Below are 53,866 nucleotides of genomic sequence, written 5' to 3'. Positions count from 1 at the left end.
TCTCTGGGTACTTGTGAACTACTTTTTAACTTCCTAACAGATGTAGCTTTCTCCATGTCACCCATGCTAGTTTGCTGAGAACCTGAAGTTACATGAACACTCACACAGCAAATACATGTAAACCAACTCTAACCTAGAATCCAGCTTGAGGATTGATTGAGAATCCCAAAATCTGGTCCTAATTTTGCGACCGAGCCTGGAAATGACTTGGCCAGTTATGATTAATTAACCATATTAATCAATACTGCCAGTACATCGTAGCACATCATGAAGTGTTAACAGTACGGTGAATAAAATTTAACATCATCATATTTGATCATTTTCACAGCTATACTTTTCTTTATGAAGTGCCAATGTACTCTTTTGTACATTTTAAGAATTTTCAATCCTAGCCACAGTGATAACATACTTAGGTAGAAATTATCACTTGAAATTTTTCTTAGAAGCAGATTAATAATTAGCAAACTAAAAGAAGCTAAGCATACTTATTAAGCAAAAATAATTTATTAATAAATTCCTAAAATTCAGAATTACTTTTCACAAATAGCTGATTGCATTGATTTTGTAAATCAAAAGATCAAAAACTCTAAATAAAATAACTTATGGAACAAGTGGATATAAGGAAAGCACTTTCCTCATCACACAAAAAGAAAGAAATAGAGAAAGTAAGTATGCTGAAGAAAATGGAATACTCTAAATATCAAACTTTCTTTTACATAAACTTAATGGTAACCATCCAAAAAAATCTAGAACTGAAATATATACTGAAATAAGAGAGGGAAAAAATCACAGAATACCACCACACAGAAATAATAGAAAACAACAAAAAATAAAAAAAAAAAAAATGGAGACACAGACTTACCAGAAAACTAAAGATAGAATGATAGGAAATCCTCACATATCAAATCACCCTAAATGTAAATGGACTTAATTCACCAATCCAAAGGCAGATTGGATAAAAAAACTAAACCCAACCATATGCTATCTCCAAGAGACACATCTCAGCTACAAAGACAAGCATAGACTCAAAGTGAAAGGGTGGAAATTGACATTCCAAGCAAATGGTACCCAGAGAAAATAAGGTGTAGCCATATTGATATCAGATGAAACAGACTTGAGGGTAAAAAAGATAACAAGAGACAAAGATGAACATTTAATCATAGTAAAGGGGACTATACAACAAGAAGACATGACAGTCATCAATATTTATGCCCCCAATCAGGGAGCACCAAAATATACCAAGCAACTACTGACAGAACTAAAGGGAGAAATAGACCAAAACACAATTATACTAGGGGACCTAAATACATCATTGACAGCTATGGATAGATCATCCAAACAGAAAATAAATAAATAGCCCTAAATGACACATTGGATGAAATGGACATAACTGACATTTATAGAGCACTTCATACTAAAACATCAGACTATACATCCTACTCTACTGTACATAGAACATTCTCAAGGACAGACCATATATTGGGACATAAAACTAGCCTCAGCAAATTTAAGAAGACTGAAATCTTATCAAACATATTCTCTGATCTCAAGGCTTTGAAAATGGATATCAACTGCAAAACGGAAGCAGGAAAAAACACAAATACATGGAGACTAAACAACATATTTTAAAGAACGACCAGGTCAAAAAACAAATAAGAGATCAAAAGATACATAGAAACAAATGACAATGAAAATACATCCTACCAAAATGTTGGGGATGCGGCGAAACCAGTTTTAAGAGGAAAATTTATATCATTACAGGTTTATCTCAAGAAACAAGAAAAATCCCAAATAAATAACCTCACGTTACACCTTAAAGAACTAGAAAAAGAAGAACAAATAAAACCCAAGGTCAGTAGAAGAAAGGAAATAATAAAAATCAGAGCAGAACTAAATAGAGAACAAAAAGACTAAAAAAAATTAATGTGACAAAGAGCTGGTTCTTTGAAAAGATTAACCAAATTTTAAAACACTTGGCTAGAAACACTAAGATAAAAAGAGAAAAGACACTAAAAAAATCAGAAATGAAAGAGGGGAAATTATCACGGATGCCACAGAAATACAAAGGATCATCCAAGAATACCATGAAGGACTATATGCCACCAAATTCAATAACCTAGAAGAAATGGACAAGTTCTTAGAAACAAGGCTGAACCATGAAGAACTGGAAAATCTAAACAGACCGATCACCAGTAACGAAATTGAATCAGTCATCCAAAACCTTCCCAAAAGCAAAAGTTCGGGACCAGATGGCTTCACTAGTGAATTCTACCAAACCTTCAAACAGGATCTAATACCAACCCTGCTCAAACTCTTCCAGAAAATTGAAGAGACAGTACTCCCTAACTCATTTTATGAGGCCAACATTATCCTTGATATCAAAACCTGGGAAGGACAACACAAAAAAAGAAAACTACAGACCAGTATCTCTGATGAATACAGATGCAAAAATCCTAAACAAAATTCTAGCAAATAGAATGCAACAATACATTAAAAAGATTATTCATCACGACCAAGTGAGGTTTATTTATCCCAGGGTCACAAGGATGGTTCAACATATGCAAATCCATCAATGTGATACATCACATAAACAAAATAAAAAATAAAAATCATATGATTATATCAATTGATGCAGAAAAAGCATTTGACAAGATACAACATCCATTTATGATTAAAATACTTAATAAAATAGGTACAGAAGGAAAATACCTTAACATAATAAAGGCCATATATGATAAGCCCTCAGCTAATCGCATAATTAATGGTGAAAAACTGCAGCCCTTTGCTCTACGTTCAGGAACATGACAGGGCTGTCCCCTATCACCTCTGTTTTTCAACATAGTGTTGGAAGTCCTTGCCAGAGCAATCAGGCAAGAGAAAGAAATAAAAGGCATCCAAATTGGGAATGAAGAAGCTAAACTGTCACTCTTTGCAGATGACATGAGGCTATATATAGAAAACCCTAAAGACTCCACCAAAAAGTTATAGAAACAATCAACGACTACAGTAAAGTTGCTGGCTACAAAATCAACGTACAAAAGTCCACTGCATTCCTATATACTAACAACAAAATCTCAGAAAAATTAAAAAATCAATTCCTTTTGCAATTGCAGCAAAAAGAATAAAATACCTAGGAATAAACTTAACCAAGGATGTGAAAGACCTATATGCTAAAAACTATAACACATTTTTAAAAGAAACTGAAGAAGACACAAAGAAACAGAAAGAGATTCCGTGCTCATGGATTGGAAGAATCAACATAGTTAAAATGGCCATATTACCCAAAGCAGATTTAATGCATTAATATACAGATTTAATGCAATCCCCATCAAAATCCCAATGGCATTTTTTAAAGAAATAGAACAAAAAATCATCAGATTTGCTTGGAACCACAAAAGACCCCGAATAGCCAAAGCAATCTTAATAGAACAATATTGGAGGCATCACACTCCCTGACTTTAGCTTGTACTTCAAGGCTACAATAATCAAAACAGAATGGTATAGGCAGAAAAACAGACACATAGACCAATGGAATAGAATTGAGGACACAGAAATAAAACCACATAAATATGGACAGATAACTTTTGACAAAGAAGCTAAAAACATACAATGGAGGAAATTCAGCCTCTTCAATAAATGGTGCTGGCAGAATTGGATAGCAACGTGCAAAAGAATGAAACTGGACTGCTGTCACCATGTACCAAAATTGATTCAAAATGGATCAAGACTTAAGCATAAGACCTGACACAATAAACTGCATAGAAGAAAACATAGGTACTAAACTTATGGACCTTGGGTTCAAAGAACATTTTATGAATTTGACTCCAAAGGCAATGGAAGTAAAAGCTAAAATAAACAAATGGGACTATATGAAACTTAAAAGCTTCTGTACAGCAAAAGAAACCATCAACAAAATAAAGAGGCAACCAACTGAATGGGAGAAAATTTTTGCAAACAGTGCCTCCAATAAGGGGCTAATATCCAAAATATACAAGGAACTCATGAAACTCAACAACAAAAAACAAACAACCCAATTGAAAAATGGGCAGAGGATCTGAAGAGACATTTCTCCAAAGAGGATATACAAATGGCAAACAGACATACGAAAAAATGCTCAACATCACTAATCGTCAGAGAAATGCAAATGAAAAGCACAATGAGATATCACCTCACCCCAGTCAGAATGGCTATCATCAACAAGACAAATAGTAACAAGTGTTGGAAAAGCTGTGGAGAAAAAGGAACCCTGATACACTGTTGGTGGGAACGCAGACTGGTGCAGCAGTTATGGAAGGAAGTGTGGAGGTTCCTCAAAAAATTACGAATAGAATCACCATATGACCCAGCAATCCCTCTCCTGGGTATGTACCCAAAAAATCTGAAAACATTTATCCACAAAGACACGTGTGCTCCAATGTTCATTGCAGCTTTGTTTACGGTGGCCAAGACATGGAAACCACCAAAATGTCCTTCGATAGATGAATGGATAAAGAAGTCGTGGTATATGTACACAATGGATACTATTCGGAGGTAAGAAAAGATGATATAGGAACATTGTGACAACATGGATGGATCTTGAGAGTGTAATGCTAAGCAAAATAAGTCAGAAAGAAAAAGCAGAAAACCATATGATTTCACTGATATGTGGTATATAAACCAAAAACAACAAAAGAAGACAAACAAATGAGAAACAAAAACTCAGACACACAATAGTTTAGTGGTTACCACAGTGTAAGGGGGGTGGGGTGCAGTGGGAGATGAAGGTAAGGAGGATCAAATATATTGTGATGGAAGGAGATCTGACTCTGGGTGGTGAACACACAATGGGATTTATAGATGATGTAATACAGAATTGTTCACCTGAAATCTATGTAATTCCACTAACAATTGTCACCCCAATAAATTAAAAAAAAAACAATAGATTTCCTGTTAGAAAAAAATCATAAAACTATTGTAGAATTTACTATAATCACAACAGAAACCCTAAAATAAATAAAACTCCTAACAAGAAATGTATAGTACATATAGGAAGAAAAATATAAAGGTTTACTTAAGAACATAAACAAAAACAAAAAGAAAATGGAAAGACCTACTACATATTGCGGTGGGTTCCACATTTTAATTTATTCTCTCCAAATAATTCTATGAGCTTAATGGACTTATTTAAAAATCCTAAAAATATTTTTAAAGTCACAAATGTTATATACACTGTTAGTATGAAAAATTAAATGCACAAAAATAAGAGACTGAAAGTGAAGAATATATACTAAAGGACCAGTTATTAAAACACTGTGGCCCGGCATGTGACTCAATTCAAGATAGTGGGATTCAAGGAGATGTTTGTAGAGGGCTGCTGGAATATTCATCCTCCTTTTTCTGAGACGTTCTGGAAGTTCCATTCCTCAGGTGCTGCTGTGGATGAATGTAAGGGCCTGGACTGCTGCAGCCTTGCTGAGGGCCTGAGGATGAAGTCACCCCCAGAGTAAGGCAGAGGCCAGGAAGGCGAAAGAAAAGGAGCTGCAGCCCCCGAAGCCCCGAAGCTGGTACCATTAGCCATGTAAGCTGAGGAATTCCCTTATTTAGTAAGCCAGGTTGCATTGCTTTTTTCCTATTTTCTTGCAGCCCCAAATAGCCCAAACTGATACAGGCAGCAAGGTCCTTAATAATGATTATGAGTACAAAAAATAAATAAAACATTGTGGCCCTAGATATGTAGATCAATTAACAGAGTAGAGGCTGAAACAGACCCAGGCGTATAGAAGGGACTCTGAAAATTATTCAGATATGATTACTCAATTATAAATGGTGTTGGGACAATTATACGATGAAATTTCCATGTCATATTCTCACACAAATCAAATTTAAGATTGGATTACAGATTTAAATGTAAAAACAATAAAAATTAAAAATATAACGAAAAACACTTTTCAGAAACTTGAATGATAATGGCATAAAATCAAGAGAACCCATAAATTATTTACATATATAACTGTATAAGATTCAAACTTGAACATAAAGGAAGATCCCATAAACAAAAGAGACAACCTTTTAGTAGAGAACATTGACAACACATATCACAAACCATTAATTAATATTAATATGTATATTATTCATATGTATAAATAAAGTAAAATAAAAAAGTGAACTCATAGATATATGAGCAGAGAACAGGAAAAGGCAATTGCCAGGAAAAGAAATCTAAATAAATGAATTTATGAAAAGATACTCAACTTTATAAATAATTAAGAAAATGCAAACTAATACAATAATGAACTATTTTTCTAATAGTCCCTGTTAGACTGATAGGAACTTAAGGGCTCTGTAGTTTTCAATGCTAATAATAGTATATAGTAAATGAAGAAGTCTAATAGACTGTTTAAATAAATTGTACAACTATTTGGAGAATGATTTGACGAGACCTATCAGAATGTAAAATGACCAACTGTATCATTTCAAGATTCCTATTTTACAAAAGATAGTGTAAGTCTTAAAATATGTGTATGAGAATATTCATTATGGTACAGTTTTAAGAGCAACATTTAGGAGTTCTCTAATTGTCCAAGAATAAGTGAATGAATGAAGACATTTTGGTAAATCCATACATTAGAAAAGATGAAGCCAAAAAATAAAAAAAGGCAGTTAATATGTACTAAATCAGAAGTATGTTCATGACACATTAAATGAAAGCTATTTGTATAAATATGTATATATTATTTTCTGAAATAATTTGAAAACAATGTATACAAATAATTATGTAAACATAGAAAAGCCTAGAATAACATGAAACTGGTAATATGTTACTTACAGAAATTAAACTAGATTGGAAAATGTGACTACCGCATTTATGTACTTTTTCTTTAGCATTTGTTCAAGGAGCCACATATCACTGTTATAATTTCGGTAACAGTACATTTGTGATTTTTCCCAAGTTTCACTTTACATAAAGAAACCAAACCCCAGAAAATAATTCTAGGCCAATCTGGCTCTAACAAAGCTTCTGACTTCACTTTCAACTATAATCCTCTCCCATGTTCCATCATCCCCCTTTTATCTATAACATCTCTAAATTTCATCTAGTTCCCCAGTCCTGCTTCATCATCTGAATTCATACTCACATTCTACTCGAAAATGTTTTTTATCTGCATATAAAATTTAATCCCTTTGAAGGCAGTGATTGTCTTTTATATCTGTATAACTTCCAAAGGGTATTATTGGAAATGTTTAATACATTTTTATTGAATTTTATTAATGCAAATTTTAATACAGTATTGAACATTCTTTCAAAATCTATACTAGTTCATGTTTTCTCTCTACTTTTAATGGAAGCTCTAAGAAGACTGGATATAAATGTTTTTAAAGGAGATGGTTCAAGATGACAACGCAGGAAGATCCTGAACTCACCTCCTCCCACAGACACACCGAATCTATAGCTACATGTGGAATAATTTCCTCTGAGAATGACCTGAAAACTAACTGAGCAACTCTTCCCAATGGGCAAATGATAATGAGGCCACATCAAAGCAAGCAGAATAAGCTGAGACTCAATCTTGCTACAATCAGGAGGAAATTCACAAACCTGGAGCTTCATCCCGAGGAGCACATGGTCCAGTCCCCAAATCAGACATCCCAACTTATAAGACCTCCACATAAGAGATGAGCCCCCCAAAACATCTGGCTTTGAAAAGAAAAACTATGACAAGCCAAAAAAAAAAAAAAAAAAAAAAGCCAATGGGGGTTACTTCCACAAGACACAAAGGGATGTAGCAAACTGAGAAAAGGCTCTTAAAGGGTTCACAATGGAGTCAGTTACCACAGAGCCCAACACAGCAGCAGCAATTTGAAAAGCACCCAAACCTTATGTGAAAGAGATTCATGTGCTTATCTTAAAGCTTCAGCCAGAGGCAGGGACCTGCAGGGATCCTCTCCAGAACAAAGGCTGGCTGTCACCATTTTCACCATCTTTTTTAAGTTTCTCCTCTCTCTTCTCAGTGGGTGCCATCTTCATGCTCTCCATCTGCTGTGCTCCAGGGCTCCTACAGGGGAGCTTTTACAGGACTCTGATGTCCCAGTATTTACATTTGGTATCTCAACTTGGGGGATACTACTCAGGGGATGCCCCTCGATTTCTTGGCTCAGGAGGTCAGAGGGGTTCACTGCACCCCGGCCCTGCACAGAGAGCACACAGAAACACACCTCCAATCTTTCTGAGAAGAGGCCTATTTGCTAGTCTAGGATCTTCGACCTGAGGGGTGGGTAGGCTTCTGGTCTGGCAAGCTTCTAGAGGTCTATGGAGGTGCTCTCAGGGAATTGTTAGGACTAATACATTTAGTAAAGTAGTAGGATACAAAATCAATATATAAAAATGCATGTCTATACACTAATAACAAAATATAAAAAAAATTAACAATCCCATTTACAATTGCATAAAAAATAAAAAACCTAGTAATAAATTTAACCAAGGAGGTGCAAGACCCATACACTAAACACTATAATACACTGATAAAAGAAAATAAAGACAAATAAATGGAAAGATATTCCATGCTCATGGATTGGAAGAACATTGTTAAAATATCCATACTACCCAAAGCAATCTTCAGATTCAGTACCATCCCTATCAAAATTCCAATGGCATTTTTCACAGAAATTGAACAAGCAACCCTAAAATTTGCAGGGAACCACAAAAGAATAGCCAAAGCAATCTTTAGAAAGAACAAAGCTGAAGGCATCACACATGCCGATTTCAAACTATATTATATAGCTATAGTAATCAAAACAGTATGTTATTGGCATAAGAACAGACATATAGATCAATGGAACAAAATATACAGTCCAGCAATAAATCCATGTTTATAGTCAATTAATTTACGACAATGTAACCAAGAACAAACACTGGGAAAAGAACAGTGACTTTAATAAAGATGTTAGGAAAACGGGACACCTACATGCAAAAAAATGACTCTGGACCACTATTTTACACCAGTTAAATGGATTAAAACCTTGAACTTAAGAGCAGAAAACTATAAAACTCCTAGAAGAAAACAAAGACAGTAAGCTCCCTGACATCGGTCTTGGCAATGGTTTTTTGGATCTGACTCTAAAAGCAGAGGCAACAAAAGCAAAAACAAACAAGTGGAAATACATCAAATTTTGCAGAGCAAAGGAAATCATCAACAAAATGAAACCTGCTAAATGGTAGGAAATGTTTGCAAATCATGTATCTGATAAGGGGTTAATACCCAAAACATATAAACAACTCATGCAACTCAACAGCAAAAACAATCCAATTAAAAAAATGGGACAGATCTGAACAGATATTTTTCCAAAGAAGCCAACAGGTACATGAAAAAGTGCTCGTGTTTAATCATCAGAAAAATGCAAATCAAGACCACACTGTGATATAACCTCACAACACCTTTCAGAATGGCAATTATCAAAAAGACAAGAAGTGCTATCAAGGATTTAGAAAAAAGGGAACCCTTACACACTGTTGGTGGGAATATATATTGGTGTAGCCACTATGGAAAACAGTATGGAGGTTCCTCAAAAAATTAAACTCCTTACAGTCCAGCAATTCTACTTCTGGGTATTTATCTGAAGAAAATGAAAACACTAATCTGAAAAATATGTATGTATGCACCCGCATATTCAGTGAAGCTTTCATATTCATTGAAGCCTTATTTACAATAGCCAAGATATAGAAACACCCTCATCAATGTCTGAATGTATAAATAAAATGTGATATATACATGATATATGATATTATTCAGCCATAAAACAATGAAATGTTGCCATTTCCAACATGAATGGAACTTTAGGGCAATATGCTAAATGAGTCAGAGAAAGAAAAACACCACATGATCTCACTTATATGTGGAATCTTAAAAAACTCATACAGAAAACAGATTGGTGGTTACTGGGGTGGAGGGTGAGGGGGCAGTGAATTGGGCGAAGGGAGTCAAAGGTACAAAACTTCTAGTTACTAAAATAAGACGTGGGGATGTAATGTACAGCATAGTGACTATAGTTAATAATACTGCACTGCATATATGAAAGTTGCTAACAGTAAATCTTAAAAGTCATCATCACAAAAAAAATCTGTAACTATGTATGCTAACTAGACTTACTGTAGTGATCTTTTCACAATATATAAGAATATTGAATCATTATGCTGTACACCAGAAATAGTTATGTCTATTATGCCTCAATAAAAAAAAATTTTTAAATTAATGTTTTAAGAAATATTTTGGTATTTTTTCCTTTGTTCCTAATCAACATCACATCTGAACTCCTATTTTGCAAGACTGCACCAGGAAACACATTCCCAAACATAGAGGAAAGATAAGCTCTTCCTTCAGCCTTTCAGATTGTGGGTTCCAGTTAAAACAATTTGCCTCAAAGCCTGACTTTACTGCATGCTTGCAGTAAATAAGTCTGAAGCACTTACCACAGAGATGAGATGCAAATTATATGTGACATCATAAAAGTTCTCCCCCTTTCTCTTTTCTTCCCTAACTGGATTTTTACTATGCAGCTCCAATATACTCTAGGAATCAACACTTCGGTCTGATGATTTCAGCTGCAAATACATCCATGGCTGTGTGACTTCCTGGTGAGCTGAATCGTACTTTATTAAGATCTATCTGTCTCTATTGATCCTACACCCTCATCCTGTTTTATTCAGATCTATGACCGCTTCCCAATGATTTTCCCCTTTCTGTAACCTTGACTGTACTTAGAGCGTTGTGTAAAGGCCCAGTGAAAGAAAAGTTCCTCAATGATTACAAAGTTCTATCCTATTCTACTACACAAGATGCTTCTGGCTTTCTCTTCTTGCTTGCTGGATTTCTCTTTAAACCAGTTTCCTGAAGCTGGCAAAATAGTTTAACAGCTCTGAATTTCAAATCCACGTAGTTTAGTTCCCTGCGGTGAAAAAATATCTCTTCCAGTGACTGTCTCCTAAGAATAAACAAACCTCTTTTTCAGAAATCCTCAGAAAAACCCCCATGGCATCTCACTGGCCTAAGTGTGGTTAACTGCCCAATTCAAAGCTAAATCCTGGCAAAAGGAATACCATGCTTAGAGTGACTTAACAACTCCTAAGGCAATGGGATAACACGGGTGGATCATGTCCACTCCCTAAGGATGGTGCCAGCTATTCCTAAATCACATGGGTTCAGTGAGGGTGGGATACTTGAGTGATAACTGAAGAACGTTAGGATGGATAAAAGAATAAATGGAGACTACACAGGAAATATATAACATTCAATATAACCATTAACTAGAATTTATTAAAACAATAAGGAATCAGCAGTCTGTTCTCAAATTATCTCCAATTGTGTCGCCTCATGGCAGTGATGAGAAAGACAGCTGCTACAGTACAGATAATGTATGTTTCTAAAGATGTCTGCTTACACAGTATGAGAAGAGCCCCAGTTCTTGCATAAATAAGTTTTTCTACAAAACAGAACATGGGTTTGTGATTTTGAAATAAGAAATGACACTAATGGGGGATTTATCTTTATCCAAAACCCCAAAAAGGAAGTTTGCTTTAGTTTTGTATTGTATGTGCTTTAGTTTTGAAAACACACACACAAACCTGAGTGTTCTGAACTTAAAATTAACCCCAATAATATTCTATCTCCCTACGTTTCAGCTAAAAATTCTCATCAGTTAAACAGAAAAAAAGAAGAAAAAACACAATTACTTCCATAGTAAAAGAAATACCTCTTTAATCTAGAATATTCCCATAAAAACCACTTGAGTCTGAATTTTGTTCCAAAATTCTCATCCATTACTGAAAGCCACTATAAACAAAGTGAAAAGTAGGCATTTTTGCATTTTAAAAGCCAGTTGTTTGTCAACTGACTTAATATTTACAGCCATAGCCTAAGCTCACATTGCAGAATCATGAATCTCTTGGAAACAGAGGCTGTGAACCCTTCTTCTGGCCACATTAATTTAAAGAAAAGTTCCTTTCAGTGACTTCAGTAGAAGCCAAGACCTGGAACAGGAGTTTACTGACCTGTTATACCCTGAATATTATTAGTAAGATTAAATAATATTTCAGATGCCACAGACAAGTTTAGGACACAGAGAAGCTGAAAGGGAAACACATAAAGTATAAGATTTAGAAAACAGGAAAGGCAAAAAATTAGATGACTCGTAATATAGGAGAAAATACCACAAAATTATTTAAACTCTAAGATTCCTATTCCTACTACAAGGAACTTAATGTCTATAAGTTTGGGCCAATAGTGTTAGATATTCCTCCATTTTTAATGTGTATCAAATTGCATTAGAAATGCTTTCTACCCAAATCAAACAAAATTTTAAAAATCAGGATAAAATGATCCATGTGTATCAGTCACCCTTACCTTGAGGTCAGGGAACGAATTCTAGTCAGTGAAATGCTGGCAAAAATTCACATTTCCTTCTTCTTAATCATTCCATATACCCGACATGCTTTGGTATCATAATTTCTAATGGTATAACACACCAGGATCTATGTGCTTCAGAAGAGTGACCAAGGCACTTTACAGCAGAATGAGAAAAGATATCCAGGAACAGAAGGAAGCTATGCCTATGATGACAAAATATTCCAAGTGAAAAGTCAGACATTCAGATATTTGTTCTTTATGAGATCATGCATTTAATGGTTATCAGAAATCTGTTACTTTGTCCATCTCAATTGGGAACTGTCCCTCCTCATGTAATTCTGGTGGAACTGACCGTAAGATTCCTTGCCTCTTTCCTCTAGTACTAGCTTGTCATAGACATTGCTACACCACTTACTTACTATGCCTGAGAATAAAGCCATCAGCAATGCCCAACAACTAGTGACACATCTGTAATCTATTTCACTCCCTTGAACTTTTTACTCTAATAAAATCCCGGATAGAGTTTCTAAATTCTGAATAACTGAATTTTATTTTTGACTTGTACATGTTTTTAGAATCAATATTGTAGAATACATGGAAGAAACTACGCCTCTCTCACTAAGGAAGGCTGTCATAAATGTCTCTCAAATAACTAATCAAAAATTCCAATTTTAGGGGGCAGCTGGATGGCTCAGTTGGTTAGAGCATGAGCTCTCTACAAGGTTGCCGGTTCAATTCACACATGGGATGGTGGGCTGCGCCCGCTGCAACTAAAGACTGAAAATGGCAACTGGACTTGCAGCTGAGCTGCGCCCTCCACAACTAGATTGAAGGACAACAACTTGGAGCTGATGGGCCCTGGAGAAACACACTATACCCCAATATTCCCCAATAAAAATTTTTTTTTAAAAATTCCAATTTTATGTATCTATTATTTTGATTCCACTGCACAAAAGAAAATTATCATGTGATCTTTTACACCATGTTTGTCAATTTTTTCATCTAAAAAAAATCCCGAAGGGAGAAACCAGTTATTGTGATCAAATGACCTGATTTAAGTATACAGACTTGATATGTCTGTGTACTTAAATGGATTCTAAGCTTATTAACATTCAAACACATAGTTTAACATCTAAGTGATTGGACTTAGGAAAACCCTCCTTAGTAAGAAAGCTTGAAGGAAATATGCTTAACATTATTAGTAGAAAGCACCATCATTTTAAACATTTAATTTACATCCTATTTTTTCATAGCTTCTTCGGAAGTATTATATAAAAATAGGGGTAAGAATCTTGGCTCCACCAATCACTACCTTGTAATCTTAGGTAAGTTATTAGTGTCTCCAGGCCTGTCTCTCACCTATAAAAATGAGGAATGGGATGTTATGTGAGGATGAAATATGTCAGTACTTGGAAGCACAAAGTGCTTTTACATACTACTTACTATTATTTCAGGAAAATAACTTTAATATTACTTACCAGTTTTGTATAACTGGTTATCTCAAGTAACATTTTTGGTGATTCCTTTACACCTTATAAATTCTTCAGAGTTTAAGAACTTAAAAAAAAAAAACCTTAGGGATTAACCTGTGTAACTTACTATAAATACAAACAAAATGTTAATGAAATGACTTAACTTATACCAACTGGTTTAAAGGCGATGCTGAAAATAGAACCAAGGTTTCCTAACACCCAGTTAAATGTTCTTTCCATTCTACTAACTGTAAGATTTAAAATAAATCCTTAGGCTTTATTTTTGAAATAGGTAAAATAAAGCTACAATAAAACGTAAATGTATGGGAAAATATTCTAAATGCCAGTGGGAATATAAAAACAGTAAAGTGATAGTTTTAAATAAACTTAAAAGAGTGCAGTTCCTGCATTGCCCTGTTCAAACCAATAAATACAGATTAAATGTAAAATTTTGATTGTGATTTGGTAGAGTACACTTATAAATATGACATTATGAAAACACACACAAAAGTGGTCAAATATTCAAATATCCCAACATTTAAATATTCAACCTAAGGCCAAAATTTCAGGTATAACTTAAGAAACTGAAATTCTTTCATAAACTGTTTTCTTGTGTGGCTATTTTATATAGCTTGTTACTATTGAAGGGACTGGTGATTAACTTAAAGTATGTAACTACAAGAGGGTTAAATTTTGAAAGTAAAATAGAAAACATCCATAAATTAGTTCACTTATCAAAGATGAAAATGACAGAAAACCTAAAAGAAAACAATCCTGTGACCTGAGTAGATCCAAAAAATATAGTCAGACAAAAAACAAAATATCAACATAATGCCATTGTGTACCATTAGTTCTTACATTAGAAAGACATAAGCTTTTAATTTAATGGGCTGAGGTCAATCATTTCTGCTAAAATATGTGAAAACAGACAAATGGAGTTTCTATAATTCCTAAACAAAGCATTCTTTTATGTCTGCTAATGCTTAAGAAAACAAACTTGTATCGGACAAGAAAGAAATGCAACAGATAAGTGTCAATCTTTACCAATTTATTTTATACAAAACAGTAGCAATGTAGATATGGGAATTATCTTCTGCTGCCACACACGCAAGTTGTGAATATTCCAAGCCAATGTATACAGTTTGGAGGGAAAGGCTAAACAATAGCATCAACCATGCTACTGAACATAGGAATTTTTTATTGAAAAAGATTAAAAATTAGATAGCAATGCCTTCTTAATATTGCTCTCATCATTGAAGACTGGAGAAAAAAAAGTCACTTTTTAAGGTTTAAAAAAAAGAGGGAAAGGGAGAAACCAAGAGGCTGCTACAACACTGCCATACAAACCATCATACTTCAATATTTGCATACTTGATAGCAGCATTATTTTTACTGAACCGTGTGCAACTACATTTAGAAACACATCAAAGCAAAATATCATGGCAGTCATCAATCAAGATCTAAAAGAAAGAAAGCAAACAAAAAAATAACTCTAAGATAAACACACTATAAGTAGATGAACATTTACGGAGAATGAATCAATATCTACATTCTTGGACTGTTCCATTCTGCCCAATGAAAGTGTCAACTAAAGTTGTCAACTGTGCATTTTTGGAGGATTTGAGTTTTTCCAGTTCTTATTATACTGCATGCTTGGAACAAAGAGGGTCATAATAAATCCTTCTACACAATGAACTTTAAGTAGACAGCTGAAAATAAATTTACTACTTGTAAACACACACAAAAAAAAATACAAGATTTTTTTCTTTTAACAATCAGTGCTTCCGAAAGCGCCATTATCTTCTATATCGACCTCTCTCCCCTCGGTCTCTGTCCCGATCACATAATCGCTCTCTTTCTCTTTCTCTATCACGTCCTCTATCTCGTTCTCTGTCTCTTCTGTTATCTCTAGGGCGGTCTCGCTCTCGTTCCCGATCTCTTTCACGGGGTCTACTTCTCCGACCACTGACAACAGCTTGTGTGCGACGAAGGAAATCATCCACCCTCATATCATAATCATGCTAGGAAAGGTAAGAAATTGGTTAGGTATGTCAAAAATTGGATGAAATTTGAGTTCCTATATTGTAATTATTGCCCGGTAGAAAAGTATCTACAGACATTCACTAATGCATTCAATTCACAGAATGTAATTCTGACATCATTTAGAAACAAAATTTTATGTTTTAGCTAATTAGATACCTACAACAGAGTATTTTTCATGTCATTAAAAAATTACTTCAGTTGCCTATGTAACTTTAATGACTTTCCATCCAATCCCTTTAATATTTAGGCCAAAGTAATCACCTAGTAATGACCATCAACCACATCACATGCATAATGCTGCCAATTATGCTAAATGTCACCAATGTTTTTCTGCAACAAGTAATCCCTACTACTGTTTCCCTCCTTTGAATCTACAAACTAACCAAAACCAACTCTGCCCTCTTAAGGTGAAATTAGGAATTCTTACATTCCAGATTTTCTTTTAAATTAAGCCACTGTTAATGACAATTTATGGAATTTGGTAGTTTTAAGAAAATATGCACTTCAGGTAAAACTGTGAAGTCTACTCCACAGAGCTAATAATACACAAAAGGTTGAAGAAGACAATGAAAGGTAAGATGAACAACTGTCAAAGTGGGGTGCAAGTTATCATTGTCACTAATTCTAAGCTTGACCTCTGCTCTCGCTTTCTATTCTTAGTTCTCAACTCACCTCTGCTTACTGAACTTGGTCTTTTTTCAAAGCTCAGTGTAAACATACAGAATACAAGATTCAAGAACAATTTCATACTATCTCTTACAATCAATGAATATGTGAATACTATATAAGCATTAATCAGTTAAGATTCTCAAACTGTTTTATTAAATACTAAAGGTCCTAACATGACTTGATTTTGAAGGATTAATATCTTTATGAGGATAAGAAAATAAATGATAACAGATAAAAGTATCTCAAAGATAGGCTAGGAAACCATCGAGCAGACTGGCCTTCTCAAATATGCACGATCTTCATTTAAGTGGGAAAATAAAGGGATGCTTGTTTGTCCCTGCACAAACTCATCATCTCAAGTGTGTGTGTGTGTTGGGGGAAGCGGGGGAGGGGCGTGTATGAAATTCTAAATTGTATATCGTACTTTAATAACCAAACTACCTTTTAAGACTATCAAACTTACATACAAAGGAATTAAGCTAAAAAGTGCCAGGAGACAATTTCACTTTTAAAAATAATAGTACTATATGGGAAAAAAATGAATACAATTCAATAAACAATCTCAGCCTGACTAATATTATAATGAAAACCCAGAAACGTCAAACTAGAGATTGTTTTCCATTCATCCTGTTTTGAGGGATCAAAAAAGCTTTCCTATCAACCATATCAAATTACGAGACTCAATAACCACTGCAAATACTCTTCTGCTACATTTCTTAACATTTGTCTGTCATTTCCTAGCATCATCATAAGAATCAGGGATAGGAGGTGAAACAACTCACTTGGTTACTAGTTTTAACAAAATTTGGTAGAAACAAATGACTAAATGAAATTGGAGATTATCCTTCAATCAACTAAATACACACCGTCTATCCTATGAAAATTAAATGAGTAGAATATACAAAAAGCTTAGGAATACCTATTTGCAATATTAACTACACAGTTATAAAGACCCCAGGACAGAAAGAAAATCTCTTAGTTTACTATACCCCTAGGACATTACTTAAGAGTAATATGTAGGAGTTGCCTCGACGTAAGCAGTTTGTGTTTCATCAGTAAAAGAAATAGTCTATTTAAATCATCCAAAGGGATTAGCCATTTTTAATAAACACAAATTGTGAATTACTCCAAAACAGTCTGCAGTGAGAATATGAACGGTCCACCATTCGACATAATCTGGTAGCCCCACACTGAAATTATCTACAGAATTCCAAGCAGTGCCCTCACTCTGCTGCAGCCTCCCACACTTACTACTCGTTTGTCTCTGTATCTCGCTTCATGTGGTACTGGATGATGTCCTGAGTAAGGGGGGTGAGCCTGAGGGGGTGGAGCATGGTGCTGATAGTACGGATGGTGTGGCGGTTGTTCCATTCCAGGATAAGGAGCCTAAAAGAAGGAAACCACTTCCATAAGCATCTACCAAATATCTTCATAAATAAACCATTCTCAGAACTCCCCTACCCAAACCACCCATCCCAATCACATAATTTAACCCATACTAACTAGTCATCTACTTTTTGATGGCGTAGAAGTTCTTCAAATCACCCTATCTGCTTTTTGAAAGTATGTCCATAATAAATTAACTATACATCTTTTAAGATTTAACATGTTTATATCTTTATACCATACCATTTAAATACTAATTTATTTTAAATACTAATAGAAATAGCAAACCTTTATGTACTATGAGCCAGCACCTTACATGTCTCATTTAATTTAATTGTCAGCAACTCTATGAAATAGCTACTATTGTTCCCACTTTATGAAAGGGGAAACTGAAGCGTCAACTAGTTAAATAACTTGCTTAAAATCACATTGCTAGGAAAGGGGTAGAGCTGGGATACAACATCAGGCATTCCAGCTCTAGAATCAGTTATCTTAATAATTATGTAAAAATCTAGTCTTCAAAAAAAAAAAAAAAAACAACTCTCCAGGACCTAATGAACTTTTAAATAACACTGTAAAATGATTAAGAGCAAATCAAAGGTTACTTCCCTTATTAGTGCCAAGATACTATTAAATACTTTTATTTTTAAAAATTTCATAGACTCTAAAGGAAAAAAAAAAATTGCCATTCACCTATTTGTATATGGCACCTTAAATGAAAACAAAAGCCAGATGAGGAAGCCACATTACAGGCAGCATTTAATTTTTTTTAAGGTAGAAATAATAAAACTACTTAAACGTCCGAGTTTTTTACTTCTTGGGAATTAATGCGTCAGCTATCCTCAACACCTTAAAATATACTCTAAGAAGAATATCCAGCTTTCTCAAAGAAAAAAATTTAAAATTAAAAAAATTAAAAACTACAAGCTTTTAATTGACATTATATAGAGAGAGAATTTACTGAGTATTAGGATCAGGCACTATATGCTAAACTTTACATGTATTTTGTCAATTTAACTCCCTATAATCCTATGAGATTCACACTATTCCATTAAATTTTAAGCCATACAAGGACAGGCATGATGTCCATTTCATTCACTAATGTATACCCAGAGCAAGGAAGTACCCTGCAGAGCAGGTACTAAATATGAGCCAAAGAACAAATGAATACCCACTGCATTTTACAGACAAGGAAAACTAAGAAAGAAATCTGTTATGGAACTTGCTCAAGGTCAGAACTGAGAAGGTAAGGTATATGAATCCAGGCAGAGTTTGTACCACTAGCCAGTATAATAATAAACCATAACACTGATCAATTAAGCCTATATTTACACAAATCAAATTATTCGTAAGTCTCGTTTTAAAAACAGCATGAAATTATTTATTGCCAAAGATACATATTTTAAGTCTCTTAAGGGGTAACTATTCTAAGTAAACACTCAAAACATATGGAACTACAAATGAAGTTAAATAACTTGCAAAATAGAATACAAACCATTCCTTGCCACGGTGGTGGTGGTCCCATGTTATGAAATTCCCTCACATAATCATTGTAGGACTAAAATAAAAGATGATAATGTCAATAATAAATAGAAATCAAACCCAGAACAACAAAATAAATCAGATCTTAATTTTATGTACGTTAAATATATAAAGTGCTTACCCCATTTAAAAAAACATCTCGGCGAACTCCTGAAAATCGTCTGTTGGGAATAAGATTTGTGAAACTAAATTCAGGTAATTCATAAACTAGTTCCAAGAATGTAATTCAAAACCAAGCAAGAGTGAACCCAACTTACCTGTCTACTTCCTGGTATCGTGGGTCCTTTAAATACCCTGTTCAAACATCAAGCATTTTAGTAAATCAAAAATTTCCTTTTTTTATTATGGCATTATAATTAAACCTTCCTTACCACTCATTTCAATTCTTCCCATGAAATATAGTGACGCTATTAAGTGATGCTATTTTTGTATTATTCCATTTTCAGATATTCTTCTCAGATTACATGATAATCTAGGAAGTAATTAAATAATTTACTGATATCACAGAATTATAATCTGCTAAAGAGGTTTTCACATGGATCTTCTAAATCCATACCCCAACTTTCGCTAGATAGAAAATTTCTTCATTCTGCACCATAGGGAAGGTAAGGGCAGAGGCATTATCTTGAGGACACTGTAATAGGACTTCCTTAAAACAAATGTTTACCTTCCACCTTGGGTATACACAGCCTTGCCAAGTCAACCACAAACAGTTTTTTAAAAATGCATACTTATGGGGAAGAAAAACAAAATTGCAAAAAGAAAGATGTATACACTTGGAATGAAAGAACAATAGCGATAAAAATATTTTTTCCTACCTTCTTTTAGTAAGGACTCAGCAAATTAAAAAGTAAAAACATCTGAGTGGCGACATTACTGGAAAAAAACTAATTTCATTCTCTGCAATATTCCATTTTGGAGAAGAATGATTGGCTTACCAAGCCACTTCTTACGTAATACTGCAGTGATGCTCACTAACACCAATTTCCAAATTGCCTAATTTTTATAAGTGTGTCACTGATTGCTTTAAGTATCTTAAGTACAGTTTGCCTTTTTTAATTCTGTTAAGGGAAAGACTAAAAAGCTGCTTTAGATTACAAACAAAATATTCTCATTTCTCTCTAAAAACATGAAGTCAAAAATTTTTATTTAGAAACATATAGCGTAATTTCAGTTTCCAATTAAAGCTATACACCACATGAAATACTAAGTATCAAAGAGAATAAAAAGCAAAGATATAAGATTGCTGCTTTCCCTAACTATATCTAACCTTAAGACACATGTGCACTATTTGTAGAGTAATTATAAATCAGCAATTTCAAGTAATCAACAGATTTATGATAACAGGTCACATTAGAATAAACAACCTTAATAAAGGAGAGGAAGTATTACTAGAATGAGAAATATCAGTAATTTCCTAAAGTTTAAGTGGTCATGTCCTAAAGTTTTCTCACTTTTAAAACTGTACAACTTGAAGTTTTTGTGGTGGTGGTGTTGTTGTTTAATAATTTTAAGTCAAATATCTGCAGGATTATAAAATATTAACCTGGTCTCTGGTGAAACTCAGGGGCATAGTCAATCCTTGGTTTCTTTCTGCTGTTATGAATATCATAATCTTCTGGTCGACGCCTACACAAATTAGACACATTAGAAATTAAACCAAAAACTGCTGGGAGAACAAACAGCAAAGTAAGAGTTTCTTACAGAAATGAGTACAGAGAATAACCCATTATTTACTTTAAAATAACACCCAAAATTGTGGTGAGCAAATAATCTTAAAATTTCTAAATTTTAATTCCTCAAATTATTATAAATCAATCTTTAAATGTATTGCTGGAAGTAAATATTCTCTGCAATACTTATGCTACGATGAGATAGTTGGAAAGCGTAATCTGCTCAAAATACGTAAATCACATTTTAGTACTCCAAAGAAAAATGAATGAGCTACTCACAAACTAATGTAAATATCCAGTTTAACAATTAATAAATACACTTTCCAAATAAAGCTCCATTCAGGTGCAAAAGAAAAAAAACCCAAAAACCTATCATTATACAATAGGCAATTCTAAAATCTATATATTTAAACTTATTAATGTCATTCTAGTATAAGTCTAAACAAAATTAAGAATTTCTTAAATATTTTTCTTCTGCTTTGCACAAAATTATATTTTTTCATATCATCATACAGAAAATGACACTTACTAAAAGTGACTTTACAAGATAGTTTTGAAAATCTTAATACTATGAAAAATCAATTTCTAGTTAATAACATTTAAGAATTAAGGAAATTTCTTCCAGAGACAATGCCTTAAAACAAAACTGGCAAGTAATAGGGCAGAGTTTTAACAGAGTTCATAAAACGAGTTCAAAGTGTATTTTTTAGAAGGTGAAATTTTACTCTGCAGTGTTGCTGCTCTTTACTCTCCATAAATCTTAATGGTTAATGTAATACATCATTAAATACACTTCATTTAATAAAGAGCTACACAAAATTTTTTAAATATCCAAGTTTTTTAGGTAATAATCTTTTACTCTTAACGTCAAATAAAAACTATCAAAAAACTGTCAAATAATCTGGCAACACTAGTTTTCAAGCTATATTTCTCTGAATAACAACTACTTTCATTAACTTTTGCAACACAAACTCAAAGTTAAGTGCAATATCCCCAAGCCCCACCCCCAACAGAATAAAAACATTTGCATCTACAATAAATAAAACTAAGAAAATTAAAATCTGGTTTAAAAAATAAACATACCGCTTTCTTGTAGTTTGGGGAGTGTGCATATACGACCGGTATAAAACATGATAGTAACAGTTCATATAGTAGTCCAACTACTGACTTTAAGCTGTAAGCCACATACATATATGGAGGCCCTGGCAGGCTTGAGAGAAGGTGTAGTGGTGTAATAAGTATAGTTTGCAGTCCATTGCAAAACTGAGGTAAAAACTTCACTTGTATGTACTGTATTGCACTGGAAATCTCTTAGCTTAAAACTTCAAAAGACATCTTGGTGCTCAGTCCTTTTAGGCCAAAAATAAGGGAGCTCTGCCAGGTTTCCTCCTACCTACTCGACAGTGTCCTTTTTAAGATCAAAGAAATGGGGACTCTTGTTGGATTATCTGTACCTACCACAGGATGTTTCCACCAAAAGGAAACTTAACCAAAGGTTTCATCCCATCAACCATACATCCAACAGTCTTTAGCAGAATACTTTAGATTTAGCTGTATGCAAATCTATACAGGGGAAGGTGTTGGGTAGAAGGGCTTAAATCAGTCCTTTGCAAAGACTTCTCCAATTCTGTAACAAGTTAAACCCCCTTTTCCTGGAAAATGCTGTTTAGTTCATAAAGTAGTGATCAATAACCATGGCGATCCTCTAAAACACACTTTAAGTCCACAGGTACTGCCAGCATCTGGAAAAGTTGTAAACAGACACAGCAACAGCCCTTCTTTTTGGTTTGTTGCCGGGTCTCCCAGGGCCACTTGATCCCCTTTGGAAAGGACCTACTGTTTTCAGAAGCTCAGCAAGATGTGTGAATTCACTGGGTACATGTTAGAGAATATTTGGCAATGGGGTTAAGACATCACGGTGATAAAATTTGAAACAGTCCCAATAAGGCTCCTCTTGAATATCAAAATAACTTAAAATATTTTATCCTCTAAATGAGGCGTCATCTTCTGAAAAATATTAGTGATCCTTTATAAAAGTCCCATATCTGATAAGGCTTATCCAGAGACATACCTGAAAGAAAAGGCTTTTTACAAAATATTAACATTTTTTTGCGAATAAAGACCTCCTCCTCTTCCTCCTTTCTAGCCTGTTCTTAGCAAAAGGCCTACCTCATTTCAATTTTATACATTGTATTATCAGAATATTAACTAATCTAAACTGGCTGTCACTTGTTAGCAAATAATTTTTTCTGCATAAGGAAAGATCCCCATTTTCCTCTTGAAAAATGACTGAGACCAAGGTGACCATGTGAAATCCTCAATGAAGCCACAAACTAGTCCATGCAGCTTGATTTGAGGATTTTCTCTTTCTTCTTTACCGCAGGACAAACTTTTGACGAATCACATTCCTCCATCATGTTATCCTGATACATGTGCCTATTATCAGTCCAAAGAACGTTTCTAACCTTCCCACATCCCGGACTGGTTCTCGACGGGATGGACGTCCTCTTGATCGGGGCTGAGAATGCATTCTTCGCTTGTGACGCATTTTATGAATGACCTGATACAAGTCAATACTTTCATCAGGGGGAAACAGAAGACAAAGCTGGGTTCCACATTCAAGTTCAATTTCCTACAAGAGAAAAGTAGTAATTTATAAGATGAAAACAGAAGAAACTTTAGACTTGTATCTTCCTGATTTCCAAGAAAAAAAACAGGCTGTCCTGGAGGCTTCCTTCTCAAACTTGATAATCACATGGGATTCCAATAAACTTCCTTGACAGGTTTAAACCTTTCAATAGTTTCACGTATTTAATAAGGATAAAGAATCTCCAAAGTTAAATATACAAAGTTAGGCAGTTGCCTGAACCTCCATGATAATTGCCTGCTGCAAATATTTCTTTGTGCAAAATACAAAAATATCAGGCCAGAGCCATCCACCCACCTCAACACAGTGGAGGAAAAACATGTATGTTAGTGTGTACCCACACTTTGATAACTGCAAACTGCTAAATGCACTGAAATAAATCAGACAAACTACAAAGGCATACTAATGTATGGGTATTTTAAAATTAAGTTTTATTTTCCAATTATCAACATTTTCACTTATGAGCAATGAAAATATTACTTCTGGCTGAAAATTACACAAACTATGAAGATCAAAGGTTTGAGTTTATTTTAAATCATTGCTAATTTCACTTACAGACTTGAAAATCTTAGTACACATATTGTGATCTTTTCATAAAGCTTCCTTCTATTCAGAAAACATAAGCAAAGATGTTAAACGGCATTTCTAAAGTGTATGCAAAGTTCAGAATCTGTTAATCAGTAATACAATGAAAAGCCATTTAAAATCAATCAGGCCAATTCTCTTCAAAAAATTTTCCTTCAATTGTATTAATAAAAGTACTACATAAAACTTCCAACATTAATGGAGGTCTTAGTATTAATCAGCCATAATCACTGTAATCATAAACCCTAAATAACATTTTCCCTTAATCCTGCACACAAATTCTTTCAGAAATGGTTTAAAATGTTCTTCAATAAAGATCTCAAATAGGGTTGCTTAAATTCGTTTTTTGAAATCAATGAAAACAACAAACCTGTCCATCACGTCCAATCTTTACTGGTTTATGTTCATTCCAAGGATTGGTGAGATGAGCCGACTTAGTGAAGGGTAATTCACGCCTAAATGCAAAGTAATAGCAGTTATATTCTTTTGCAGGTTCTTTATACTCCCTTCAACAGTGAAGTCCTACTCCTACGTTAGTCACGATTTAAATGTGACTAAAATTTTTAAAGAATCACTTAGACTGGCAGAACTTATTCCCCAGAATGGGAGTCCCTTCAGAGACGCACTCTTTCCACATTCTCTATTGTGTGCTCAAAAAAAACTTAATAATATAGTGCTAAAGATCATGAGCTTGGAAACTAAGACAATTAGGGGTTTGAATTCCAGGTCTCTCTCTTGAGTTTTTTTTCCAGGTCTCTCTTCTCTGAGTTTTTTTCACATTATAAACAAGGGTATCACCAATCCACTTCCTGTTTAAGTAGTTTGCAAATGAAATGACATATAAAATGTTTAGATTTCTTGATTCTGTGTACTCAAAACTTGTATTTTTTATTAGCCGGTAGACAAACAGGTGAACCTTAGTTAACCAGGTAGTTAATATCAAATGAAAATAAATTCATTGGTTCAGGGCTGCTTTCCCAGATTCAAATGTCCTCCCCCTTTCAATAAGGCAGTATTTACCCACCATCCATGGAATGGATCTTGACAATACAAATGTTTAGCATTCCTAACCTTTTTCCACAGCTATCAAAAATAAATAAGCACAATTATTTTGTAAAAGATTATGTACCGTAAATAAAATACAGAAGTTTTATTTTGTTTTTAATGTGGTTGTATCTCTTCGGGAGAAAGAGGAAAATACTCAGAAAATGCTTCCTGAAAAAAGTGGCATATGGAATAAGCCTGAAAGACAACTGGCTGAGGAAAAGCCGTATGTAGAGTGGTACGGCAGGGTTACATTTGAAACAATGAGAAAGGCTTGGAACAAAAGCAAAAGGCAAAGGGAAAAGCAAAAGCAAGTAAATTGGTCCAGTGAACAAGCTATATAACCATTCATTTTATCTTACATGACTTTCTTAAAGATGGATGTTGAATGCTCCAATTTTATTTAACATTTTTAAACCTCAGAAAAAATACTGACGTTTACAGGGAAAGAAGTCTAACGTTAAAGTAACGAGGTGGCACTCTGAGGTGATGTGATGTGTATGTATGGGGAAGTGAACAGTGAGTGATAAAAATGCCCATTGGGTATTACTAAAAGGATGGGATTCTTAGTCTAATACACATCTTATTTCACACAATCAAGAGTGGTTCAAGAGTGCACAAAAATTATTATGATAAACTATTTGGATTTGTACATCTTCTGTTGCTAACCACATTTCAAACAAGTTAGTAAAATAGCCAATAAGTCAATGAAGAGGAACATGAAAACAATAACCTATGAATAAATTAAGCCCATCTTCTAAAATTAAGAAACAAATTTACTTATCAATAATTTGAAAATGAAGGTCAATAGAACAAGTACCATTCAAAACACAACTTTCTGCACTCAATCTAAAACTGGATAGTTATTTTTTCTCCTACTCATAAGAAAGCATCATCTCCAAATATTTTTAAATGACATCAATAATGTTTCTAGTCATAAAACCATAGACTAACAAATCTGTCCTTTGGCCTTTACAGTTATCCATCCAAATAATAAAAATAATAATAATGTCTATCTTTGCTAAGAAATAATTGGTACGCTGCTTCCCCTATACACTGCCAGATTTTTAAATTTTATTGATAATAATTTGATTAGAACTTTACAACTTTGATTTCTGAAAAATTATGAATTTACATTTAAAAACTCTGGGTACAATGGAGTAGCAGGATATCATCTACAGTCTTACCACCCTAATGTCACATTCCAACATGGACAATTATTTCTCCATATTACATTAAGTAACAAACCATAATTAACCAATTTCCTACATGGGAGAATTTAAATTGCTTCTAATTTTTCCCTACAGAAAGTAATGAGTAATATGTTTACGCATATAACTTTTTGCCACTCCATTAACAATCAACCTAATACACTATTTCCACTATATCATTGCCCATGTATTCTCATAGTTCCTCACTGTCCCACAGTAAAGGTTTAACTCCTTAGGTTGGCCCACATTACAATTTATCTTGGCCTTCTGGTTTCCTCTTTATTAACTGCTTCCGTAAAAAAGGTGGCTCCTTATCCCACCAACAAACTCTTCCCCAAGCCCACCCCAACGGTTTGTTTCCATGTTCTTCCTTGGGCTAGTCTGCCTTCCTGAATATGAATAGCATTTTTCCTTCTTATTATCTAATTCCACCATTCTCATCAAAATCCAACACCTCAGCCAACTTGTAACTTACAAAACATTAGTAGGATCCCTTTCAGGTAAATTTTATTTAAAATTAATTTTATAGAAAATAATTTGTACGTGCCATGTAAGGGTCACTTACACAATTAGCTTTTTATGCTATTTAAATAAAATTCTAGGCCCACGACGGAGCCACTCATACTCTGGGTGCCACAACACCAAACTGAAACTTAGATAACTTTTGTGTCTCTATAAATGCTCTGCTTGACACAGTACATCCAGTCAGACAATACCTAAACACTAAGCCAACTGCAGGCTTTCTCACCCCAAACAAGGATGACAGTGTGGACCCAGCCAATTTGATATTTCCTATTTGTGTCTTCCTTGTTCACTATTCTTTATCATATAAAAGATTTCTACCTCCTGCTTCATTTTGCAGTTCTCCACAGGAGACTGACCACTTCATGCAGTGTTGAAGTTTTGTTTGTATAATCTAAATTAACTCAGTGTTCAAAATAAGTCTATTTTTCTAATAAACATTTAAACCTTAATTACTCAAGTTTCAAAAAATGCCAACTAAACATGGTTTGCTAAGTTTCTTAAAAATTACTACTTGTTCACAACTAAATTAGTCAGTTTCAAAATGTTAGCCAAGACAAAAAGTGAGTATTTTCCCATTCCACAGTAACTAAATGACGTTAAATCACTACAATTACATAGACATATGCCAGATAACATTCCAAACAATTGTGTAATTCGTGACAAATGTACTACTCTATTATTAATAGAGACTAAAATACATTAAAGCTCTTGACTAAATAAACCTTTGCACATTGCAGCCTTACATTAGATTATAAAGGTAGTGAACAAGACAAGCTAATCACGATGTAATTTTTATTTTAACATTGTTAAGTTTTATGGATCCAAATCAGCCTAGGAATGAGACCCACCCCAAAAAGAGAAAATAATCAGAAATAATAAATTAAAATTAAACAACTGTGGCGTTTTAACATTATTCTCAACTAGTAGCCCATTCATTCAAAACAAGGGGAACTTAAATTATCTATACTTGTTATTTACCTGCAAATCCAGTCAATTTTAAAGACACCTCCCAGCATCTTAGCATTCATTCCTGCTGGAAGCACCCAATGTATAGGTGATCCTCCATGATGTGACTCTGAAGAAAGTCTTGCAAACCCTAAAGGAATCAAATCACAACATGATATACAGATGCTAATAAAAGTATAATCAATGGTTTTATATATCCAAATTATTTTTATTCTTACCTTGAAATTTTCCACTCTCTCTGACAGAAAATATTAAGATAACACTCCTTGCAGATCTGAATGCAGCATTTAATTTCTTCTCATTTACTGGCAGCGTGGACCATACACCCTATACAAACGATGTAAAGATTACAGATCGAAATTAATGCAAATCTTTTGTGTTTCCAATTATATCTGCAAAATAAGGCTACTGATACTGTTGCACTTTACATTCAAATAATCTATAATAAATAAAAGACCTTATTTATCAGCAGTTAAATAATGTAATAATTCATCAAAAGCTCAGGAAAAATATGGAGAAAATTATCAACCTTAACAAAATCTTTAAAACAACTACAGTGTACGTACACTTGGTGCATTCAAATCTTTTGGGGTATAATACCATATAGCAAAAACAATCAGCTACAATTATTTTAATATCATAGCCATTTGGTATGTGGCAAAAACATGCTGATTGAAGGTGAATCACAACATGTACATTTTTCTTCTTGAAAAACTGTGCCTAACAATTTAAAATTATTGTATTAGTGAATCTATTAAGTGAAGAATTTCTGTCAACTTTCTAGCACTTCTCAGTTTTTCTACTTAAGTTCAAATTTTTAGTTACCAACAGTTTGGTAACTAAACTGTGTTCTTTACATAGAGCCAGAATATAGTTATTAATTTCTGAAGCATTTTAAACAATTCTTTGTTCATGAAACATTAAGAAAGAGTGTGGTAAGGTAAGGTAGAAGCTCTCATTCAGTTTAATCTGCTCATACAAACTAGATTTCATTCACACTAAGAACTTAATTACTTGTGACTAAATCCACTCCAGCTGAAGAATAGAAACTTCCACTAGGATAGGTAGCTAGCTATTTGCTGTATTAGTCTTTCCATCCGTAAAGTTTGATGGGTAATCAACTTTAGTTACAACTATAGAATATTTATACTCACAGAAACATGGTTAGAAAAATGTTTAACTTTAGTTTTTAACACTCTAAAAATCAGTAAAAACTGTAATTACTCATTTTAAACCAAGAATAGAAAGATATAATAGATGGTATAACAAACATATGTATTTTTGTAGCAAAAACATAAAATCAGTATCTTACAACATCCTACAGCAACTAGACTATATACTTTTTTATAAAGCCTGGAGTGGGCCTTTAAGGTAACTCTTTTCTTCTAATTCCAAGTGATCTTACTTCTAAAAATAAAAGAAACTCTCCATAAAGAAATAATTTCTTTTCAAGAAGATCTCAAGATACAAAAGCACCATCAATATAAAGCAAAAATTGGTTAAAGAAACTTTTTAATAAAGAGTTAGTACAATAAATTAGCAATTCAATACAGAAACACAAAAATCAACAGAAACACATCTTTTACAGTACTATATATATATATATATACACACATATATATAGTATACATATATTCTCCAATATCAAACATTTGATTTTAAAATTATTTTTAAAAAATGCAAATTCTAATAGGTTGCCTAACCAACCACAAAAAAGACCCAAAGTGGTAACTGGGCTCTGTATCTTTAAAGCCTGTATGGAAAAAAAAAAAAAAACAGCAAAAAACAGAATCTTAAGCTACTCAAGATACTCCATTTAACAATTTCAAGATTAGGACAGTTTTAATAGAACTGATGCTAATACCTTAGCTTTGGCAAGAGACACATTCTCATGGTTGTTACTCTTTATGAGAAAAAATCTTGCATCCTGTAGGACATATTTGAGTTTACTTGTTTGATCTGAAAAAAAGAAATCCAAATTGATTAATGAGAAGCCATTATCACACAAAGGGGTGTTAAGTTGTACTAACTGAAATTAGCCCTCCACGCCCACCTTAACTTTTAAAATTCATAATCACCCATTCAACCTGGAAAGTTAAGCCACAACACATAATAAAGCAAAGCTGAGAAAAGAACCAGCATTTTGCCAGAAGGAAAACCTAATCTAGTGATGTTCCGATATATCAGATCCAGACTTAAGTTACAAAAATGGCTACAACTTTTATAGTTCTTTCATCAGATTATTCATTTAAACAATGATAGTAGACCATTATGCTATTAAAAAATATATACCATCCATTTTGTCCAAAAACTGTAACATATCCTAAGATGTTGTTACTGTTCTAAAAGATACGTGGTAAGATGTGAACATGGAGCTCTATTGTAAGATCACATTATCAATTTTTCCCCCTTAATTTAATATATCAGAACATTACTACATTAAAACCAACTATTAATGGAGAACCAATAAGGCAAAAAAATGACTTTATGCAGCATGCAATGAAAACAATTTCAAATTTAAATGATACCTTTTCGGACAGCACGAACGGAAGATGATAATTTCTCATGCTTCTTTTCTGAACCTGTATTTAGCCAAAGTACATTTGTTCAGATTGAGCTTTAATAGAGATAAGACAAAATTTCTACAGTCTTGTCACATAAAATTTTCATTCAAGGCAAATTATTCTTCCTGGCGCACCCACACACACAAAATAATACTTCTCAATGTGTACGAGTGTTTGGCTTTTTGGGTTGTTTGGATTTTTTAAAACAAAATGTATATTTGAACAGTTTCCCACTCAGAAAACTAGTCACTGAATCATCATCTTCCAAGAAAAAAAAGTGAAATTCCACTTAAGCAATAACAGAACAAGATAAAAATAATAAGAAAAAGCTTAGTTTCCTCTAGAATTATTACACTGAACATGCCAAAAATCAATACTAATGGACATCAACAAGTTCACACTAACTATAGCCTCCACACTTTCTACAGCAGATTACATTAGAATCAGTCAGATATGATCACAAATAAAGTTAAAATGAGAATACCTGCATATGACTCTGATGCAGAGCTTCCACTCCTATCAAAAACAATTGGCGAGATGCCTCTAGCTCTCTTCCTTTCCTTCTTTTTCTCATCTAAAAAGAATTCAAACAAGATTTTAAAAAACGTAATAAAGATACAGGTAACAAGAATTTATCATTTCGTATCTGTTCTTTTACATAATCCCTCTGTTCTTTTACATGTCCCTGAGTATTGTTATTGCTAATCTCTCTCCTGATCCCTCAATTTCCTCAGAATGAGGTGTTCCCTTTCAAGGACAGTTCAAAAACTAAGGACATTTCATTGCTTCTCGCACCAATTTCAATAAAAACAAATGACTATAATTGAGAACTATTTATCCTAAAGGTGATCTTGAATAAACTTTTCCAAGAGGGGAAACAAAACATGCAAAGCAAATGCAACTTTTCTTTAAATAAAATTTACTGTATTCCCTTCTATGCATCAGATTGTGCTATTCTTAGTCCTTTTTAAAATGTATACTATCATTCTTCATCACAATTCCAACTCATTCTATCTTAAATGTCTAATGAACTCCAGATCCAAAGCGTTTCAACTGTAAAAAACAACAACAAAAAACAAAACAAAAAAACAACACTGTAGCAAATTAATTATTCCTTTCTGGTGGCCATTGCTTGTTTTTATGTCTTCAATTCCATTCTTCTTGACCATTTCCTTCCTGGTTTACTGCTCGTATTTTCAAATTCAATTTAAAATGTATTAATATCTTAATATCCTATGTAGTTCTATAAAAAAGATAGGAATTTTCAGTGGACAGAAAAGAATTGCCATTACCTGTCATATAAGAACCATGTCAAGCTTAATTTGGAACTTTATAAACATGCAAATGACGACCTAAGATGGAATCAGGCTCTCATGTCTTTTTACTGTTATTTTAATTATACCAGCATAAGTTCCTTTACCTTTCAGTTAGAAGAATGAATATGAAAGGAGAAAATGCATATACATATCCTTATTTAAAATATCCAGGAAGCTAAAATATAATCAATCATCTCACATACAATCCCCTATAATGACCCTACCAAGTTAAACTACTTTAAAAGCTTTAAATAAATTATTTCCCTTAATACTCATAACAAGCTCATGAGAAACAATGCCATTATTCTCATTTACAGAAAAGGAAACCTCAATTTAGAGGGGTGGTTAAGGCAACTTGGCAAAGAAAGTACAAACGCTGAGGTTTACCTTTACTGAGCAAAGAGAAAAGGTATTTTACTACTATTCTTGACAGAGGATTCTAGGTCTAAGTAATTTAAAGACAGACAACTCCACGGGCATCCTATGTTCCTTGTCTCTTAGTTTAAGCATCTTTTCCCTTTGTTATTTATTAATAACTGCTTCTCTATGTAGATGTAAGAAGCTTGTAAATGAATCTAATTTTCCTAACTTAGAGCTGAAAGGAAAGAGCAAAGAAGCACATAATGGCACAATTACAAAGCCAAGCCCATATAAATCTATGTAGCAACCATGAAGGAATGATATTTCAAATAACCAGCTATAGAGAAAAGCATTTATTTCCAGGCTTGCTGGCTTTGAAAATTGATACATGACTTTCAAAAGTTTTAAAATACTTTCCCTTAGGGCAAATAATTAAGACTTCAAGTGAATAGACTGAAGCCTTTTAGTATAAAATGACTGAGAATCTCGCCCCAATAGATGAGAAACAGGTTTTGTCAAATCCCAAATCTTTCTCATGCATGTCTGTTTCATGCACGGACTGACCACACATTCTATATAGTCCCTGTATATAGTAGGAACTGGATTCACTGAATCAATAAATATCATATCCACATGAAAGAGATTAAAAAAGTAAAATCTTGTTAAAATTGTTTTACAGTACTTCAAAAATTCTAACATTTCTTCTAATTTTTCCTCTGAATATTTAGAAGTCTAAGCCTTATGAATTGATCAGGATAATACATCTCTTGTTGCTGTTTAAAAACAGTACTTTATGGGAGTTAAACACACGGTGACAGAAGGAGACTAGACTGGGTGGCGAGTATACAGATGCTGTATTATAAAGTTGTATACCTGAAACTTCTATTAATGCTATTAACCAATGTTACCCCAATAAATTTAATTTAAAAAAACTTTATGGTTCAAACTACTAAAAAGATCTCTTACTATGATAATGAAGAAAAAAATTAGGGTCCCACCCAACTGTTTTATGTAATGTTAAATCTAGCATCACTGTAAGAAATCTCCAAGGATTTTTCATCTTTTTTGTATAAATGACTCCACTGCTCTTAAGTTATGATCCCCTCCCAACTATTTTTCTGATCTAAAGGACAATGAAAGTCATCTAAGAGCCATCTTTACCCACCACAAAAGGACAATGAAAGTCATCTAAGAGCCATCTTTACTCACCACAAAGCGTGATACTTTTGTAAGGAAGTTATTGAAAATTCTAAGAAAAAATAAGTAAAATAAACTGAAATCTAAAAAATTCATGACACAGAAACTGTAATCCCTTGCGTTTAAAAACTGACATCTCCTAATCAAGGAGTCCCAAATCTACCTCATTTTTCTTTTGCACATTATTCTAAAGAGAAAATACCCCATGATAAAAAGAATAATTTCCTGCATACTAAACACAACCTCTAAAACACGTTCCACATAAGGGATCTCCCAAGGAAAATCTGCAATTTTTCCTTTAATAAGGAAAATAAAGAATTCCAGGTATCTCTTTTAAAGCAATATATCTCTTCTATTAATAGTTTTGATTGTTTAAGTGTCATAAAACCATTGGATACCCATTCAATTTGAAATATCTTACCTACAAAAATATAAAAAATAAGTACCTTGCTACAGTTATCAGCTTTTTCTACAAGCTTGCTAAAAATGCAGATTATTTCAGGCCCTACCCATTTAAATCAGTCTCCCTTGAAGGACTGAAACAAGCATTTAATTCTAAGAAATAGTGTATAACATGGTTACCAAAATAAAGATTCCTATTAATAAAATGTTCCTAACGTCACGGGTGCTATACACTTCTCCACAATAAATAAACATTCTTTTTACATTACCAACATAATTTTTGTTCTCGATTCACTATTAAAATTGTAACATATCCCATCAGTTTTCAAAATGTATGAGTAGTATTAAAGATTCCACAAGTTTTCAGTATCAAACCCAACTACTCATCTATTCAATTTAATTCTTTATCCTTCAACTCCCTTTGAAAACCTGTCTACAACTCCCAAAGTTAGATCTCTAGTGAGCAGAAGATTTAAAGCACTTCAAATGCCAATCACTAGAAAATAGCTAGCCATTTGCTCTATCAGCTATATCGAGAATATGATTTACTAACAATGTACTACTAAAATGATTAAAATTCTATAATAATGAATGTGTAACTATCCTATATATCAAAGTAATAGGATTTTTCTTGTATTCCAATGTTTAGTACATTTTGCTTATGTAGCTGATCTGGCTGCATCTTTACGTAAGACAGCTGTGAGAGTATAATCATCATAGAGTGGCCAAAGATTTTTAAGTACACTGACCTCTCCTTGCTGTACCTTCTGAAATTACCCCTCAATAAGCCACTCCTTAACCTAGTGACTGCAACTACCTAAGATTGCTACATTTACATGGATCAGACAGGGATAAAGTGGTACGATATGTAGTAGTGAAGGAATGACCCAAGATGCTTACCCAAAAAAAAAAAAAAGAAAAAAATAAAAGAAAAAAAAAAAAAAAAAACAAGATGCTTACCCAGTCTCTCCACAAGAATTTTAACACTCTTATTTTCCATTTTGTACCTTTATGCCCAGCCACCTAGAGACCCTGCCCCAGTGAGTCAATAGATATGGAAATGAAAGTTTGTGCTACCAAAAGAAAGGAACAGAATTGTTTTGATTTCTATTGCCACATAATGGAAGTCTAGAGGGATTTAACATGTAAATATCGTCATAATGAGCGGACAGGTTCCATATGAATATACTTCAAGTACATCAGTGTCCACATAAGCTGTTGTTGACTAATATGAAAATCTTAAGAATGTATAACATGAAAATCTGAAATACATTTCCCTTATAGAGAAAATCAGACTTGTGTTCATTTATAACACAATCAATTTGTAGATGTAAAATGTCTTTACAAAGGTATGTAAATCTTACTCAAATGCATATATTGGGGCCAGCCCAGTTGGCTCAGGTGGTTGCAGCACCGTGCTAACGTCGAGGTTGCCAGTTCGATTCCCACATGGGCCAGTGAGCTGTGGCCTCTACAACTAAGATGGTGAACAATGGCTCTCCCTGGAGCTGGACTGCTGGAGGTCAGCGTGGGCTGCTGTGCTGCGATGGGCTACCATGTGCTGCCAGGAGCAGCAGGTGGCCAGACTGCCTGGGGTAGGGTGGTTGGAGCGCAAGGCTCATTAATACCAGCGTGGGCCAGGGAGCTGTGTCCTACACTAGACAGAAACAACAGCTTGAACCGGAGTGGCAGGGGAGGTGGAAGGGAAAAAAAACGCACATATTTATAATACTCAAGAGCATATAATTAACTAAAAATAACTGCAAGACAGTCTTTCTCACATCCCCCATTTCCTCAAAACTTTTATAAGTCAATTTAAACATGTTTAAAATGAAACCAACAGGTCAAATATTTTTTTAAAATAATAAACTTTTACAAATAAGTAATACCTGATCCATCTGTGCCTGAACCAGATCTGACAGACCCATCTGTGAAGGAAACGGATTCAGACTCGGAGTCACTAGCCTCACTTCGAGTGTCATAATCATTTCCCTCTTCCTTCTGATCTCGCTCATCCTGTTCATATTCTTCTTCATCTTCTTCCTCCTCGTCCTCCTCCTCCTCTTCCTCCTCCTCGTCCTCCTCTCCATCTTCATCCACCTCATCTTCCTCTGCATCTTCTTCTACCTCCTCATCTTCCTCTACGTCTTCCACCCCTTCCTCCTCGTTCTCAGTGTTGTTGCCTTGCTCATCAGAAGAACCACTGCTGCCAGTCTCGTGGTCAGAGACATATTCTTCAGAGTTAACTTCTTCCTTAGAAGATTGGCTGGATCTGCTTGCACGTCTATCCACTTCAAGCCCAATTCTCTGATGTTTAAAGAAAAAGGGAATCAAGAGTCATATAATACACAAGGTCACAGTGAATAAATAGTTCTAAAGCCTCAAAAAAATTGCTTCCTGTTTTATATCTGCAATAATATTTACTACCTCAGAACCATCTGGTGTAGGGGATTTGGCCCTCCTTTCAGCATCCCTTTTCCGGAGACAAGTTTTGTCAGGTTGAGTCTTGTAAGGTTCTCTGGAAGCACTGCTTGACAAACGAATTTTCCGATCAGCTTCCAGACGCTTGTTTCTTTCAGATCTTTGATATTCTTCATTTTTGTACTCTGGGACTGACTTTCCTTTTGTACTAACTATTCTTTTGTTATTGCTAACTGATGAGCTCAGTGGCTTAGAAATCAATTGTCTTGAATGAACAGAAGGCTTTTGTCGCTTGCTGTCAGTAGATTCCATTCGGTCACTTTTTCTTTTTGATCCTTAAAAATACAATTTAAAAAGACATATAAAAATATTTGCATATTCCATTTATTTCACCAAACATGAAGATACTATGTATCAGAGAGGAAAAACACCTCATTTATTAAAACTATTCTGAAATATTTTTTACTCCAAAATTAATCGTAAAGCAAACATAACTCTCATACACTGAAATAAATTAATTTATTTGAGATGTTTCACACATTTGAAACAGCATTACTCTTATTCATATGGAATTAGATACCACAGTTTATGAGTGTGCTTTTGGTATTAACTGTCTCAAGAAACAAGTGCAAAAGCAAAGTCACTTTCTTAATTAAATCTCTATTTAAACTGTTATTTAAAAAAAAATAACAGAAATCTTCCATACCCTTTTTCTCGTTTTTATCTTGTTCACTCTCTGGATTATACAGTTCATCATCCTGTTCTGGTACTTCAGTCAAAATATCATCTAAAACATTAAGTTCTCCATCTGAAAGCAAGAAAATTGAAAATATGGAAAAATCATTATCATTAAGCATTTATTTTTGAGTAGTTGCTATGCTGAAGCTACAGAATAAGAACATAACCCTCAAGAAGCTTTCACTTCAGAATTAAGGCATAAGAATAATTCCTATAAAACTACACAAGATAATCGGCGTGATAAAGTCTGTTCAACAAAGCCCGGAGTATACACCCCAGAGGGTGTGGAAGGAATATACTGGGGTACAAAATTAAATGTCAGCACTTCTACATTTGCATCTCACTCCTTTAATTTTCACATTTCGTAACTGCTTAAAATGTGCACGATAAGTTAGTATAGAAAAATCATGTGTATAACTTACATACATTTATTAAGGATTTGTTAAATCCCTGCAAGATACTTATTGATTACCAAAAGAAAAACTTGCAGACTCCAGAGTTGTAGTCACACAGCAACCTAGCAGTCTGTCCCCTCCAATCTTTCCTTAGGGAAAGATGACCCTGTGGGATTGTCCCTCATTGGGATTGTTTATGCTACTCTAAGTCTCCATGTTTGGTCCTTGTAAGCAGGGTCTGCAGTCAAAGACGGGTAAGATTTCTCACGGGAGAAACAACCTAAGCCAGACGGGACCCCCCTAGGACCCCCATGAGCTAATGTAAAGTTAGGAGGTAGCTGTGCCCCTCCTTCTGAGAAGCTGCTGACGCATGCCTCAACTATTGTCCTTTACCCTCAGGAACAATAGCATCTTGCCCCTCCTGTTTGGCTCATGGGATAATCTTAATCTTATCTTGTGAGACTTGCTCCCCCCAGGGATTGTATGTACCACACCTTGGTCATTTGGGGGATGATATGCATCGGTTGCTTTGGGACGATTATGGGATTATGGGATAAAGATTATTGTGTGGTGTAAGAGTTTCACAGACCCTGCCCCTAATCATGTGATCTCTATTGTGAAAGATCAATAAATACCCACGGTGACCTGGTGACCTGATTCCTGATTCGGGGCTCCAGTCCTTTGAGGCTGTGAGTCCCTTGGTCCTCTGTGATTTAACTACATTTGAGTCTCTGTCTCTTTATGAGAGTTTAACCCTCGCCTTCCCACGGCTTGTGTTGTGCAGGACGCAATACAGAGTAACCAAGAAATAAAAGTTATTATTATCAATAGTGGGTCAAATCAACATCATGGACCTCCTGGTATGATGTGCTGAGTATAGACCTATTCTGTGATATTACTATGAAAAATGCAAAATCTGAACCTACACCTGAGGAAACTATCAAACAAACCCAAATTAAGGGTCCAAAAATATCAATGTCAAATTTAAAGGAGACTAAAGTGACATGATTAAATGAACATAGCACTTGATCTGAAACATAACTCGGAAAACTAGTGAAATCCAAATAAGGTCTGTAGATTATACCGTGTTTCCCCCGAAAATAAGACCGAGTCTTACATTAAGTTATGCTCTAAAAGAAGCATTAGGGCGTATGTTCAGGGAACGTCATCCTGAAAAATCATGCTAGGGCTTGTTTTCCGGGTAGGTCTGATTTTGGGGGAAACACGGTAATAAGTATCTATGTTAACTTCCCACTTTTGAAAGTGTAAAAGTCCTAATTTTTAGGAAATACATTCTTAAGTATTTAGGGACAAAGCAGGATCGTGCCTCCAACTGACAAATGGTTCAGGAAAAGTGTCTGCTTGCATATATCCCATCCACATATATACGCTTAGAATGTGTGAGAGACAATATGAATTAGAAAGACAAATGTGGTAAAATGTTAACATTTGTGGAATGCGGTTGAAAAGGAAAATTATTCGTACTATTCTTACAGCGATCCTTTTTGCCTGAAATAATGTCAAAATAAAGTTAAAAGAAAAAAATGGACGTGCTACACAATCAAAAATGTTTGAGGCTGCAGGTATGGACTATAATAGTGTAACTTGTTCAGACGAGGCAACTACTGACTATAATTGACATACTATTCAATGATCGTGAAAACTTGTAACTCATTTTTGTCACCCCATGCTCACCCTCAAAAATTAATCTTAAAAATACATGCAAATGTTTCCTCTTTAAACTTATTTTTGAAAATAACGCGCTAAAAGTGAATGTTTTCAACACCAAGTATTCGGTATCAAAAGTATCTTTCTAAATCTAAGGTGTGGCAACAAGAGGTATAAAGTCATGAAACTGATGAGATAGGACAATTTATAGCTCCAACCAAAAAGCAAAGCACACTCAAAGCATAGCAAGGGTTATTAACCCTTGTCTATAAACAGGTTAGTTGGGATTCATATTTCCCCAAACGGTGACAGAAATTAAGTGACTATAAAGAGAAATACAAGGGTTATGGTAGGCATTATAGGAAGGAAAGCAAGGTTAAGTAGGAGGACATGGAAAAGGCAACACTTTCCTCTGTATTTGGAGCCAGACACAGTCGCTATTTCAGAACATCTGAAAATTACATATGCCTGGAATGGCACAGCAATTGATTTCTTTGGGTGGTAACATTTATCTGTATTTTACCACTTTTCTAAAATGAATATGTATTATATTTTTATTTTTGGTTACCTATTCATTTAAATGTTATTTAAAATCAAGGCATGCCAATCAAAAAGGCTTCTCTCATCTTCTGGATTCACCTTTTTCACCAAGGAGGAAATTCTCTCAAGATCTGAAAGGTGGCAAACCATTTTTAGACTCTGTATTATAAATAAAAAAGCATGTAACTTGATAGAAAAAAGTTCAAGGTTTGCAGATATTTAATGATTCTTGGGTAAAAGCTCTCTAGTCAGTAAAAAAGTGGGTCCCAACAAATCATGACAGAAATACATCTGTAGAAACAAAAAATTTAAAACTATCACAACAAAATAGGCAAGTAAATACAGTGATACACAAATCTCTTCATGAAACCACTAATTCTTAATTAGAAATATCAACCTAAATAAAGCTTGAATTCACATGAAATTATACACTTTATATGTGCTAAATCTAACACAATGAAAGAACTGTGCAGTTTAATTTAAATCAATTTAAATTTCAGATATGCCTGAATCACGGTTTCCCTATTTTAAAGAAGCATTGTTTTAAAAATCTTTAATAATTATGTTAGTCAAATTTTAGAGATTTGTTGCAGCTTTAGAAAGCATGTACAAATTTTTGAAACAAATATTAACCAATGCTTCCTTTTTCAATACTATCACTTTCACATACATCATATATATATATATATATACACACACATACGTCATATGAAACACATAAGGTATGTTTTACCATTACTTTGCAGAAAAAGAAATAGAAGCTCAAAAGTTCAAGTTCACCAAATTTACTTGTCTAGAAACAAATGGATGTGAGTCTAGAGTTCAGGCTTTCTAAATCTAGGGTTAAATTAGATGAGGAACATTAAAAGCACCTTTAAACAAAGTATAAAGAAACAAAACGCAAACGATTAAAAGGTAGCATGCACTAGTAGATTAATTTCAAATCAGTGCACCAGAGAGCTCTGTATTATTATTACTGCATCTGAAATTTACTTTAAAATCAACCATTAACATACTCACTTAATGGTCTACACATTTTCATCTGTATTATAGTTTGTGATATCAATAAGCTAACTATGGTTTTATCACAATATCGGCAAACTAAGACCTGCAGGATGAATTCAGCCCATGGCTTGTTTTTGACCCACAAGAAAGGTTCCTGCATTTTTAAGGTTGTGTGTAGAAACACAAAAGCAAAGAAGAATATATGATAAAGACCTTATATGGCCCACATAAAGCCTAAAATATCCTTTACAATCAGACCTTTTACAAAAAGTTTGCCAACCCATGATATAAATGACCACAATTTAAGTTACTTTTCTCTATCACATACCATTATTTGTTTACTGAAATATGACACACAGGAAAGAGTACTGGATTCAGAAGTAGTATGAAAATCGAGATTATCATTTAAGAGCTAGACATTCTTGGGGAAATACCAGTCTGAGCTCCAGTTTCTTCACCTCTGATAAGAGGCATTTAAAATAAAATATCAGTGTTTGGGGAAGGGAACAGGAAGGCAATTATGTGAATCTCCTGGTGAGTTTTCAACCTGTAAGTCTTTTCCTATTACTATCAGATTCTAATAAACCTCGCCTGCCACAAACCTGTTAATAACTTGGGTACATGACATACAAAATTTGGTCCAAAACACAAAACAAAATCTTCTTTCACTAAGATAAATATATACATGCTCTGATTTCACATACACATACTGCTGTACAACATGCCACCCCAAAATCATTACTGCTTATGGTTCTGGAGTTCAACCAGGGTCTCTCATTCGGCTGCAGTTAGATGGTGGCCAGGGTTAGCATCATCTGAAGGCTTGTGTATTCGCATGTCCGCCTGGCTCCCAGGCTGGGAAGACTCAAAACAGCTAGGGCTTCTAGGGCATTTCTTTCTGTGGTTACTCTCCACCATGGCAGCTTCAGGGTAGGCAGACCTCTTACATGGTAGTTTAGGCCTCTAAAGAGGTACAGACCCCAACAGAGAAAGGGCCAGGCAGAAGAAGCTCCGCAACACTGCATTTTATTCAGAGGTAATCACAACAGTCTACCCAGGTTTAAACAGGAGACAGAAACTCCATTTATTGTTGGGAGAAGTGTCAAATATTTGGTAGATGTTTCCAAAACTACCATCTACTTAGTTTTGTTTAACTTTAAGGATCTTAACTGTAAGGTTTTTCTTTTTTTTTTTTCCCAATACGTTTTATTGGGGAATATTGGAGAACAGTGTGTTTCTCCAGGGCCCGTCAGCTCCAAGTCGTTTCCTTCAATCTAGTTGTAGAGGGCGCAGATCAGCTCCAAGTCCAGTTACCATTTTCAATCTTTAGTTGCAGGGGGCACAGCCCACCATCCCATGCAGGAATTGAACTGGCAACTTTGTTAGTGCAAGTTTGCGCTCTAACCAACTGAGCCATCCGGCCACCCTGCAAGGTGTATTTTTAAAGCTCAAAATCTGGTTTTTAAAAAATGAGTTTACAGCATTGCGTTATAAAGCTAAGTTAAACTGCTTCCTCTGACCCCTTCTTTCATTGGCTAGAAAAAGTACACTTAGCACACATTTTAATTCATTTTGTTTTCAATTTAGAATTAATTGGCCATGAAGAAAAGATTATTTTAATATTTTCAGAAGCTACTGCAGGTTGGAGACCAATCATCACTGACATATCCTTTTTGGAAAGAAATAACTCTTTGTGAGATACAGCAATGTCTGCAAGCTCCCTAGGGTGACTTTCTTCAAATTGCCTTAGTAAGTGTTTCAAATCACTCTGTCCTGAAATTTAGCATTATTATTCTGTATAGAGATATGCATGTATTCAATTACTTCATAGTAGTTTGACAGCAGCAACCCAACATAAGCATAGTAACAGTTAAATGAAAAAGGGTTAGAAAATTCCAGGTTAAGAAGAGTTCGGGTTGGTTGGCAGGCAGAGAAGTGAATGGCAGACTGCGGATCGTGTGGCTACTACTGCGTGTGTCTCGCCCAGAGTCCAGTGAGACATAGTGCTCCAAGGAAGCATGAGCAAGTTACACAGCAGGCAAGTTCGCGGGAAGGAGCTGACATTAATTTGGGAACTGCTGGCCTTCTGAGTACTCGGGATGCTGTGTTCCTAGGCTTCCCAGGGCTGGCCCGATGTTGTCCAGTACTGCATGTGGCAGGCGGCTAGACCCATCTAATTCAGGAGTGAAGTATTAGCAAGTCAACTTGATCAACCAACCCAAAGCCACCTCCTGTAACAACTTTAATCAAGCTGATACTTTCATCTCCAACTGCCTGCTTCCCGGTCCCTTTCTTCATTGGCTTTGAACCTGGGTGGGAGAAAAGAGGCGTTATTGGTTAGCCCCCCCACCTCCCACTTATCATTGAAATTATCTTCCTCTTTTTAATTTTACTGTCTCCATTAGTGTTGTCCAGTAGAACCATGATGCAAACCGCATATGTAACTATAAATTTTCTAGTCACATTATATTTTGTTTAATGCAATATGTCCAAAACGTTATCATTTCAACATGTGATCAATTAAAAATTAATTAGGTATTAAAAAAAAAAAGTTCTACGAACATACAAGTTACATCTGATAAAAATAACGGATGCTTTACCATGCCTATGATAAAGCACTTCACATTAAGTTTCTTTGGTTAAGTCTATATAAAGAGCTAGTCTTAAAAAAATATTTTAAAAACCTCGAAAACTGAATTTATCATGCCATAATAAAATGAATTTTTTTCACGTGTGAATGAATTAGCACAATGAATTAGCTCAAATGAAACAAAAAATGCTTCAGTATGTTTCCATTTACGGCTAAAATTCACATTCATCTAAGAGTTATACACTAATAGCCAGAAAGATAAATCTAGTTCTTAAATGCTTTTCTTTTTTGAAAACTCTAATAACAATTTAATATAAAAATCCAGATCCAATATTTTTTAAAGGACTATAATCATTAGAGGCCCAGATTATCACCTGAAAACTATCAGCTGGAGCAATTCTGATAGTCTTCTGTTAAGACACAGAGAGGGTAATAACATGTCAAGGTTTTGCATGAGAAAATCTGGGTTTATGCCTGGGAAATCAGTGTATTTATTAATACTGCCTGAACACAGACCATAGTTGCTTTTACTTTTTAAACCTAATACTCACCATCACCTATTGTATTAAGCAAGTACTTTATCTGCCTGACCTTACTATGCATATAAGCCTGCAAATCTTGAGTAAAATACTGATGTTAATAACTGCAAATAAATTGAAGATTCAGTTCAACAGACACTGAGGCATAGATACGCCAAACTCTAGTTTTAGTACACAATACGTACTTTGTGAAACAGTAAAAATGCTAGCTACAGGGGACAAGCCGCCTCAACTCCAGTGGATTAACTGCCTTGACAGGACGCAAGCTCTGTGTTGTCTAATCTTCCAAATTTTCAAGAGGATCCCCAAATTCAGATTTTTATTTGGAATTGCATGACATTTAAATGTTGCCTCAATTAAAAACAAAAGAGGCTGCTGCTAGCTTGAGTCCTCTGTGGAAGGAAGTGCAATCATCTGTGAACATTTTGCATCACAATATATGATGTATATATGAACTTGATTTTGATCACTGGTGCAAGCTAGCACGATCTCACTTATCAACTCAAGCTATTAGCAAATTGAATTTTGACATAAATGTACAGATTCAGGGGTATAGGACTCAAAACAAGGAAATAAAAAGAATTATTTTTAGAGCCTGTTCAAAAACTGATTAAGATGTTAGAAGAAACAAGACTTGTATTTTATCTTGTTGCTTGATTTGGGGAATTTTTGTTTTAGATAAACGTGAACTTAAAAATCTAACTGGCTTGCAAAGTAGTTTTAACCTATTAGAAGGCTACGTATATAAGACGAATTTCAAAATGAAGGCCACAAAATTAAAGTGATGACTAAAATCTCACAACTATGAATGCAAATGTAGTGTTCTTTCCACTATACCAGAATTAAACCTTACTCTTGAAATTCCTGGCCCAGGAAGACCACAAATCTTAACCTCAGTGTAGAAAATTAACCTTCATCTGAGACACAGTCCTCTTTTTTTTTTGACCCCCAGAAAGCTTCTGGGTCAGGAGATACAAAGTATTATTTATTTCAGGGGCCAGTATCAGACTTAAGACCAAGCTTATTTAAAGAAAGAAAACAGGGCAGTTAAATATACTACACATTTTCTTTTCCAAAACAGGTCACGAGAGTACATATACTTTTTATTTTATTCATTTAATAGTTTGAGTAGGGTTTGACAATTGAACAAGATTTCCTGGAACCTCCACTTCTGTTACATTTTACATTAGAACAGTTTCTCAGTTACTTTTTTGTCATTCAAAACTGTCATTCCTCTAAATGAAGTGTAGAGACTAGGATTTCCCATCCCATCCAAATTTCTTGTCTTCCAAAAAGCATACAACTGAAGTCTACGAAGAGCATTTTTAATTTTTTATCCTACTTCTATGGGTAAAACAAATACATTAGCGTATCAAATACACACTACTCTATACTTTAGAGATACCTAACTAAAGTGGGCCAACAGTCAATTTTATGCTAAAGACTTATAAATAGTGAGGGCCACAAGATGTACATACATGTATGCATATATATAACTGTGTGTATATATTTTTATGTACTTGACTGCATGTGTGTGTACATATATAATTTAAACTTCGAAACTCTTGGCTTTGGACATCGATAGCAAATGTCTCGTAACTAGTCAGTTATTAATGAATTCCTTGGGCTAACGATTTACAACCCTGCAAGGCATAAGACACAATTACCATACACTAGGAACCTGGTGAACAAGATAGACATGCTACTGGCCCTCTTGGAGCTTCCAGTTTGGTAATATAGAAAACATGTTACTTATGAAAGTGGTAATTATCCACACTTTGGTAATTACCCTTCTATAACTATGCTTTGGAGAGAACTTTATAAAAGCCTAAAATTCATACAAGGTGTTTGTAATATAAAAGGTGTGTCTTTCTTCATATAGAAAAATGGTATTTGGGCCGGCCCAGTGGCTCAGGTGGATGGAGAGCGTCTCCAGTTCAATTCCCACATGGGCCATTGAGCTACACCCTTTACAGCTAAGATTGTGAACAACAGTTCTCTCTGGAGGTGGGCTGCTGTGAGCAGCTGGAGGTCAGCGTGGGCTACCATGTGCTGCCATGAGCAGCTGGTGGCCCGTGTGAGAGGCTGGCAGCCAGCGAGAGCTGCCGAGCTGCTGAATGGCCGACCAATGACCGGAGACCGACTGCCTTGGGGGAGGGGGGGAATGCAAGGTTCGTAATACCATGAGCATGGGCCAGGGAGCTGTGTCCTACACAACTAGATAGAACTAGATAGAAACAACAGCTTGAAGGGGGGGCGAGGAGAATGGCATTTAACATTAGTTACCGCCACCAACATCCCAATGTCCTTCAAATCTACTTTTGGGACAAATAATCACCACAGGAATCAGAGGAAGCTGGCAATTTGTCCAGTTATATAGGCTTCAGTTTCTAAGTATGGGTATCACAGAACCATTATAGAACTTAATGTGTTTATTACACAGCTAATGTGCAAAGCCCAATAATCGAATGACTTTATAACCAAAAGTCTTTTGACTGTTCGGTGATTAACAGCAAATCTCTACAACTTAAACTCATTTTTTATCAAAATCTTACTCCATTTATAAAATCATTTAAAAGGGACCTAAGGTATGTGACATGTATAAGAGTCTTGCAGGGGTTATCTTTACAATTTTCTAATGTTTCTTAAGATAACTGATGACAGTAAGTACTCAGCTTCCCACTTTTTCTTGTTCAAGTATGAAAAGGAAAGAGTCAAGTATTGATTCCAATTCTGGCTATTTTTCTAGCTGTGTGACAACGAACAAGTAAGTGAAACACCCTAGGCCTATCTCCTTATTTGCAAAATGAGTTATTCTAGAAATCTTCCCATTATAAAATTAAATAAGCAATTCCAGTAGGACTGTATTTGCTAGCTTCCCAGTAATCTAGATAATCTTTGATATAAACTATAAAGATAAGCACTTATATCAGAAGTTTTAAAATATGTAAGTTCAATTATAGAAATCAAGTTTTTTAAAAACTACACAAATGTGAGGCCTTTCAAAAACTTGACAATTTATACTCAGTATTGTTAATAGGTGGCATTACTACTCCCCAATTATAGTTATAAAATTTATGTATTTGAACTGCATTATCATCAATAAATCTGTTTCTAACACAATATTCAAAACATCACTCACTTTCCTTCCTCAATGTACATTACTGTGTCTATTACTGATTTATAACTATGTTCATCTTAACAATGAATTTTTCAGAGTACTGAGTTTTACTCATTGTATTTGGTTTTTCACCTACCACAACCACTGTCCATCCACTCCTATACACAAAGCTCAGAGTACACTCTTAATCAAACGTTGACTAATTACTATTGATTAAAATTATCTAGTTTAATAACTGACTTTACTAATTAAAAGCAGTTTCCTTTATTCACTAACACCATGCAATCCTATGTTCACATTCCGATTTCTCAAATAAATGGGGATGCAGATTTTTTTAGAATTCATTTTAAAAAATTAAACTACTATAACCTAATCATTGAGCTGCTTTAAGATAGGAGCAGTATCTTAAAAACATTCCCACCCACTCCCTTTCCCAAATTTGTCCGTATCCTAGAACAATTTGAAGTATAAAGACACTTAAGGTGAAAACTTAAGGAAAAAAGCACAGGCCTAGTGCAACTAGATTCTAGAGCCCATTTAACAAATCCCTACCCCAAATTAATTAGGCACAGGGGAGGGTAAGTCTGTGAAATACAGAGCAGTAAGGTGTGCAACATTTTTTCTTTATCAAATACAAGCTTTCCAAAACTATCATGCTAATTTTAGGACTGGAAAAGAACCTAAGAAAGCATCTACCCTAGACCATTGTCCAGACATGTACTGATCCAGGACCTACAGTCACATCTCTAGATCCTGAGAGGTCGGTGTTTTAAAAGACATGAGGTTCCATTCTGATACATCAGTTCTTCCTATATTTCTCCGTAATTTTATCCCTCCAGCTCTCTATAAATTACACCCATTTGTTCCCGGTTATACTCTCTGGGAGCTACACACAATGTGTTTTCATCAAAATAGTGGCCAGGATTTTTTTTTTTTTTTGCCAGGCCTAACTCATCTAATTATCTTTTTCAAACCTCATGTCTTCCAAAATAAGTATTCGAGGAACCAAACCGGCAATTCTTTCCACTTTGCCCATGTTAACAAAAACAGCCTCACGTTATTTGGAGGGATTTCTCGAGACCAACAATCCACCTATACGACTTCTTGAATATGCTCACTTACTAGACTACCAGCTTTGATCGTGGCATTAAGGGATTTTGAAACGTAGCCTAACAGAAAAGGAGGTGCTGAAAATACGCATCACAGACGCAGAATCCTGCCAGGACAGAAACCTAAGGGCCTGCAACTCAGAACAGGCCTTCGCTCAGCCGCGCCCAGGACAGCTACACGGAAAGTGAAGAGGAGAATGAGGATCAAAGAAAAGCCATAGGCTGGATGAAGGGTTAAGCCAAATGGAGACCCAACGACAGAGCAGGCCTGGTCCCCTCCAATGAGTTCAAGTGCCTCGCGGTGGGGGTCCGGCTCCGCGTCGGGAAGCTAACCTCCCACCCCGCATCCCGCAACCCAGAACCGCGGTTCCAGCGACCCACCGCCGAGCCCCGCCTCCGCCCGTCACCTTTCCTCGCACTAACCTTTCTCCTCCCGGCTGTCGGCCGCCATTGCTCCTCTCCTGTTTCCGCCGCTGCCGCCGCCGCCGCCGCCGTCGCCGCTCCGACGCGACTCGCGCGGGGGCCCCAGCCGCGGCAGCACTGGCACAGGCACGTCCGTCAGTCCGTACGCCGGGCTGCGCGCTTCGCACCTTGGCCTCCACCACTCACCTTTCGCGACTCACCCTTTTTCCCCCCGCTTCTTCCCTTTCTCCTTTCCCTCCTTGCACTCCAGCCTCCGGAGGCCTAGGCCCAGCCTACCCGTTGAGACTTGGGGACGGGAGGGGGCAAACGGGAGGGTAGGGAAACAGATGGCAACGGCCAGCGGCGCTAAAATGGAGCCTGCTTCCTGCGTGAAACACTCCCGCTCCCGAAATGCCCTGCGCTGTTTACGCTTCGTTCCTCCCTGGGAACGTCACAGTGCGGAGAGGGGCGGGGAAGCGGAACAAGCCGGGGAACGTGACACAACGTCAGGACGTCGCCCCGCCCCCTGCAGCCCGGAAGTCCCTGGAATAAGTCTCTCCAGGGATTAGGCAGTGTGAGTTCTTTACGGGTAATCGGCTGCGTTTACTGCGCTGAGGTAGCTCGCTTTCCTCACCTGAAACACCTACTGGCGGACGTTCCAGCCTCAGGGCAAAGATGTTTTCTGTCGCTCCGCGGGACTCCTGATTCAGTTCTGGGAATCGAAGATTTAATGAGGACAAGTCTGGCCCGGTCCCTTGGCAGCCCCCACTTCGCCGCCTCCGGGTACTAAATGTGCTTTCTTAGTTGGTGTCCCCGGCCGACCCAGATGCAGCTCAGGAGGCAACCGTCTCACTTGTCACAAAAACCTACTAGTTTTGTTTTTAGTTGGGAAAATGCATTATATTTATTTTAAAATGGCTTTGTAATTCACATAACAGATTTGATTTAAACATTTATGGAGGCTCTGGGGTACACAGTTGATTTAAAGAGACTATTGAGAAATTGAAACTCCTGAAGTGACCAAAAATTACTTAACTACATATTAATGGTAAAATCTGCAAGGAAGGTTTAAGTTTATTGTCCAAAGGAATGAAAATAATTGTGTTTCACTACTTCATAACTGGCTTTATAAAGGAAATATAATTTGAAGGGAAAAAAGGTAACATTGCTATATGAAAACAAATGACATGTTCAGAGAAAGTCTAGTGTCTTGGTCCTTGATGGTCATTGTAACAAATTGAGACCAAACTGAAGGCAGTGGAAAGATGTACGGAAGCAGTGGAAGAACACGAATAAGAAAATTCAGTAAATATAAAACCCAGCTATGTATCAGATGCTTAGGATTCAAGGGTGAACAGGCAATACTTCTGCCTTTAAGGAATTTTTAGTATAATATAAGGAAGAGACAAAGTAACAGGAATTACTGCGTAAGAATAACAGCTAAAAATTGTGTTATTTACTGTGGGCCAGATACTGCTTTGAGCACTTGACCTACACAATCTGATTTCATCTTCCAGAAAACCAATTAAGTTATATTACTGGCTTTATTTTACATAAAGGGAAAGTGAAGTGATAATGAAATTAAGTGCAGAAGGTCAGGAGTAGTAGTAACATGGCTCAAACCCAGGGAATTTGGCTCCAGCCCCCACCCACTTGATAATCCACACTGCCTCATATAGAGTAAGCCCAGGATATTATTGGAGCCCTTAGGAGCATGTCATTCAGACTGGGGAGAGGAGACAGGATAGAGAAGAGTCAAGAAAAACAGAAAATAAAGCCTAGTTGAGAACTAAAAGACTTGGCTTAGATGAAGGGGAGAAAGGGCAAGGGTGGTGGGCAAGATGGTTTTTATATAAAAAGAGGTCCTAAGTGGCATATCTGCCCATGGTTCAATTCAGGTTGATATTCAATGGTTAGGTAAGAAGAAGCTGAATCAATAAAAGTGTTGTATAATATTCTACTCTTTCGTTCAGTCAATTAGTATTTATTAAATTCCTATTCAGTCCCAAATTTATTATAGGCTCGGGGGTTAAAAAAATACATATAGTGTAGTATCTGGTTTCTCTCTTCAAGGAGTTCGGAGTGGTCCAGCAAAAGCCAGAAGCTAGACAAGCAAAGAGAAGGATTCTTCCCTATAGGTTTCAGAAGAAATACGGCACTGTCAACACCTTGATTTCAGACTTCTATCGTTTAGAACTATGAGACAATAAACTATTTTAAGCCACCGGTGTCTGGTACTTTGTTATAGCAGCCCTACAAAACTAATACTATGGCCCTTATTCGGATACCAATTTGAATACATGAATACACACACCAGCAAGCTTTGAACAATGAATGAAAGTCTGATGATTTTGAAAGAATTGTTAATTTTTTGGTTGTAATAAGTTATGTTTAAAAAAGAATGTTTGTAATTTCATGATACTAAAATATTTACAGATGAAATGATACTGAATCTGGGATTTACTTCAATATATACTGGTAGAGGGCAGTAGGATATGGGTGGGGAGTATAGATGAAATGTCTTGCCCATGATTTGAAACTGGGTTATGCATATGTGAATAGACATACTCTCTACCTTTTTTTTTTCTATATTTGACATTTTCTTTAATAATTTTAAAGTAAGGCAGAGCAAGAGAAACCAGCCAAGAAAATAGAGGTGATATTAAGACGACGTTTCCCCTATTCCATATTTATCCTATCAGTACTAAGAAGTAATTGAATATAAGCTTTAATGTAAATATTCTATATTTAAATCTTTGATATCAAAAGTTACGTAAAAATACTGCACAACTTCTTAAAAATATGATTTTCTTTCATTATGTTAATAAAAAAGAAAAGTTTTCAAGGTTATAATGAATTGAACTCCAGATTTGTTGGTTTATTCAAGTAAACGATTGTGTAGTGGTAAAGAGCACAGGCTTTGCAGTCACAATGAGCCAATACAAATTCTGGCTCTACCACTCACATGCATAAAGACTTAGAGAAATTAACCTCTAATCTTTAGTGTCTTTATAAAGGAGAATTTAGGAATTAGTTTCAAAGATTTGCTACAAAAGGGTTAGAAAAAGGCAGTTAAGTATTCAATAAGCTGGAGCTACTGTTGTTATTTCTGTAGTTCAGGAAAGATAGATTGTTCTACTAATTAATTGTTGGTAAAATTAACCAGAAAATGTAGTACTAAATGACTCTAGATAGATTGGCTTAGTTGGCTTAGTTATGGATGCAGATGATTTCTTGAGTAAAGAGGGATAAACTGAAAATGTACAGCCAATGCTCTTCAGACTTCAGGGATCATCACAACATTATTTTAAAAATATAATGCAACTTCTGAAGGGTGAAGTTCTTTTTAAATTGATGGTATAAATTCATAATTAAGATTAACAGAATTTAAGTAGCAATAATGAGTTTTGAATTATTAATATAATTTTATTCCTTTCACTAAATAAATAATAAATAAATAAAATAAAAAATAAAAAGTGTTCAGAGGTAACCATGTGCAGGGAAGAACCACAAAAGTATTACCAGATTTAAGCCACTGTTAGGTTGATACCAGAACAGAGATACTAGAGCACAAACAAAGCTAGGCAAAGAGCAGTGGTAGAAAACTTGGAGATTTAGCTCTTCTAAGGAGAGACCTCATCAGTACCTCATCAAGCCCCTGATCTCTATCTGATACAACAGAAAGGCCACACCATAAGAATAAGGACCTTGGCCTAAGGTAAAGTCTAATCATGACCTACTCAAAGACTAAAACCAATGCCCAGGAAGATCCACAGGGAAAACAAAATTTGAAGAGTCTTGTATGTTAAAGTTCAGAAACAACTTGGGCTTTCCACAGATCTGTACCTATAAAGCATAAATCCAATCCACACAAGTTCAGTGATCAGTCTTCTTATGATTACAGTCCTAATCAACATCTGACTGCAATTCATGAGCCAGAACTGCCTAGCTGAGTGGTTCTGAAATTTTTGACTCACAGAAACTGAGAGAGATCATAAATACTAAAGTTATTTTTAAGCCATTAAATTTAGGGGGGTGTTGTTACACAGCAATAGATATCTAACACACAATGTCATATGTAAAAATCAATTGTACTTCTAAATATAGCAACAAACAGTTTGAAATGAAATTTTAAAACACAACAGCATAAAAAAATACTTAAATATGCTGAAAACTACAAAACCATGTTGAGAGAAATCAAAGAAGACCTAAATAGAGAGATACTCATCATGCATTGAGAACTCAATATTGATGTCAGTTCTCCCTAAACTGACATATAGATTCAAAGCAATTCCAATTGACATCACAGTGGCCTTCCTTATAGAAACTGACAAGGTGAATTTAAGTTTGTGGGGAAATGAAAACGACCTAAGATAACCAAAACAATTTTGAAAACCAAAACTATTTTGGAGGACTAGCACTACCTGATTTCAAGATTTATTATAAAGCTATAGTAAACAAGACAGAGCTGTACTTAGTTAGACAAAGAGATACATAAATCAATAAAGTGTGACACATTCAGACTCAGGCCTGAAATACAACATTAATTGCATAGATAATTTGTGTTATATTCATATACAGTTATGCAATACAGCATTAAAAATGAACTAGAACTACTTGTATGAACATGGTTAGATTTAGAAAACATTAAGTAAAAAAAGAGCTTTCAGATTTCCAGATTGCTATGTATTGTATGATGCTATTATTTAAATGTTAAAAACATAAAAAAATGTATTCTTTTATACATACAGAAATCATGTATAAAAAATACAAAGTTATAGACCAGTGTGCAAAACAGTGTTTCCTTCTGGGAAGGGAGGAAGGAATGAAACCGAGAAGGAATACTAAGAGGACTTCAACTTTCATCAGACATGCTTTGTTTATTTAAAGACCAAAAAGACCTGAAACACATGGCAAAGTAATAACAGTAGTGAGTACATGAGGGTTACATTACTGTCTTCAGTGATTTTGAAATATTTTATTTTTAAAATTGCACGTGAAGAATGTTAGTCTAATTTCAAAATAAAACTCATTAGTGCATAATGCAATTGTGTTTAAAATAATTGGTCCAACCAGTAGAGAAACTGACACTTCCATAGTCTTTGTCTCTTGGTCTTCTCCACTTGGGGCTTTGTTTCTGCCAATTCTGAGGAGACTGATTTAGAATTAAGAGAATTACCCTACCAAGTGTGTGTAGGTGAGAGGAGAACACAAGATAGGGCTGTGTGTATTTTATTGAGATACCTATCTGAACCTCCACATGCGTGAAGCCTAGCTTGCTGTGGAGGAGAGTCTGTTGTATGACATGACTGCTGTCTGTCCAGTGAGCTGGATGCGGCCAGAACAGAGGCTACATCCT

General features: G+C 35.1%; 1 protein-coding gene across 4 annotated transcripts; it reads right to left on the bottom strand.

The window, feature by feature from the left end:
- Positions 1–14,876: 14,876 nt before the first annotated feature.
- YTHDC1 (YTH N6-methyladenosine RNA binding protein C1) lies at positions 14,877–48,960 on the bottom strand. Of its 4 annotated transcripts, none has more exons than XM_081059655.1 (17): positions 48,529–48,960; positions 37,107–37,208; positions 36,407–36,735; positions 35,869–36,286; positions 31,189–31,278; positions 30,669–30,722; positions 30,005–30,099; positions 28,359–28,467; positions 28,153–28,270; positions 24,765–24,849; positions 23,628–23,794; positions 21,036–21,118; positions 19,747–19,783; positions 19,611–19,674; positions 19,443–19,505; positions 17,813–17,947; positions 14,877–15,870 (listed from the first exon to the last, which is right to left on the bottom strand). In XM_081059655.1, exons 1-17 carry the CDS (start codon positions 48,554–48,556, stop codon positions 15,646–15,648), a joined length of 2,202 nt encoding a protein of 733 aa, XP_080915781.1. In that variant the 5' UTR covers positions 48,557–48,960; the 3' UTR covers positions 14,877–15,645. The 4 variants fall into 4 exon arrangements, with proteins under 4 accessions (XP_080915781.1, XP_080915782.1, XP_080915783.1 ...); XM_081059656.1 differs by having other exon boundaries at positions 19,611–19,650; XM_081059657.1 differs by lacking the exon at positions 30,669–30,722.
- Between the last annotated feature and the right edge of the window lie 4,906 nt (positions 48,961–53,866).

Source organism: Rhinolophus hipposideros (assembly GCF_964194185.1).
Source record: "Rhinolophus hipposideros genome assembly, chromosome: 1".
In the NCBI taxonomy this organism is placed as follows: Eukaryota; Metazoa; Chordata; class Mammalia; order Chiroptera; family Rhinolophidae; genus Rhinolophus; species Rhinolophus hipposideros.
This window is presented reverse-complemented; position numbering and strand designations above follow the sequence as displayed.

What these genes read in the sequence shown, in the direction of transcription:
- YTHDC1 (XM_081059655.1), bottom strand. Translation starts at nt 48,556, where the DNA reads ATGGCGGCCGACAGCCGGGAGGAGAAAG. An exon ending in TGAGTTTCACCAGAGACCAG is followed by an intron (nt 19,784 to 21,035) that starts GTTAATATTTTA and finishes ATGTTTGAACAG; the next exon opens with GGTATTTAAAGGACCCACGA. An exon ending in CGATACCAGGAAGTAGACAG is followed by an intron (nt 19,675 to 19,746) that starts GTAAGTTGGGTT and finishes ACCTGAATTTAG; the next exon opens with TTTCACAAATCTTATTCCCA.